The following is a 64,455-nucleotide window of genomic DNA, read 5'->3' as shown; positions in this document are numbered from 1 at the left end:
TTTAATAAATGGTAGTTTTGTTATAAAGAAAAGAGCCCTGGTGACGCAGTGGTTAAGTGCTTGGCTGCTCACTGAAGGGTCGACTGTTCGAACCCACCACTCTGCGGAATAAAGTTGTGGTAGTCTGCTTCTGTAAAGATTACAGCCTTGAAAAGCCCTATAGAGCAGCTATACCGTGTTCTATCAGGTCACTGTGAGGCAGAATTGACTCAATGGCAACGGATTTGGTTTCAGCTTTATGTTATAAGGATAACAATTAACAACAAATATAACAATAATAATAATGGCAGCTATTATTAAATATCCCTTGTTGAGTTGGAAGTTCATTACCTATGAACATAATTCCCATGTCTGTCTCTGGTGATCTTTTCAGCCATAGGTCATATAATTGCAACCCCACAGGATACCACAATGGGTATAACTTTCTCCTAGTTGGTTGGTGAGATCACTTAAAGACAGAGGAAGCATTTCCTGGAACACTTATAGATCTAGGGTGCCCTTGTTTCAGAACTTTGAACTCTGAACATGTGCTCCATACTGCTTGAAGAGAGGAGTTTCCTCTTCCTTTATAAAAGTGAAGTGAGCATTTTAACTCAAAATTTATAGTTTAACTGGCAACATCAGTCATCTTTCTTTAATACTCAACTCAGTTTTACTGGCACATTCCTAAGATAGTAATACAGAGGAAATTATATAATGATGCTATATTTTCTGCCCTCCTGGAAGTTAGAGGGTGGTTGAAGATAAATAATTAGAACAGTACATGGAAGAATTACAGCATTAATGGCACCAACCACATGCTTATGAAACTAGAAAGGAGACAGAACAGAAGTCTTATTAAGTAAAATTTACTGAGTGGAGGTGGGTTTGCAAGGCCACCAGGAGAGAGCAGAACATTCTAGGCTAAAGAATACCATTTATTTTCAATTTCTCTTTCTGCTGTATGGATGACATGAATCAGATAGACAGTGTGATACGTGATCAGTCACCATGATTCTGTGGTCTTCCTAAAAGGATGCCAATTTCTTGTACCCTTAATTACCTTCGGTCTTTGAGCAATTTTATTGCCTGAAATTTTCCCTTTCTTAAGTTCATACCATTAATAAATCTTCAGCATCTTTCCTTTTCCATTTCAGAAGAACACATAACATTTTTAAACCACAAGGAAAAGAAAACCTATAATATACAAAGGAAAAAAAAATCCATAGAAGAGGAATCTGTACGCACTCCACTAATTCATTCAACATACATTTAATGAATCTTATCATATGTAGACACTGTGCCATACATGGGGTTGAGGATGGGGGCAGATGTGAGCCCCTGCTCAAAGGGTCTCCGCCCTCAAAGTGATCATTTGTACTGGCAAGACAGAAGTGAAAATAGATTATTGGAATACAATAGGGCACATCCCAAAAAATGGAATAGCACTCAGCTATCAAGAATTATCTAGGTCCCTGGGTGGCGCAAACAGTTTGCCATCGGCTGGTAACCAAAAGGTTTGCAATTTGAACCCACCCAGTGGCACTGCAGGAAAAAGGCCTGGCAATCTGCTTCTGTAAAGATTACAGCCAAGAAAACCCTGTGAAGGAGTTCTACTCAGTAACATATGGGGTCGCCACAAATCAGAATCAGCTCTATAGTACAAGACAACAACATTCTGTCCAGTTGATTTTCAACTCTAGCAATCCATGTCACAGAGTAGAACTGGGTTTTCTAGGCTGATCTCTCTCAGTCTTTACCAGAGCAGATGACCAGGCCTTTCTCCCGCAGACCGGCTGGGTGACTTTGAATTGCCAACCTTTCGGTTCATAGCCAAGCACTTAACCGTTGTGCCACCAGGGCTCCTACAACATTAAGAATTACAATAAATATATTTATCGAAAAAGAAAAGGTGTCTATAATGCGTTAAGCTATAAAGCAGGTTACAAAGTCCATATAAAATATAATCCTAATTTGGTGATTTTAGAAAGCTATATATGTTTCAAAATATATATATATTTTTTATATATGTTTCTATGTAAAACACATATTTACATATAAAAGCCTAAAAATCACAAATGAAAATATTATTGTTAATTATGTCTGTGTGGTGGGATTTGAATGAGCTTTTTCTTTCTTTTCTTTTTATTACATGCATTTTTCAGTTTTGTTGATATAATTAAAAAAGTATTAAAATGCAGCACGATGTTGCACTGTCAAGTATCACAAGCGAAAAGGGGCTGAAGAGACCAAGAGCTTATGTGCTTGGAGATGGCAAAAAAGGCATCCCAGAACAAAGGAGAGAAATGATGGAAGCACAGCACATTCTGAGATGTACAAACGGGCCTATGTAGACACTTTGGATTGAAGAATGCTAACAATAAAAGGACTTTGGAATCATATGAAAATAGGAGACAGATTGGTTTGAAATGAGGAAGTAAAATACGCCCATAAAATCCAGGTAAAGACCTGAGACCAGCACAGAGTTTGGAGCAGAGAAAGGGAGAAAACCCAGAGGTGCCCAAGGAACACAGTAAGTCCATTTAAACATCTTTACGATCTCTTCACCCAAATCAATGGGCATTAACAGTGGGGCTGGTCTACCTATGTGAATTCTTTGCAGTATTCTATTCTCTAGGATGGATGAAGCGGTAAGCCAGTGCTTGACTATGTGTTGAGATCAGTAGATAAATGAGGGAAAACAAAACCATGAGAAGAATGAAAACAGAAGAGAAGTGAAATATAAGCAAGGAATGAAAGTCATTCAGCTATAAAAATAGGCAAAGGGCACTACAAAGAAATATCAAAAGCTAATGCTAAGAAAGGTGATGTAGTAAGTTCAAATGCATGTCACTCCATGAATATCAATCAGCAATCCCCCACTGTGAGCATCTGATGATAATGTGGCTACCACATAATTACCACAGCACAGTAGAAATACTGTAGCACTTGGTTTTGTAATACATTATATTTAAGGATCCCCGGTGGCACAGTGGTTAAGGAGCTACTACAGCTAACCAAAAGGTTGACAGTTCAAATCTGCCAGCAACTCCTTGGAAACCCTGTGGGGCAGTTCTACTCTGTTCTATAGGGTCACTATGAGTCTAAATCGGCTTGACGGCAATCAGTTTGGTTTGTTTTTTCCGAATCAAAAGATGGTAGAAATCACAGTTTCACTAGGTCATCATTTTTATTTGTGGAACGCTATACCTGTATAGGAGCACTGGTGGCACAGTGGTTCAGCAGCTCAGCTGCTAATCAAAAGGTCGGCAGTTCAAAAACCCACCAGCCACTCCATGAGAGAAAGATGTGACAGTCCGCTTTTGCAAAGATTTACAGCCTTGGAAACCCTATGGGGCAGTTCTACTCTGTCCTATAGGATCACTATGAGTCAGAATCAACTCAATGGCACACAACAACATAAACCTGTATACTTGTGTACGTACTGGGTGATACTGTGGAATTGATTATTAGCAGTTGTCTTCATCCTATAGTGCTAAAAGTGAGATTAATGTAGAAGTTAAACAGAAAGTAGAAAAAAATAATTTTTTCCCATTTTTATTTGTAATTATCTAACCAAATAGCAAATTGGTGAGCTCTTGTCTTATTTCCATGGTCGTGTCCTTTTGCTCTCACCAGACCTACTTCTTTTTGATGGGTTCTTTGTGCTTAAAAATAATTGTAGTTGCTCTAATTTTTACAGAAAAGACAACTGATGGTAAATATTTTACCAATGGTCAAGAGGTAGATTGTACTAAATCAGTAGGTGGTATCTATAAAGAGAATCTATTCGTTGGGTTCCCTTATCTAGCATTATTTCTGGAATTACCCTCATTGGATAATCACTTAGCTACTTCCCTTAATATTTTCCCATCTCTGTGCCAAACAACATAACCAGCAAAGCTGTTCACACATCAATTCATTTTGGAATAAATTAAAAAGACCAGGACTGGCTCAGCTCTGTAATCTATTTTTGTACACCAGAATTTGTATGAGTAAAAATGCATTCTGAGATTAGCCATAATCCACTCTGTCCTATAGGATCACTATGAGTCAGAATCAACTCAATGGCACACAACGACATAAACCTGTATACTTGTGTACATACTGGGTGATACTGTGGAATTGATTATTAGCAGTTGGAGTATTAATAATCTGTGAAGTTCAGAGGTGTTAGCCCAGAAACTAAAGAGTTGAGATGAAATCAGAAACCACTGATGAATGAATGAAAAATCCTGGGTTTTTCATTTCAAATTTCTCCATGAGACAAAAATTACAAAGATTAATAGTAAAGAAAGTAATGAAGTCATGCAGGCAGAAACAGGAGACGATCATTGAATCCTTAAAAAACTCAAGAAAATTCTTGTTCTGGCTAATTCCTGCACCTCGAGCTCCTCTCTCTTGTCTCTTTGCTCTTTTCATAACCCCTGTTATAAACTTTTCACATGGCCACATCTGTATTTACAGCAAGAGAGAAAGCTATATATCAAAATAATAGCTACCTTTTATTATGGTCTTGCCATATGTCAGGCACTTTCCAAAGGCTTTATAGGAATTATGATCACTTGATCGTCATACCAACCCCTTAGAGTGGCATCATTAGTCTCATTTTACAGTTGAGACACAGGGACTAACAGGGATTTAGAGAAGGTCAGTGACTTGCTCAGAGCCCCAGAGTTAGTGAAGCAGCAGATTGGGGATTAGAAAACAGAGTTTGAGCATATATGGCTGCAGAAACCAGGTCCGTGGGATGTAAAACCTCCTGTATTTGAACATTGTTTGAGAGTCATCAGGTGTCATAGTCATGGGGCTGTTGATTTTAACTTATTTAAAATAACATTTTTTTGGATTGAATTTTGTTTCCGCTTTTTAAAAACTCATCCCTTTGAAATCAGAGGTTTCAAAATTATGTGCCCTCCCCCTCTTTCTGTTGAGTTTTCAACCTTTTTCAGATGTAGCTAGCATCTGGGCAGCTTAGAGAAGTGGTTATGAGTGTAGGTTCTAGATTCAATTCTTTCATCTGTGAAATGGGGATAATAATAGTACCTACCTCATGAGGTTTTGTAAAGACTAAGAGAGATATTGTATCTCATGTACTTAACACAGCGATAATAATAATAACCAACCCAAGTAGTGTTTACTATGTGGCAGGCACAATTCTAAGAACTTTACATGGAATAACTCTTTAACACTCAAAGTGACTCTATAAGGGAGATACTCTCATTATTCCCATTTTACAGATAAGAAACCAAGGCAAAGAGAGGTTAAGAAACTTGCCAAAGAGCCAGGATTCCAATTCAGAGTTCATGCTCCTAACCACAACACTATATGTCCCCTCCTGTACATACCTGTACCTATACTTATTGCCGTCAAGTCGATCCTGACTCATAATGACCCTATAGGACAGAACAGAACTACCCCATAGAGTTTCCAAGGAGCACGTGGTAGATTCGAACTGCCAACCTTTTGGTTAGCAGCCATGGCTCTTAACCACTATGCCACCAGGGTTTCCATACTGTACATACAGGAAGTGTTAAATAAATGTTAACTCTCTAGACAGCTCACCAGAGACTAGTTGAGGAGAGACCTTTCCAATTTAAGTTATTTAATCACTAAGAGGTCAGCCTGGATTATGAAGTGCTCTCCACAGGGTCGGAAGGCTGCAGTTTGCTGTTGGGTAGTAAGTGCATAGTCATTACCCTTTCACCAAGGCTGGCCTGGAAGACAAGCTCTGCAAGCGTCCAGAGTGAAGCACTACGGCTGGAATTGGGGAGCTCTGGACCAGCAGTCAAAAGCCCAATGTTCTAGTCCTGACTTTGCCACACATTTGTTATGTAACCTTGAGCAAGTCATTTAAGCTACCTGAGCTTTAATGTCTCTGTAAACCAAGGGGAAACAGGACAGAAGGATTGAAAGAGCTCTTTCCCACCCTCAGATTTCACGATTCTATGACTACATGAGGAGCCCTGGTGGCACAGCAGTTAAGCACTTGGCTGTTAACTGAAAGGCTAGTGGTTGAAACCCATCCAGTGGCTCCGTCTCCGCAGCAGAAAGACCTAGCGATCCGTTCCCATAAAGATTACAGCCTAAGAAACCCTGCGGGGCAGGTCTACTCTGTCACATGAGGTTGCTATAATCAGAATCAACTCAATAACAACAACAACACCATGAGTACAAAGTCTGATAGCAGAAACAAGGTAAATACCCCTGGTCCGAAATAAGTGTCCCTATTAAAACACCAGTGGTACAATGTACTAGCATGCTATTCATACTTCATACCTAGGGTGAAAAAAAAAAAACCTCAAAAACCAAACCCATTGCCATCGAATCAATTCTGACTCATAGCTACCCTGTAGAACAGAGTAGAACTGCCCCATAAGGTTTCCAAGGAGCAGCTGGTGGGTTCAAACTGCCAACCTTTTGACTAGCAGCCATAGCAGCCAACCACTGTTACCCCTAGGGTGAAGGGGTTTATAACTGCTATTTTCTTGATATCCATGAAGCATAAGAAAATGATTTGAAAAGCACTAAAAAAAAGAATCTGATGATGCTGAAGACAAACTTTTTAAGTGTCATGACTTTTTTCAAGAATCAATAGTGATTGCTGCCTATATCCAATTGTGCTGGTTTATTCCCAACAAAAATTCCTTTTGACCGCATGGGGCCTAAGGTACTCTAAGCTTCCAGAAGGACAAAAATGAACTAGGGAATCTCAAGCATATTATTCTCAAAGAACAAAAGAATCAACTTAATAGACCATAAGTGAATTATCTACTTTTCCAATTACTGACAAAAAATTTCAAACCTTCAGCTGCCTTTCTTGCCATTCAATTGTATTCTCGGCTCCTGTTTATTACTTCTCTGCTTGCTGCTGTAACAGGTTATCTCAAATGTAGTGGTTTAATACAACACAAATTTATTAGCTGACAGTTCTGTAGATCAGAAGCCCAACTGCAGTCTCATTGAACTAAGGTCAAGCTTTGACAGAGCTGCGTTTCCTTCTAGAGACTCTAGAGAGAAATCCATTTTCTTGCTTTTTCCAGCTTCTAGAGGCAACTTTCCTTGGCTCATGGCCCCTTCCTCCATCTCCAAAGCCAGCAACGTAGTATCTCTCTGACCCTGCTTCCATTATCACCTCTCTTTCTCTGACTCTCTTCTTCTGTCTCTCTCTTTTACTTCTAAGGAAACTTGTGATTATACTGGGCCCACCAAAATAATCCAGGATAATCACCTTATTTTAAGGTCAGCTAATTAGGAACCTTAATTCTGTCTGCAACCTAAATTCCTCTCTGCTATGCAATCTAACGTATTCACAGGTTCTGGGGATTAAAACGTGGACATCTTTGCAGGACATTATTCTGACAGCCACAGCCCCTTCCCTCTTACCAATATTCTTCAGATATAATGAACTTGAGTAATATCAATATATATATATATAAATATGTTTCAATACCCATTGCCATTGAGTTGATTCCAACTTACCCCAAACCCAGTGCCGTCGAGTCGATTCTGACTCATTTTTTGGTTTTTTTCCAACTTACAGCGACCCTATAGGGAAAAGTAGAACTGCCTGCCCATAGGGTTTCCAAAGAGAGGTTGGTGGATTCGAACTGCCGACTTTTTGGTTAGCAGTCATAGCTTTTATCCACTGCACCACCAGGGCTCCATATACAGGAATTGGAAAATGCCAAGAATTTATTCAGTTTCCTTTCTGATAAATGTATCATTTTTGGTATGTTTCATAGAATCTAGGACACATTTGTATCACCCAAGCCAACAACTCAAACTAGAATGAGTGAAACTGCAGCCAATCCATATCCACCAATAAATACTATGGCTTCTTGGTCTCAACAACCTCCGGGTGTAATAAACCCAGTAAATCAAGCTCCAGGCAGTCAGCCTCCTTTCCTCACTTCTCCCGGAATCTACAGTAGCTTTCAGCATGACCAAGCAAATATACAGATGGTAAATTCTGCTACAGGAACAGAGGCAATCAACTTTAAAGAAGAAGCACAGATACTAGGGGTAAGTCTACGTACTACTGGAATTTTACTTCTGCATTTACAAGGTTGTATTGTACCTACAAGTTACAGGTGGAGAAAGTTTATGATCATCGTTACATACTGCCCAAAAATTAAAAAGCTCAGGTCGAAATGATGACTTTGCATATATACTCTACACTGAGATCGTTTTATTTTAGATTCAGGCAAGAACGTAACAGGTGGCAAAGAACTCCTCCTAGCAGGACGATGCCATAATATTAACACGGGAAACACCACTATGTCTAACTTGATCTCACTTCAGCAAAGGACACTGTGGGCACCTTCAATCCTATCTCTGGATTGGTTACAAGCCTGGTGCTTGTATGTGAGTGAAATCACATTAAAATGAACATCCATGGATGCCTTAAAAGGCAAGGTACTGAAAATGGACCTTCTCCCAGGAAGGTTGGGTGTGAAAAAAATCAATGGCCACTCAATCCCCAGTGTCTTTGGAGATGTTATAACTTAACTACCACCCTGGTGGCCTGGTAGTACAATGGTTAAGTACTCAGCTGCTAATGGAAAGGTTGGTGGTTCGAACCCATCCCACAGCTTCTATAGGACAGAGTAGAACTGCCCCCACAGAGTTTCCAAGGAGTGCCTGGTGGATTTGAACTGCCGACCCTTTGGTTAGCAGCCGTAGCACTTAACTGCTATGCCACCAGGGTTTTCCTATAAAGATTACAGCCTAGAAAACCCTGTGGGGCAGTTCTACTCTGTCACCTGAGGTCACTATGAGTCGAAATTGACTGGATGGCACCCAAAAGCAACAACTAACACCTCACTTCTGCAACGGGCACATTGAACAACCACTGTCTTGTCTCTGCAGGCATTGTGAAACGGGCCGTACTTATAGGCAAGAACTCCACCAGCCTAGGTAATGTTGTTAGTCCCTTTGCGGTGCAGGTGCCTCATCCGTACCACTATCACAATTGCACTAAGCCTCTCCCTGTGTGCATGTCTAACCTCTTAGCTGGAGCCTTCAGGAAATTACATGGAGTGTCCATAATGTGCCAGGCACGCTTCTGGTGACCTTACTACCTAGCTCAAGTGTTACAGTTTTAGGAAAGCAAAAATAAGCACAGGTTTAAGCTTTGGGCAGGGAAGCAGCCCCTCAGTCACATGGGTAAGAGAGGCCTTCAGTTGGATCCTCCGCCTACCAGATAGAGAAAAACAGGCAGAATCCTCTGCTTCTGTTGAGCAAATGAGACAAACTAGAACCCCATATGGAGCCCTGGTGGCACAGTGGTTAAGAGCAAGGCTGCTAACCAAAATGTGGGTAGTTCGAACCCACCAGGTGCAGCCGGTTCCACACAGGTGTTAAGGAATATTTCAGAGACTATAAAACAGACACAACCTCTGTCCTCATGGAGCCTACAACCTAGTGGGGGAAATCAGACTATAAAGATAATGAACAATGAAATGGCATAATGTGTTTCAAAAAAAAAAAATCCTTGCCATCAAGTCAATTCCTACTCATAGTGACCCTATAGAACAGAGTAGAACTGCCCCACAGAATTTCCAAGGCTGTAATCTTTAGGGGAAGCCCTGGTGGCCAGTGGTCAAGAACTATGGCAAGCTACGGCTGCTAACCAAAAGATCGGCAGTTCGGATCCACCAGCCTCTCCTTGGAAACCGTATGTTGCAGTTCTACTCTGTCCTATTGGGTCACTATGAGTCAGAACTGACTAGACGGCAAGGTGTTAATCTTTACAGAAGCAGACTGCCACATCTTCCTCCCGTCCTCCCACGGAGAGGCTGGTGGGTTCCAACTGCCGACCTTTCAGTTAACAGCCAAGTGTGTTTAAAAAAAAAAACGCCCATTGCAGGAAGTGTGTAAAAGACAAGAAGTGCCACACAGTGAGGGCATAATAATTTAAGGTTGGTCATGGTTGGCCAACTTCCTTAAAGATGACATTTGAGCAAAGACTTGAAGGAAGTGAGGGGCAAGTCACACAGATAGCAGGGAAGAGTTCCCAAGCAGAGTGACCAGCCAGCGTAAAGGTCTTCTGATGCCAATGTGTGTTGTTTGAAGAACAGAGAGGAGGCCAATAAAGTAGAACAGAATGTGGGAGGAAGGGAGTAGACTAGAAAAAGAGCAGAGGGGCAATGGGGGCCAGACCCAAAAAGCCTGGAGGAAGGAAGGCTCTGGCTTTCACTCTGAGCAGAATGAGGAGCCATTGGTGCTCCTGCCTGGTACTGAGAAGCAAGCCATAAAAGTATTTTAAAGGGATAAATGCAGTTTGTTTGGTTTTTTTTTTTAGCTCCAGTTGGCAGAAACTACTTCCTCTCCCCGTAGACTGCATCTATGCCATTAGCAGCCCACTCTGCCCCAGTGACCACAACAGCACAGGGAACATCAGGTGGTTGGACATGACGCATCTGCACAAAACAACTTAGAACTTAAAATGGTTCTGTGGCTAAAAATACAGAGCACATTATATGTCCAAATTACTAAATCTGGCCTATGAGCTCATGGTGACCCCCTGTGTTGCAGAGCAGAACTGCACCCGTGGAGTTTCCAAGACTATGACCTTTTGAAAGCAGATCACCAGGCCTTTCTTCCGAGGTGCCTCTGAGTGGGTCTGAGCCACCAACCTTTCTGGTATTAGGCAAGTGCTTAACAGTTTGTGCCATGAGTCGGAACTGACTTGAGGGCAACTGGTTTGGGTTTTTTCATTTTTTGTTTTGGCCTGTGAGCAATTTTGATCAGTAAATTGTTTACCAGTATCAATTGCCATCAAGTCAATTCCAACCCATCGCAACTCCGTGTATGTCAGAGTAGAACTGTGCTCTATAGGGTTTTCAATTGCTGATTTTTTGGAAGTAGATCACCATGTCTTCCTTCCAAGGTGCCTCTGGGTGAACTTGCACCTCCAATCTTTTGGTTAACAGCCAAGCATGTTAACCACTCAGGAACAGTAAATGATACAGCCAGGACTACACTGAGAAAAGATTGCCTTTATTAATCCAAATGAAGGCAAGGTTGAGGATGGAAAGTTTGTAGCCAGATGATCGAATTGTTGCTCTAGAGAAGAGCTTGTGAAAGCCAAATATAATGTCTTCTGCAGGAAATCTTCAGCTGAAATCCATGGGTTGGCTGGAGGAGGCCCAGGATCCCGCTGAAGTTATATGGAAAAGTGTGGTGTCTGCGAGTATGCATGAACATTTTTTCCAGAGGAGATGGCTCCTAGCTTTTACCAGAGTCTCAAAGAACTTTATTATTCAAAAAAAAAAAAAGATCAGTATTAATCTCTTGGCACTATCTAAGAAGTTGTAGGCTTTCATTTCTTTGTTTGATTTTAATTTTAATTCCATTTGTTCAGTAGCTATTTATTGACGAAATAAACATAGCAATCACACTAACAAGAAACATGCTCGCAGTTTCCCTGGAGAGATAAAATATGAACTGAGAGAAGAAACAAATTGTAAATCTACAATTGAGTTTTGGTCCAGTCTAGCAACACTTATCTCCCACAAATCTGTGTTTATCTGGGACTGAGGAAGGTTCAACAAGTGGCAGAAATAAGCAGAAGAGTGTCCCCATCTCCTAGATGATAAGAAAATATATACCTGTGATAATAAAGGAACAATATAATGGGTACAAACCAAGTAATAACGGGTCTGATTTGTATCATAAGATGCAACAGAAATTTAGAAAGAAAATTAAAAAAAAAAAAAAAAGATAGCTTAATTGTACTGGTGCAATCGAGACTTTACGAAAGAGACGGGGGTAAGCTTAGCCTGATAGAGGCAGTTCTGAATTGTTAGAAAAATGGTTTTTTGCATTAAATTCCCAGGTCTGTCCCTTAGTAATTGTGTGACCTTGGACACTTCTCTATGTTTCTGTGTACCCACCCACTTGCTGGGAGGAGTACATAAAACAACCCATGGAAAGTGTTCAGAACAGTGCCAGGCACATAGTTAATGCTCAGTAAATGCTCTTATCTTCATTGATCCTTTCCCCCAACTGGGACTACCCAGCAGAGGTTTGGTTTGTTTGGAAAAGAACCACTGAGGTCACTGAAGTCACAGCTAAAGTATCACAGCAACACCCAAGCCTCTACTGACAGATGGGTGGTGGCTGCTCATGAAGTAAATTGACCAGGAATCGAACCTAGGCCTCCCAGCATGGAAGGCGAGAATTCTACCACTGAACCACCACTGCCCTCTCCCAGGGGTGCTAACCAAAAAAAAAAAAAAAAAAAGCAAAAGCCCCATTGCCACCAAGTTGACTCCAACTCATGGCAACCCTATGCTTGTAGAGTAGAAATATACTCCATAGGGTTCCCAAGGGTGTGACCTTTCAGCAGCAGATTGCCAGGCCTTTCTTCCCAGGGACCACTGGATGAATTTGAACCACGAGCTTTTCAGTTAGTGTCTAATGCTTAATTGTTTGTTAAGGGATTCCTCAGCAAATGCTACCCATTACAGTAGAGTCAATTCCAACTCATAGCCACCCTATAGGACAGAGTAGAACTGCCCCATAGGATTTCCAAGGCCGTAATCTTGACAGAAGCAGACTGCCACATCTTTCTCCCCTTGGAGAGGCTGGTGGGTTCGAACTGCTGACCTTTCAGTTAGCACCCAAGAGCTTAATCACTGCACCACCAGGGCTCCTTCAAGTGATGCTGATGGGTGCTTGATGGTAGCACTTTCTGAAGAACTCTTCCTGGGCCACCCCTAGAAATCCTACCCAAATACTCGAAACAAGTCCTTATGCTGAGGTCTTGGTCCCCCAGTTATTGTAGTGTATGACCAAATCTTAACAGCCCACCTCCTATTTTAGAGGTATGCCTAAATGACAACCACGAATCTTGCCAAAGCAGACACTAAATAAGCAGCAGCAGCAATGACAGCAATGTTTCAAAGGCCTGGAAATGGAGACACCATCTTAACATGCCTGTGTTTTCTGTGTTCAGGGCATCCAGATCGTGATTGGAGTGATGCACATCGGCTTCGGAGTTATTTTGGGTCTCATGAACGACAGTTATAAAATGGCTCTTGGTTTTGCTTCCCTTTCTTTTATTAGTGGATATACATTCTGGGGCGGCATCTCTGTGAGTAGATGGCTAGAACACCTCTCCTTCCCAGGTTATAAACACAGAACTACCTCCCATGTACAACCCACTCCTCAATAAGCCCTGCAACTGATTAGCTGGGAGAACTAAGGGAAACTAAGGGCTCTGGTCACACATAAATGAGAACCTTCGTTCTCCATTTTAACTTGCAGCTTAAATGCATACCCTAAAGTTTATTCCGATCAAGTAATTAGCAAGCCAAAGTTTTAGTTCCCTATTACATTATTGGAAGCCCTGTTGGTGTAGTGGTTAAGAGCTACAGCTGCCAACCAAAAGGTCGACAGTTCAAATCCACCAGGCGCTCCTTGGAAACTCTACGGGGGCAGTTCTACTCTGTCCTGTAGGGTCGCTCTGAGCTGGAAGGCAATGGGTTTGGTTTTGGCTATTATATTATACACGGAAATATTTTATGTGTTGGTGGGGGGGGGTGTCAAAAAGGGGGTGACTAGAAACATGATTCAAAAGATACAAGTGACCACGAGAAAAGGCTGTTAGTAAGCACGGGAATCATTAAAGTGAGGAAGGTAGGTAAGTTTACAAGACAATAAGAGCTGTTTATATATAAGAAACTAAGGAGCGAAAACAAAATAAAAAGAGGAAGTCCGAGATATGGTCCCTGAGAGTCAATCCAGAAAACTGAGAAATCTGCAGAGAAGTTTTGAGAGGAAAACAACAAGGTCCACCTTTCATATAACGAGAAGACCGTTCCCAGGAGCAATTAGAGAACTCACAATGTCACACATAATTTTGTCTGTTTCTACAGTTCATCATTTCTGGCTCACTTTCCATATCGGCTGCCAAGGTGTTTTCACGTTGCCTGGTAAGTTAGAATGTTCCTACTTATTAAACCTATTTGAAGACTGGTTTAATTTATTTGGGGTAGAAAATTGAGAAAGCGGATTCAGAAAGTGCACATGGGAGCATTTTTTTCCCAAACGTCCATCAGTGGCCCCCATGGTATGTGTGCTGGGGTGAGAATGGTCTGCACAATCTTCCCCTCAAAGATGACAGGGCTCCACATTCTCGAGCTCACAAAGGTAGGAACTAGTAAAGATAAGGATTGTTTAAACTTGAGCTAAAGGCCCCTTGGTTCAGCTGGGTTGCACTATACTAGAAAAAGAATCCAGGAGCCAAGGAACAAAAACTTGTTGTCACTTCAATAACAAAGACACTACTGTTTAGCCATTCTCAGTTCTACCTTGCATTTTTATGTTTTATTAGTGTATACCTCCTATTCTTATTTAGATTGAGTTCTTGCTTTACCATTAGTTAAATCACCATTAAAAACACCTAGCTTGGCACATATGAGGATTTACAAAACAATCACTGAGACAGGGCTTTCAATTCCCTTAATCACAGCACCCTACCTTCCATAATTTCCCAGCATATTTCTGAGTTAGGATAAATAAAATGATTTGCCAACAACTAGAGCCAACTAGATGGAATCCCTGGCTGGCACACTTGGTTAAGCACTGGACTACTAACCCAAAGGTTGGCTGTTCAAACCCATCCAGAGGCACCTCGGAAGAAAGGCCAGGCAATCTTCTTCTGAAAGGTTACAGTCTTGAAAACCCTATGGAGCAGTTCTACTCTGAAACACATGGGGTCACCGTGACTCGGAATTGACTCAGCGGCAACTACCAACAACAACAGAGCAGAGTGGTTTCAAGGTTTTATTTAATCCAGCACGAGGGGAAAGATGTAGAAATGGGAGCACAGAATCATGTGCTTCCCCAGATAAGAGAAAAACAAAAATAAATGAAGCATATAATTAAAAAAAAAAAAAAATCAGCCTAATCCTAACCAAAGGTCCCTAGGTGGCACGAAACAGATTGTGCTTGACTACTAACCTAAAGGTTGGCCTTCAAACCCACTTAGCCACACCATAGAAGAAAGGTCTGCCGATCCGCTACTGTAAAGATTGCAGCCAAAAAAAACCCTGTGGATCTCAGTTCTACTCTGTAACACGTGGGGTCATCATCAGTCAGAATCACCTTGATGGCAACAGGTTTAATTCTGATTAACTACTCCTTTTGTAACCCAAAAATAAAATAAAACATACCTTCTCTGCATTACTCATGAATCCTTCCCTCTGAGACTGTGCAAGCGTAAAAGCTGTCCGTTTGGAGGAAACACCTTCTGAAACCATAGCTAAGACGACTTTTCTTGGCATCTTCTGGAGACCCTCAGGAGCCACAGCACGCTGAAACAGTAGCGCATTCTGGGAATTCTGCTTGTACCACCCCTAGCCAGCCTGCTGAAGCCTTGATTCCACAACTATTCTGGTGTATGTCAAAATCTTAATGCAGAAACGGGGGGAAGTTCTGTGTTCTTCCCCTACACCCCTACCTCCAAAAACCTGAAGAGTACCTTCTTCTAAAGCTGGGGTTTTTCACCTGGTCACTAGAGAGACTTCAGGGATTTCGCTAATTCCTAAATTTGTAATTAAAAATTTTGCATGTATGTACTTTCCCATCTATGAAATTGGATGCTGTTTTACTATCTCATAGGATAGTTGTAAGGGAGCACTGGTGGCATAGTGGTTCAGTGCTACGGCTGCTAACCAAGAGGCTGGCAGTTCAAATCTGCCAGGCACTCCTTGGAAACTCTACGGGGCAGTTCTACTCTGTCCTATAGGGTCGCTATGAGTCGGAATTGACTCAATGGCAGTGGGTGGGTGGTTGTAAGAGTTAAATGAGATAATGTATTTAAATAACTTAGCCCAGTGCTCATCACAGAAAAATGCTCATTAAAAGTTCGTTGTTTTATCATTTTTTAAAAAGGACTATTATTGCACGTGTAGTTTCTAGACAAATAGATGAGCTTTGACTTATTTACATTTTGCTACAGATTTTTAAGAAACACCCTACATTGAGGCTGAGTAGATTTTTATGGTAACTACCCTGAAGGGCAGAGAAAACAACAACAAAAAAATCATTTCAACATCAAAAAAGTATTTTCATGATTTCCAAGATTAGGAACCATTAAAGTTGGTATACTTTTATTTCATTTAATTGCATTTATCCTATATTCAATTTACTTTTCCCATTATCTCCATTAGTTGAAAGGCAGCCTGGGAATGAACGTTGTTAGTGCTGCCTTTGCTGGCATTGGAATGATTCTGTTGGTGGTGGACATGAGCATCAATGGGGCACCCAGACAAGACTATTGGGCATTGGTAAGTAACAATCCGTAATAATCTACCATGTGCCTTCTTTCCTTCCACATTTGCGTGGGTTGTTTTTGTTTTTTGTTTTTCTATTATTGCTGTACAGCAACTCTAGTGGAAAATCCCTGTTTCTATTCCAGCTCTATTCCCAATCATGTGGTTTCTAGGACTGTAGAATAAAGTGAAAGAGTTACCTATCCAGATAAACTCAGGCAGAAAGGGCATCCCTTCTTGGCCCATCCTATTGTTAATCACATGAACAACAGCTAAGTATTGGGATAAGTCTCTAAGACTTCTAACAATACCCAGAAATTCTTTTCCGAAGATTTGAAATTCTATGTACGTAAGATAGCCAAGTTATTGAGGAGCTTACTTAAAAATTTTTGAGAAAAATGGGATGAGAGAAAAAGGGCATTGATAGGAACATCCTATTTTTATTGGTGACACCCAAAAAAATGAAAGCATTGCAGAATAAAGCACGTTTCTTTATGTTGTTAACACAGAGTCATCCATTCATTATCTTTATATAGATGGAGCTTGGACTTTATTATGTTAGGACTCATGTTATGTGTGGTGTGGTAGCCAGGATGCAGATAGTAAAGGCGGTGGAAAAGAAAATGAGGATGCATTGTAAGGTGTCACCTTGCCTTACGGGCCATGCTAAGGACTTTGGTCTTTGAGAGCAAAAGGAAGCCACAGAAGGGTTATAAACAAAGAATTAGTATAATCAGATTTTATTTTAAAAGGACTATTCCATTTGCACTGTAGAGAAAAGCTTACAAAAAGGCAAGAATAGATGAGGAGATCTCTTGGTAAGTAAGATGGACTGAGGTAAGAACACAAAATTTAACCTCCACAAAGCAAACAAAAAGGATGAAAATATGATCAAAACCCAGCTTTGAAGTTAGCATCCAAGTAGCGAAACAAATGATCCTACTGTGACTCTGCTAGTAGAATAAAGTAAGGCTTCTAGCCCTCACTCTACTTCACAGGAACAAAATTGAGAAAAGAAGCAAAAAAAATACTGAAAATCCTCACTAATGCCTTCCAGTCTCGAGCTAAGAAGACTAATGTGGAAAGCAGTCTATCCTGAGAAAAGATAAAGCAAATTCTAGAATGTAGAAGCCTCTGTGAAGCACCCAGGCTCTCAGTAGAAGTAGGAAAGGGCCACCAGAGTTAACACCTTCCACTTCACTTTGCTAATGTGGAGAAAAGGCCAGAAATTCACAGGTATCAGAGCCTCTATGGCCATGAAGCAGGCCTTGCTAAAGGACATTTAGCAGACTCTCAGAAGAAAGAAAAAGTAAAGTCCATATTCACTAATGAGAATGAAGCTCAGTGCCAGCTAAACTCTCTCTTGCCCCACCAACCACTGCAAGATTAGCCTTCAGTAGAATGGACAGAAAACAGCACCTAGCCCTGAAATTTTAACTGGGAAGAAAAAAGACAAATTTGACCCAGATAAGTAGATATGCAAATCAAGGAAAATTCACCTACACTATATCTGAACAAATAGAAGGTTTGTACAGAGTTCTTCACTTTAAGAGTGAAGAAGATTAAAACAAATGGCAGAGAAACTATCCAAATACATCAAAGTGATTAAAAGAAGGAAAGGAATAAAAAAAGGATGAGGAAACACTCAGATGTTTATTAATCATTTTAAGTAAAGACACACTCCAGCTAATTAGGACAAAAGACACTCCAGATGATAAAATGGATGCAAATCCTCAATGCCTTCATTCTTCCCCACAAGATGTGCCCAATTTGAGGGAAATGTAGATCACATAAATCAGAAGAACATTGAGTTTTGTCATTTTCATAGTTTAAGTCATTACCAACCTGATAAGTCACATCCTCAAGTCCTAGCCCAATTTTCTGACCTACATACAGGTCAATGAAACTGCTCTGTGATTGCCACGTAACCCAGACCTAGCGTCCTGGTTTCCAGATACTCATATTAAACTTTTCGACTTATAAACAGCAAAGAGAATTACCAGGTAGCAAATCAATCCATGTCCTACCACAGGATACCAGTGTTAAAAAAATAATAATAATAATTACAGGTTAAAAAAAAAACAATATGGAAGAAAACAGTACCCAGTTATCAATAGTAGATTCCCTGTGAGCATTTTATGGTACAGAAAATCTTAATAAGAACATAAAATGCAGAATGAAATAAAAAGAACTTTGTAGAGCTACAGAAAGTAATTGAATACCAAAAATAAACATTATCATAAATTTAATAAAGACATCACACACAGCAAGAAACAGAATGGACTCAGATAAAAATGATAGGTAAGAAACATGTAAAATAATCATAGTACTAGAAAAGACAAATATACTAAAGTAATTTGAGAGGATAGAATAAGCATGGAAAATGAGCAAACCTGATCCAACATATGATGATTGGCTTCCCTGAGTTAGAAAATCCAACACATGGTACAGAAAAAAAAAAAAAAAAAACTCTGAAATAAGGGAAGAGCTGAATTAATTTATAGACTGAAAGGGAACAACCTATATTAGGAAAAAGGAATGCAAAATAATTCAGAGATATACGCCCTCGTTAAGGTGTAAGGTTTATTAAAAAACAGATTATTTAAGGTTTTGGGCAGAAAAGGCAAATTATCTACAAGCTGGAAAAAAATCTGTCTGCCTCAATCATCACCCCAGCAGCATTCCATGAGGGATGATAATGAAGTCAAGTCTTGACTTCATTTGCCCTTAGTGGAGGGAAGGGCATGTTAGCAGGAACATGAATATCAAAAGTGCCTCTTGGATATCTACAATGCTTTTCTATTTACAAAGTTTTGACAAAAGGAAACTATGACTCAAAAACAATATAGGCAATCAAATTCTTCTGTAGGCATAAAGACAAGAAGAAGATTTTATCAGTAAAACAAGAGCACATGGGCCCTCCTAATAAAACATTAATGTAATATTCAGTCATACCTGGTTTGAATTAAAGAATTCAGAAAAGTAGGGAGAAGCTGTATAAAGATATCAGTGGGCAGTACTAAATCATTTAAATATTTAACTAAGACTGGACAACTGGGGATGTGACAGTTACAGAACCGAATATAAATGATATAATGTTTCACTCAAGAAAAAAGAATATATAATCAACAAAAACTGAGAGGTGAAGAGATGTAAGAGATGTAAAATAAGAACGTTAATCACCTCATTTTTCATAATAAACAGTCACTTATAACCGTCTAAAATTAAAACATATACATTTAAAAATAACTTCAGCTTCTTCAGAGAATTCATACTTGTTTTTAATTTAAGGAGAATCTTATAAAATCAGTATTTCTGGTAACGAAGAAGTATTTCCCCAAAGTTCAGAAATCCGTTTCATGTGACTTCTTTTCTTCTTTGAAATTCAAGTAGATTTAATGTTTTTATTTCAAAATAGGAAGAATAATATGGTTCCAGTCTTAAAAGCATTTTTTTCTCTCTCATTTGTTCACTCTCATGTTCTGTCTCCCTCCTTCTGTCTTTCTCTCTCTGTCTCTCCATGAATTCATTGAATCCATTCTTCTATTTGCCTGTTGCCTATACACATAGACCTAGAATAATGGCATCAAATAATAGGCAGCAAATGTTAACTTGGCTAATTCGAGGAAGTAGAATTTGGGGTAACTGATTCTTCTTTTCCATGGTGCTTGATTTTATTTTAAAAATAAGCATTAATATTTTTATAAAAACAAGTCATTGCACAGAAAAAAAAACTGACTTCCTTTTTCATGTTTCTGAATGAAATAGCTTGCTTGCCAAAGAAAGGTCTTACAGCATTTTAAAGGAAATCCAAAACAAATTCACAGTCCCTGAAATAAGCATTTAACAATAATACAGTAAATAATCATGGAATCAGTTGATTATGAACAATAGCATATTATGAATAAGTCATTTTTCAAAGCTTGTGTGAGGCCCTGTTGATTAGCCAAAATTTTGGCACTTGTATTCCTGATTTCAGCTTTCTGGGAAAGGAATTTCAGCCATGTTGGTGATCTTCTCCCTCTTGGAGTTTTGCATAACTTGTGTTTCAGCCCATTCTTCCACTCAAGCCATTGATACCAACCCGGTAAGTTGCATCTATTCTCTGTGAAATAATCTGAATATGTGCTGGATACAGACATAAATGGTGCAAATGGTTAAGCCCTGAACTATGAACCAAAACTTTGGCAGTTCAAACCAACCCAGAGATGCCTCGGAAGGCCTCATGATCTGCTTCCAAAAGGTCACAGCCTTTAAAACCTTATGGAGTGCAGTTCTACTCTGCACACAAGGGGTCTCCGTGAGCCAGAGTCGACTCAATGGCAACAACAACAAAAAAAAAACCCATTGCGGGCTCGCTGGCTACCTGGAGCACTCTTTATTCTTGACTATGATGGGACAACGGGGTGAACTGAACAGGATTGCAGTGACAATATTGCTTGTTTTTATTCACTTTTTACAGCCTGTTGTGGTTATTCCAACTATGTATGGAAACCCCTCGACATCAGCACCTTCCTCAGTTCCTCTCACAAATGATGGGCAACCAGCTTATGGCCCCAGATATTAAAAAAAGGCACACCAGTCCAATTGTATGGAATAAAACTACTCTTCAGAAACTTAAGAAGCTGACTTCTACTGTTCAAGTTGATTACCAATCTTTTAAGACTGTGTTTGAAATTTTTTTCTTAGGCTTATCTTTAATGATAACTCTATCGCCGTTGCCACTGTTTCTTCCTACTCATCACTATTAGGCAAAGGCAAAGGACCAGAGGACCAAAATATGACCCTGCAACTCTCCTGAAGTTAGAAACTGCCCCGCTGATGTTACCTTTTCCTCAATAAAATGCTATTAGGAACATAAGCCTTTTTTGTATTTCTTAAAATTCATTTTGGTTTGATATTGGTTGTACAGCAGTAGATCTGACGGAACACTGCAAGCAAGACTGATAAAATTCCTCTGATGATGATTTTCGGAGTGCCGCAGTCACTGGGGTTTCCTTACTCATCCCCTCCTCCACTTTCTGTCCAGAAAGCAAAAGCTCAATTGCCCTTAATGGAGGGAAGGGGCATGTTAGTGGGTACATGAATATGACCAAACATGCCTCTTGGATATCTACATTGCTTTTTTATTTACAGAGTATTTTCAAGTACATTAAACTCATTTGTGACGGGGAAATAGCAGGACAAGAACGGTACACTGAGGAGGTTTTAGCCTGGTTTTCGTTTTTTTGTTTTATGAAATGGGGGAAATGTGAGCATGCTAAAAAGACAATGGGAAAAACAACAGGAGTAAGATAAAGAAGTAAGACTATCCATGCCCCTCCCCCTTTAAAAAACATCAAGAAACAGGCAAAAACTGTCAGACTCGACTTTTTCAGAACTCTGCAAGTAGTCAAAGGTTTACAGCAAGAGTCAAGGGTTTCAAGCAAATGCTGAATCAAGAAAAAGGCAACTTCAAAATGGTAGGAAAGTTTTGGGGCCTTTTACTTGCCTGAGTCCTGTTCTTTCCCCAACTTGGTGACAGGCTTGAAAATAGCTGCCTGAATTCCCAGAGTGGCCCTCTGGATCCTGGCTCTAAAAGGAATAGAACAGACCTTACTCACAAATTACTGAGTTTCTCCATTTCACCCCAGAACTTAATACAGTGCAGAAAAGTGGCAGGCTTTGCTCGAACACTGCTTATAACTGCTTGTAAGCTGCCCTTGTACTCATTATTCTTCTCTATAAAAATGGGAATCACGACGACACCACAGGGATGTCGTGAGGTTTAAGCAAGATAAGCCATGCAAAGCATTTAACGTATTGCCTGGATATTTAAAAAAAACAAAAACAAAAAACCATTGCCGTCAAGTTGATTCTGACTCATAGCAACCCTACAGGTCAGAGTAGAACTGCCCCATAGGGTTTCCAAGGAGCGCCTGATGGATTTGAACTGCTGACCTTTTGGCCTTTTGGTTAGCAGTCATAGCTCTTAATCACCAAACTACCAGGGCTTCCGCCTGGATATAGTAAATGCAAAATATTAATAATTTAAAACTGTTATTATCATTTGCATTTTATTAAAAAATTGTACCTAGTTCTAATGGTGACTATACAAAAACTGAAATCTATTGCATTATGCACACATGTATAAGCACGTGTGTGTATATACATATCTATTATACTAGATCGATAACACTTCTACAGTGAACTCAAATTCTTATTTTCCTCAATGTTATATAGATATATTTCTGTCTTTCTTACTAGAACATATTGGTATTTATACAGAGGAAGCATCTGTTTTCTCCTCTCTACAAATGAAATGAGATTCCTCAGAGCAATTTGAACAAGATGTTTTATCAGGGATTGTAGCCATCAGGGTTCTTTTAATGCTCCTCAGTAATGGTTTTAACAACATTGTATCGATAAAAATTTTTTTTTTTTTTTTTTATCGAGCATGGTGGTTCCAGCACATTTCTTCTTAATGTCTTTGGAATACTGGGAACCAATTCCAGGGAAATAAACAACATAAGCCACACAGAGAAATATTTAAAAAGACAACGGATCAAAAGTAAGTCAGATCAGATGTCAAACCATGATCAGTTGTTCCTTCATTGTTGAATGATACAGAGAGTTTTTCCATACCAAAGGATAAAGATTAACAAGGTGAATTCTGAATTTCCAAATACAAGTTCTAGAAATAGAGAAAAATCAATGTTGGTTTACTGGTCTGTGATATTATCAGAGGAATTAAGAAGTGCCAAGGAAATCTGCCTCACAGTTGGGCTCTATCCTCTAGCCTAAGCTAAAGTTGGATACTGTGAAATTGGGCCCCTGTCCAAGAAAATCATCAAATTCAAGATGATTTCCAGAGACTGTTGGCTAAACCTTAGTCGAAAGGAAAAGGTATGCCACTATTCCCCAATCAATCAATTTTGGCAGTAAGCTACAACAGGGCTCCAATGCATCTAAATTGACTCTTGCTTCTACCAAATCCAAAACCCTGAGGTTGAAGACATGTTCAGGTGAGTTAAATGGGAGCTCATAAGATTTGGTAGCTGCAGGAAATGTCTGCTTTCCAAGTACTTGAATGTCTCAGTAAGTCATGATAGCTGCATAACAAAGCTGTGTATTTGTCAGTCAATTTAAAAGTATATTGTTTGCTTGATTTTTTTCCCCACTTTCTCATCCACCTTTCCAGGTCTGACTCTTCTGTATCTTCTGTCACTCCTACTTCTTCACACATTTCTTCACAAATATTGTTTTTAACTACTGTCCACATCAAATACCAAATTAACATCATGTATAACCTGAAATATCATGATAAACAGAGAAAAGACTGCAGTTGTCAAGGATTTCGTTTTACTTGGATTCACAATCAACACCCATGGAAGCAGCAATTAAGAAATCAAACAACATATTGCATTGAGCAAATCTCCTGCAAAAGACCTCTTTAAAATGTTAAAAAGCAAAGATGTCACTATGAGGACTAGGGTGCACCTAACCCAAGCCATGGTATTTTCATTCACCTCATACGCATGGGAAAGCTGGACAATGAAAAAAGAATTCATGCCTTTGAATTATGGTCTTGGTAAAGGATACTGACTGTACCACAGACTTCCAGAAGAACAAACAAATCTGTCTTGGAGGAAAAGCCAGACTGCTAATTAGAAGCAAGAATGGCGAGATTTCGTTTCACATGTATTGGACATGTTCTCAGGGGGAACAATCCTTGAAGAAAGACATCGTACTTGGTAGAGGGTCAATGAAAAAGAGGGAGACCCTTTAGATGGATTGACACAGTAGGTGTAACAATGAGCTCAAACACAGGGTCTCTATGAGTCAGAATCAACTCCAGGGCACCTAACAACAACATAACCTGAAAGATAAATCCTCCTCAGAAGGTGGACCAAAGTCACTCAGGGACTGGAGGAAGGGGGAAATGGGGAGTTAATTAATGGGTACATAGTTTCGGGTGATGAAAAATTTTTGGAAATACGAAGTGGTGATGGTTACACAACATTGTGACTATAACTAATGCCACTGAATTATACACTTACAATTGCTAAAATGGCCAACTTTGTTACACATATTTTACCATAAAAAAATAAGATAAAAATTTAAATTAAGTAAAAAAGTCTTTCTGGAGTCTTACTAAATACTCCATTAATTTTCTTCTTTGGCTACTTATGCTTTTAAAAAGCGATTCATTGATTTCGCTACTGACCTTTCTCAACATTTACATCTTCTAAACTGCATTTATGGTCAATTTTTTTCCTTGGGGGGGCACAGAAAGTGAAAAACCGACTTTTTGTCAGTAATCTGGTCACTTTACAGCTGGTGTGTATAAACCGCGTACCAGAGAGAACCATACCAGGAACCGAGGTTTGGAACACCCATTTCCGCAGAAAACACGTTGGCCGACCCACGTGACAGGAAGCACCAACGAGACAGGAAGCGTCCTGAAGAGTCTGCGCAGCGGCCCTCTTTCCCCGCCCAAGTGGCTGCGCAGGCGCACAGAGACCACGTGGCTGCCGTTGGGGTCCTGAGAGGCCTGACTGGAGCGCTAGGGTTGGGGAGGTCCCAGGCTCGGGGCTACCTCGGTGATGGCCGCTCAGCTGGGTCCGGGCACCTGGCGCTAAGGGCGCCGCAGCTGAATTCAGCCGCTTGAGCCGAGGGGGCCAGGGTGCTGATGTGAGGACCTGGACGGGGTGCTGGACAAGCGCACCCAGGGGCAGAGTGACTGGCCGGCGTGGTAGACAGTTAATCTGGGCCCTGGCGGCTGAGAGGGTGAAACTCAATCCTTTGGACCGCGAACAAGTAAAATGCCGGTAACCTGTTGCCATCAGTCGATTCTGACTCATAGCAACACTATAGAACAGAGCAGATCTGCCCCGTAGGGTTTCCAAGGAGCAGCTGGTGGGTTGGAACTGCTGACCTTTTGGTTAGCTGCCAAATGCTTAGCCACTGCACCACCAGGGCTCCAAAATGCGGGTAATGAATTGGAATTTAAGTTTCGAGAGTCATAAAGGGACATGGAGACTGATATAAGTGACCTTCCCCCTCAACCCCACCGCCCATTCTTTATTTCGTGACGCATTGAGTCGTTCGTTCCACCCTGGCCGACAAATGGCCCTGGACACTGGGATGGGAATTATGCACAGAATATTAGAGGAGCAAGGAGAGGAGGGGTATCAGACTCGAGTCAGAGGAGGCTTCTCAAAAAACATTACCGCTGCAGCTGTTAAGACTGAAACCAGGGCAGTGGCCAGGATGGGGCTGGGAAGGTGGGCAGGGAGCAATTCCTGAAGGGCCTTGCTGCCTACTGAAGAATTTGAACTTCACTGTGAAGACAGAAATCTTATCCCTGCTAAAGATGATAAAGATGGCGAAGTAGTTTCTGGATGTGAGCTCTCTGCAGCTGTTCCAGAATTTCTATGTAAGGCACCCAGTGGGGTTGGGAATAGGGCTAGGGGACTTGCCCTGCAGCTGCTTTTGGATTAATGATATGATCACCAGAAAATAAAAACAAATGATTTATGTGTTTTACCATACAGCATACTGAACTGAGTTGTACAGTAGCTGAACATACAACTTAAAAAAAAAAAAGATCCAACCATCAGTTATTCCAGAAATACATTGTAGAATTGGTTTCTTCCTTCCATCAATTAAACACACACCCTTTTTTCTAATTGGTATTTTTATCAATACTTCATTTGAAGTGGTTTTGGCAGGGGCCTGAGGGAGATAACAGCCCTACTCCCAAAGTGACTTCATGTTGCTGTGAATTTGAAAAGAATTTTTCTGTACACAAATCAGGGTTTGTTATTTTTATTATAGGAGCCCTGGTGGCACAGTGGTTAAAGCGATTGACTGCTAACTGAAAGGTCAGCAGCTCTATGGGAGAAAGATGTGGCAGTCTGCTTCTGTAGGGATTTGCAGCCTTAGAAACCCTGTGGGGTCATTATGAGTCAGAATTGACTCCACTGTAGTGGGTTTGGGTTACTTTCATTATTGTCCTATTATCTGAAAAATGAGAAATAATAGTCATACCTGGATATGACTTTTCATTATTCTACATGAATTCTGTAATTCCAATGGCTTTTATTTAATCATGACAAGAGTGATTAATCTTAGTGGTGGATAGGCATAAACCTGTTCTTTGGGATTTCTCAAAGATGGTGTTTGAATGGATAAAGCTTTCTACTTATAGTTGAATTACTAACATATTATTGTTTCTCTTTTGCTATTACTAGCTCCTGCATTCTTATCTAGCTTTTTTCTGTCTCTATGCTTCGTAGCATTAAGAGACATTCAGAAAATCCTTTAAAGAAACATAGAAGACTCACTAAAATAATCAAGTTATCAGATTTTAAAGGTGAAAGGAATGAGAGGTCATTTAGTCAAACTTCCTCCTTTTGAGAAGACCAAGGCTCAAAAGAGTTTTAAGATCAGTTAGCCAAGTAGCATGACTCATGTTATTGACCTGAAAGTGCCATAATCAAAGACGGAGAACAGTGTAATTTCAGATCCACAGGGAGATACGGTGTCACAAGGGGATACAATTATTAGCCACGTTTTTATTTTAATGCATTAAGATGATCAAAACACCAGCAAGAAATGCAGGAATGACAGGGGGAAAAGAAAATAACAGCGGAATCCTTTAGGATTGAGGAAGCAACTCTGTTAAGGGCTCCTTGATAGAAGAAAAGGTTCCTTGACGTAGAACTAGGTGGTAGGTATGGGTCTAATACAGCAACGATTATGAGGATGGCGCAGGACCAGGCAACATTTCTTTCTGTTATACATAAGGTCACTATGAGTCAGGACCTAACAGGACTTAACCCAACACCTAACAGCAGTAACAACATTGGTCAGAAAAAATTTCACAAGCCATATTTCTTGCGAGTTTAAGTACAAGAACTTGGTTTTGAAAATGCAAACATGGGATTATGCATTTCAAATGAATTTTTGAAAGCTTTCATCAAACTTCTCTAACAGTGTTCCTGAAAAAAAAAAAATAACCCATTGCCATCGAGATGATTCCAACTCATATGGACTCAATAGAAAGCCGAAGTGCTCCATAAGGTTTCCGGGGAGTGGCTGGTGGATTCAAACTGCCCACCTTTTGGTTAGCAGCCAAGCTCTTAACCACTACGCCATCATCATTCCTGAGATATTCTTTATACTTTACCATCTGAGATACTGTCTACTACTGAGAGGAAATATATGTAACATAACCGCTATTTATTTTAGTTATAGAAAGAGGCTTTTTGGTTATGGAGGCTGTTACTCAGAACAGGTGGATGCAAACTGGTGCCCCTAGGAATTAAGGCATGGAAAGAAAATTATCACTTCTGAGTTTGAGAAGGTGGTTGCAAAACAATAAGAATCAAATTTCTGTATTATAGTAAATCATATGTATATGTTTTGTATTGTATTACAGAAGGTTGCTAATAAAGATATCACCAAAAGTTAGAATCATCCAGAGGAAATGCTGGTAGTATGGCTCAGTGTCTGAATTCAAAAATCTCTACAACGAATCGTCTTGTTTTAGGGGTAAGTGTGACTTCATTTTGTCTGACTAAACTCGGGATCACGTACTATTTCAATTTAAAAAGGAGTATCCTTGGATCTGGAAAGGGACAGATTTGGTTGTCAACAGAGTAAAAGTTTCTGGTTTTGTTTTTTTTAACATTAACTCTTCTACAAATTTTGACTGATCCTATGTCTCTCTATAAACAAATATGTGCTTAGATATAAGCATACTGACTAAGCTAACACACACAGCGTAAGAGAGAAATCCACATAAGGAATAAAAGGACAAGAAAGGAGACCTTACTCTGAGAAAAAAGATCTGTCTCTGATCTGTGCTATCAGATAATTATAGAATTGTCTATTCTGTGAAGTTACAAACACTCAAGGTTCCAGACAGTTGATCTAGTTCTCTTAATAAACAGCAAGGAAATAGGATTATGCTCTTTCACATCTGAAGGGGAGAAAACTTTTCCACTCAGTTTGAACTTTTCCTCTGAATGTAGCTACTGTGTAGACCAATTGTCAGAGTCTCCTAGGGGACTGTTCAGCAGAGATTCTTAACTTTTTAGGGGCCACATGCCCCTTTGAGTATAGGATGAAAACTCTGAATCTTTTCCTCAGAATAACATACATATTCATAAGCCTTTTCACCCAATTTCAGAAGAGTTACGACCTCCTGGTACCCATTCATTGGCTCTAGATTAAGAACTGTTTTTAAATAAGACAACCCATCTTATCCTTCCCACACGCTGGCAGCCTTGCGTCCTTGTGGAGTTCTTTAAAAGTTATGGTTCTCTAGGCATTTCATAGTTTTATGTAGAACAACTGCCAGTCATATAAGAGGGGCAACAATTTTGCAAACCCACTCCTTTAACAGTTGGGAAAGTCATGTGGAATTAATGTTCTAGGTACCTATGTGCTTATACAAGATATACTTACTAGGTGTCTGCTCTGTGCCCATCTGACATATTACAGACTAATGACATAAAAATAAGAAAATCAAAGTTCAGACCCTCAAGGATCTTGCAACCTAGTGTGGAATGATTCTTACGTTCAGATCCAAAGCAACTATGGAAACAACACCATTCTTTCAAATTTGATGCAGAGGAAACCTTAAATTCTAAATCTCTAAAAATGTATGATTGTTACTAAAAAAGGGGGGGGGCTCTCTATATAAAAATCTTCTCTAAAGTTTATCTTTAAAATTAGCCCTTGCATTTATGTATTTCATAGACACTTCTCATACAAAGAACTAGAACTCTTGAAGTTAAAACATTCAGTAGCTTCCTATTAAAAATGTTTATATGAAAATGGAAATAACATACCCTCTTAATTAAAAAGTAATTAAAATGGGATTCTCATGTGAAACATCAGTTCACATATAAATTCAGAAACAGATTTGCTGGAAGATATCTACTGGGACTATAATTACCTTCTTATACATTAAAAAAAAAAAGTTGAATAATAATTCTCCCTACCTTAATCCATCCCTTATCAAATGTGAAGACCTTGTGCAACCAACTCCACCTTGGATATCCTTTGTTTCTCTGTGTTGGGCTGCCCCCGACCCTCACAGCATGCTTGTGTAAAAATCCATACCAAGTAATCCTTGAAAGAAAAGATAAAGTATTTCATGTTTAATAGATTTCCAAAGTACAATAAATTATTAGATAGATGGCTTCCTGCATCCAAGTAGGTTAGTAACTTCATGTTCTCTCTAGTAACCTGAATATCCTTCTCTCATGTCATTACTTGATGGGTAGGGAGGATAGCCTGTGGTAACATCAGATTATCAACTTTCTTATGGGATAATTGCCCAGTGCTACTACCGCTGAATAGCCTGGTGCTCCAAGCATGGCTGGATCCTCTTTGTTAAATCTCAGACCTTTCTGGTTAGGGCTTTCTTTCTGGGCTAACAAGTATAAGAAATACATGGTTAATTTCATTGCTGTTTTATTTTTTGCAAATGTTTCTTATGATGAACACTCATTAGAATCCTGTTATGTATCACATGGTTTAAGTACTAATAACATTTTTTTTCCACAGGTTATCCAGATCATGATTGGCACCTTTCATGTTTTCATGTGGTATTTTGTAATGTTTTTGTATATGGGACAAAATCACGGAGTCTTTGGAACATATGAACCTTTAACTTACAAAACAGGATGTGCTTTATGGGGAGTTTTTGTGAGTAGAATATAATTTATATTGATTGATTCATTCATTCAGTAAGATACATGTTGTATAGTTGACAGTAGGGGACAGGTTCTAACCAAAGTTTTCAGGAGAATTATGTAACTAAATCTTATGTTGGCAATTTATTCAAAATCAAACTCCTTTTCAACAAATATCATTGAGTGCTATTCCAAGAGCTGTGGATACAAGAGTGAATACATAATGACAACAATAGGTTAGATTATCCCTAGATATGTTAAAGACAGAATCTTAACCATGATATCCATTAGCACAGTTAATTTTCAAATTAAGTTTCTTTACTTTAGTTTCCTTGTACAAAGAGTCCACACTCATATATTTTCTAAATTTGTGGTTACCTGTGCTGTTCCATGGTTTGTAGGCAGCCATAAGATAGGATGAAAACCTGGAGAGTATGGCATCCTGGAAACCAAATGAAGAGACAGTGTTACCAGGAATGGGGAAAAATCAAATATCTTCAACTCCATTATGTTAAGTAAGATAAGGGCTGAGAATTACCCATTGGATTTACCAATATGGAAGCCACTAGCAAACTTGACAGATAGTTTCAGTGAAATGGTGGGGCAAAAGCCTGATTGGAGTTAATTTAAGAAATAATGGAAGGAGAGGAATTGGAGACAGTAAATGCAGGCAGCTCCTTCAAGGACTCTGCTGTAATGGGGTTAAAGAAGTGGGGTAGTAGCTGGGAGAAAGTTGTATCAAGAGAGGGTTGGTAGTAAGTTGTAAAAACTAATATGTTGGAAATTTCGAAGAAATAATATGTCTGTTGATGGGGCTGAATCAAGAGAGAATGAAAATTGATGATACAAAACAAATGAGTAGGGGGCTTTTTTGGAGCCATGTACCTGTGTAGACAAGAGATGATGAATTTTAGTGCACAAGTCAGTCGATCATAGCAAAGAGCATGGACAGTTCATCTTTAGCAGTGGTCTCAACTGGGGTTGATTTTTCCCTACAGAACTGGGGGGATGCTACTTGGAACTAGTGGGCAGAAGCCAAGGATATTTCTAAACATTCTACAGTATACAGGACAGCCCTCCACAGCAAATAATTATGCAACCCTAATGGGATAATGTCAAAATATAGTAACAGGAACAAAAGGCAGAGTAACAACAGATTTTGATGGGTAGGTAGATGAGATTTTGGGAGTACATGGAAGTTTTCTTCTGATGGCTTCAAGTATCTCAGTGAATTAGAGCTAAGAATGAAAATGGGAAAATAGATTGGTTGTTTGAGGAGAGAAAAGAGGATATGAAATAGTCATCTAGGAAGGTTAAGAGAGTACATGAATAATGGAAAAGTAGTCTGATTTCCATACACCCTTAAGGGCTCGCTTGAGGTTCAGGAACATGATTATATAGTGAAATGAGTCATGTGTCTTTCTCAGGCTCTGTTCAGTGTAGGTGTGAGTCATAGTAGGAGGAGAACTGCATTTAATCAAAATTTTGCTTTAACCAAGCAATTGTGATAAAACAAAGACACAAAGGAGTTGAGATTGTATGTAAGGGAGTGTTTGTAATGGTTGATCATGGAATTTAAGCTGATGAAGGAGAGAAGAATATAACATGGAGGTGAGGGTCTCAGATTATACATCCAAGTGGAAGTCAATTCTTGGAGTTAGAGAACGAGAGGGCATGAACTAAAAGATAGCAGGTAGTGATTCAGGTGGAGTACTTGAAGTTGAGATTTGGAAGGTGTTGGTTATTGGCAGAGACGATGCCAAGAGAATGAATATGCAAGTGTGTGACTAGGATAGGGAGGAGTCAAAACGTTGGAGGAGAGAAATTCAAAGAACCACAATCCCAGGGTGTTAGAAGGATCATTTGTGTGTATGTTGAAACCAATTGCCATCAAGTCAGTTCCAACTTATGGTGACTACATATGTGTACATTGAAATCACCAAGAATTAAGTGGTATTGGAGACAGAGTCAGAGGCAAGAATTAAAATCATCTAGAAATTGATGCTTAACCAAGGGGTCAGTAGATGACTTCAGCCAGGAAGGATAATGAGTGATGGAATCTGCTGATATGTGATTCAAAGCTAGGGGAGGGAAAGTGGTTAGAAGCAGCAATTTAACCCATTCGTGGGACTGATCCAAGGTGGATACCACTTGAGAGGGCTATACAGGAAGCTGTAACCTCTAGAAGAACCCCTGCCTTTATACACTGGCTCTCAAGTGTCAATGCATTGCCTTGGAAAACAATAGGAGAAAAATAATGAATTTTTAGACCAAAATCCAGATAAATGATCCGTGTCCCTCAGTGTTTAATCTTTTGTGTTACAAACATAGCATGTTTAACTCCTAGAATAAATTACCAAACATTTCAATTAAATGGAATCCAATACAGAACTTCTCACTTAGGTCATAATTTTGAAAGGCATCTTTGTAAAACACATGGTTTGGTGATCTAGTTAGAGAGCACTCTAGTGTAAAATTCACAAGATACTCTCATTCTTTATTCTGAGCTTATCTTCACTGTAAAAAAAAAAATTTTTTTTTTTTTTTTTTATCTTCACTGTGTTCCTCGGAAATCTCAGCTATTGTTGCACTCTACTGAGTGTATAGATTTGAGATGTCCTTGTGGAGTTTGTAAGCTTCAGATTTGGCCTCCCTGTATATGGTGTGTAGCACGAATGCTATTTTGCTTTAAATTAGCTTTTGACTTGGATCTTTGTCAAAGCCACTAAAACAGTTAAGGCAAAAGGAATATGTCAAGGGAATTTTGCATCCTACCTGCAAACAATATGGCATATCTTTGCAGTTGTGGGAAATAGAGAACATAGCCTGGTATGAAACAATGGAGCCTCTTTTTTTAAGAAACAAAGGCAAAGGCGTAAATAGCAGCTGTTACCTCAATAATGGTTAGTCTCAGTTAAAAGATACATTTTGTACATGTGCAATTTATAATAGATTCATAGACCACTATCCACACCCGGACACATATGCAGTGATTATAATCAGTGGCATCATCTCATTAGGAAGGACAGCATTAGAAGTAATAATTGGATGAGTTCAGAAAGTATGCACACTTATAAGCGCACTTGGTCCCCGATTCAGGACTGCATATTCTAAACCTGAGTTCTGCCCATTGTCTCGTGCGTGTGTGTGCATTTGTGTGCGTGTGTTACTAGTGATGCCTCTGTTCAGCTTTCAGTTCATTACTGCATGATAGAAACTTTCTTGGCCCCTTCTGCTTAAACCGAAAATGGGGATATTTCTTTATAGTTTGTCATTCTGAGAATCGTAAAAAATAATTGACTTAAAAGAGCAAGTTGCTAAAAAAATAATTTTAAGTTGACAAGCATTACCAGTAGGTATTTATAAATATATGTTTTTATATCCAGTTTATCCTTTCAGGAATCTTTATAATAAAAACAGAAAGGCATGCAAGTCACTGTCTGGTAAGTTGCAATGTTTGGGGTATCTCTAGAAGTCCCTTATTAAAAAGTTAAGCAAATAGGCTTTAATGAAAAGATAGTGAGTCTCGAAACAATAAAAGACTCTACCTTACTTGTAAAATAAATGAAGAAATTAAGTGAATATCCAGGGACACATAAGTCAACGTAGACAAACAGATGACATGAGATTTGTGATCGCATTATGTAAAGCTTTCTAAATTTTAAGTGTAGATTTTTTTGTTTTGTTTTTGGTGTTCTACATTCTTTTAACATAGTAAGCGTTTTTCTATTTGAAAAATTTTTGAAAGGACCTCATACCTTTATATATGGACATAATATTTCTGTAAAACTTCATTTTCTGAGCTCTCCAGTTAAGGAATAAGATTGTAGCTTGTAACAAAATAAGGATCTGTCCAGAATGAAGTTCTGTCTATGGTATAGAAAGATAATTGGAAGAAAAAAATCTTAAGGTTGTAGAGCTAAAAGATAGTTTAGAAATTAATTAGTATGATCTCATAATTCTAAAGATTAAAAAACCATCGTCCAAAGATACTAATACATTTCCCTAGATAACAAAGATGAAAATGCAGGATTAAAACTCCTTGATTCCCATTTGGCTTTATTTCTACAAGTGGTTGGTTTTTTAAAATTTTTTTAACAGAGAAACTTTTATGTTCAAATCATACTTATAGATTTTTTTCCCAATTTCCCCATAAGACTGTAAACTACAATATCTTTGAGCCCAAATGGAAGATTGATGCTTAGTGATCTGATGGTATTTTAATTTTTCCTCCAGATTAAATTGGTTTCACGTAAACCAGAAAAATATTTCACTCTAACGGCAAACATACCAACACTCTCAAAACTTAGAAACGAGATCAAAGTTTTAACTCAATGACTTTTGTAAGCAATACAAAATATTTAATCAAAGAGCTTATTCTGAATATAATAAATTTCCCCTGTATCATCTTCTTAGGTTGCATGTGCTTTGTCCATGAACATCCTCTCCATAATTGCTGCAATAATTGCACTAATTCTAACAATAATTGAATTGTCTCAGTTTCATTCTGTGTCATATAGGAATTATGGACAAGCGGTAAGTGATCAATCCTATAGAAACATCATAATTTCAAAATGATTCTTGTCAGTGGTTTTCAAGCCTTAGGAGGTAAAATGGAGCATTTATCGTTCCTTAGGAAACTCTGATTTAGTAGTGAGCTCTTGATTGAAAGTTTCAATTCAAAAATAATTCTAAGATGATATGTTTTTGTAAATATTAATAAATGTTTGAATCCTTGACTTGCCCAGTTAAAACAAGTAAGAAAATTGAAGGCCTTGGTGATATGTATCTATACATTAGACGGGTTCACCAATGATTTCTCTTAATGAAAGAAGAGTATTATCCTGGACCATAAAACCATCTCCAGATCAACAAAAGAATACGCTGTTGACACAATTTGAACTACAGGCACCTAGTAAGTGCCACATTAGCACAGAGCTTTTCATACACAGTCTATTTTTATGTCTCACATGAATTTTGCTCTAAGTCCCAAAGAGCTAAATATACATGAACCTATCTTGCTTCAAAATATAACTGGTGAAGAGCAGCCTCCACAAAGTAGTTGTTGTTAGGTGCCCTCGAGTCGTTTCTGACTCATAACAACCCTGTGTAAAAAAACAGAACAAAACATTGCTGGGTCCTGTGCCACCCTCACAATCCCCATTGCTGCAGCCACAGTGTCAATCCATCTCATTGAGAGTCTTCCTCTTTTCTGCTGACCCTCCACTTACCAAGCATGATGTCCTTCTCCAGGGATTGATCCTTTCTGATAACATGTCCAAAGTATGTGAGATGTAGTCTCACCATCCCTGCTTCTAATGAGCATTCTGTCTGTACTCTTCCAAAAGAGATACAGTCACTGTCTTTGCAGCCCATGGTATATTCAGTATTTGTCACCAACACCATAATTCAAAGGCATTAATTCTTTTTCGGTCTTCCTTATTCATTGTCCAGCCTTCACATGCGTATGAGGTGATTGAAAACACCATAGCTTGACTCAGGAGCACCTTGGGCTTCAAGGTGATATCTTTGCCTTTCAACACTTTAAAGAGGTGTTTTGCAGCTGATTTGCCTAATGCAATATATCTTTTGATTTCTTGACTGCCGCTTCTGTGGGTGTTGATTGTGGATCCAAGTAAAATGAAATCCTTTACAACTCCAATATTTTCTCCATTTATCATCATGTTGCTTATTGGTCCAGTTGTGAGGATTTTTGTTTTCTTTATGTTGAGGTGTAATCCATACTGAAGGCTATGGTCTTTGATCTGCGTCAGTAAGTACTTCAAGTCCTCTTCACTTTCAGCAAACAAGGTTGTGTCATCTGCATGATGTAGGTTGTTAAAGAGTCTTTCTTCATATAGTCTCCCGTCTCAGGTGATTTGCTCAGCGTACAGATTGAATAAGAATGGTAAAAAGATACAACCCTGATTCACACCTTTTCTGATATTAAACCACCCAGTATCCCCTTGTTCTGTTCAAATGACTGCCTCTTGATCTACATACAGATTCCTTATGAGCAAAATTAAGTGTTCTGGCATTCTCATTCTTCACAGTGTTGCCCATGATTTATTATGATCCACACAGCCAAATGCCTTTGCATAGTCAATAAAACACAGGTGAACATCCTTCTGGTGTTCCCTGCTTTCAACCAGGATCCATATGTTATCAGCAGTGATGACCCTCATTCTACAACCTCTTCTGAATCCGGCCTGAATTTTTGGCAGTTGCCTGGTGATGTACAGCTGCAGCCACTTTTGAATGATCTTCAGGAAAATTTTACTTTGGTGTAGTATTAATGATACTGTTCAATAATTTCCACATTCTGCTGGATCACCTTCCTTTGGAATGGGCACAGATATGGATCTCTGTTGGTCAGCCAGGTAGCTGCCTTCCAAATTTCTTGGGATAGACGAGTGAGCACTTCAAGCGCTGCATCCGTTTGTTGAAACATCTCAGTTGATATACCATCAATTCCTGAAGCCTTGTTTTTCCACAATGCTTTCAGTGCGGCTCGCACCTCCTCCTTCAGTACCATCAGTTCCTCATCATATGCTGCCTCTTGAAATAATTGACATCAGCCAGTTCTTTTTGGTATAGTGATTGTGTATATTCCTTCCGTCTTCTTTTGATGCTTTTTGCGTCATTTAATATTTTCCCTGTAGAATCCTTCAGTATTGCAACTTCATGCTTGAATTTTTTACTCAGTTCTTTTAGCTTGAGAAATGCCATGCATTTGGTTTTCTATTTTCAGGCCTTTGCGCTCATTGTCATACTTTGTCTTCTTCAGCCACCCTTTGAAATCTGCTCAGCTCTTTTCATCATTTCGTCTGTTTGCTTTAGCTACCCTATATTCAAGAGCAAGTTTCAGAGTCTTTGCTGACACCCATTTTGGTATTTTCTTTCTTCCCTGTCTTTTTAATGACCTCTTGCTTTTTTCATGTATAATGTCCTTGATGTCATCCAACAACTCATCTGGCCTTCAGTCATTAGTGTTCAGTGTGTCAAATCTGTTATTGAGATGGTCTCTGAATTCAGATGGGATATGCTTAAGGTTGTACTTTGGCTCTCGTGGACTAGTTCTAATTTCTTTCAGCTTCAGCTTGAACTTGCATATGAGCAATTGATGGTAGGTCTCAAACTAGAGTCAACTTTAATGACGTGGATGGAGTCAAGTTTTCAGGACCTTCATTTGTTGATGTGGCATCACTCAAAATGAGAAGAAACAGCTGCAAACATCTATTAATAATCAGAACATGGGATGTACGAAGTATAAATCGAAGAAAATTGGAAGTCATCAAAAATGAAATGGAACACATAAACATGGATATCCTAGGCATTAGTGAGTTGAAATGGCCTGGTATTGGCCATTTTGGATCGATAAGCACATGGTCTTCTGTACCTGAAATGATGAATTGAAGAGCAATGGCATTGCATTCATTGTCAAAAGGAACATTTCAAGATCTGTCCTGGAGTACAGTAAGGTCAGTGATAGGATACTATCCATACTCAAATTTATGCTCCAACCACTAAGGCCAAAGATGAAGAAACTGAAGATTTTTACCCACTTCTGCAGTCTGAAATTGATCAAACACACGGTCAAGATGCATTGATAATTGCTGGCGATTGTAATGCAAAAGTTGGGAACAAAGAAGAAGGATAGGTAGTTGTCAAATAATGGCTTTGGCGATAGAAACAACACTTGAGATTGCATGATAGAATTTTGCAAGACCAATGACTTAGTCCTTGCAAATCCTTTTTTCAGCAGCATAAATATGGACCTAACCAGATAAAACACACAGGAATCAAATCAACTACATCTGTGGAAAGAGATGATAGAAAAGCTCAGTACCAGTCAAAATAAGGCCAGGGGCCAACTGCAGAACAGACCATCAGTTGTTCATATGCAAGTTCAAGGTGAACCTGAAGAAAATAAGAACAAGTCCATGAGAGCCAAAGTATGATCTTGAGTATATCCTACCTGAATTTAGAGACCACCTCAAGAATAGATTCGACACATTGAACACTACTGACTAAAGAACCAGACGAGTTGTGGAAGGACATCATACACGAAGAAAGCAAGAGGTCATTAGAAAGATAGGAAAGAAAAGATCAAAATGGATGTCAGAAGAGACTCTGAAACTTGCTCTTGAGCATAGAATAGCTAAAGTAAAAGGAAGAAATGATGAAGTAAAACAGCTGAGCAGATTTCAAAGGGCAGCTCAAGAAGACGAAGTAAAGCATGGTAATGACATGTGCAAAGATTTGGAAATAGAAAACCAAAAGGGAAAAGCACACATGCCATTTCTCAGGCTGGAAGAACTGAAGAAAAAATTCAAGCATCAAGTTGCAATACTGAAGGATTCTATGGGGGAAATAATAAATGACGCAGGAAGCATCAAAGGAAGGTAGAAGGAATACACAGAATCACAACACCAAAAAGAATTGGCCCACATTCAGCCATTTCAGGAGGAACTGATGGTACTGAAAGAAGAGGCCCAAGCCGCACTGTAAGGCACTGCAGAAAAACAAGGCTCCAGGAATTGACAGATTACCAATTGAGATGTTTCAACAAACGGATGCAGTGCTGGAAGTGCTCACATGTCTATGCCAAGAAATTTGGAAGACAGCTACCTGGCCAACTGATAAAAAGATCCATATTTGTGCCCATTCCAAAGAAAGGTGATCCAGCAGAATGTGGAAACGTACCTAACAATATCATTACTATCACACATAAGGAAAATTTTCCTGAAGATCATTCAAAAGCAGTTGTAACAGTACATCCACAGGGAACTGCCAGAAATTCAAGCTGGATTCAGAAGAGAACATGCAACCAGGGATATCGTTGCTGATGTCAGATGGATCCTGGCTGAAAGCAGAAAATACCAGAAAGATTTTTACTTGTGTTTTATTGACTATGCAAAGGCATTCAGCTATGTGGATCATAGCAAATTATGGATAACATTCCGAAGAATGTTAATCCAAGAAGACTTAATTGTGCTCCTGCAGAACCTGAACACAGACTAAGAGGTAGTCATTACAACAAAGGAAGGGAATACTACAATCAGAGTTGTATTCTTTCACCATATTTATTCAATCTGTATGCTGAGCAAATAATCCACGAAGGTGGACTGTATGAAGAAGAGCTTGGCATCAGGATTGGAGAAAGACTCATTAACAACCTGCAATATGTAGATGACACAACCTTGTGTCCAGAAAGTGAAGAGGACTTGAAGCACTTGACAGCACTTAAACACAACAACGATGTATCGATTTAAATAAATGTGCACCAGATTTTCCCTATAAATTGTAAGAAAATTCTTCAGTTACCCAAAAAATTCAGCCTGGAAATTTCAGTACTAATTATGGGTCAGAGCTTGGGAAGGGAAAAAATAAGTTATTAAATGTAAAATTATTTCAGGTTATTTTAGCTCATCGCTCTTACCCATAAGCTTATAGTCTTCAGTTTAAGATGACATATTTTCAAGATCTCCTTTTTGCAATCAGTATTACAAATCATTGCATATTGTATTTATCTGAACTCAATATTAGTGATCAGTTCTACAACCTCCCAAACCCACAGGATTCAGCTTTGTTTGTTGTAATTAGCTACACAAAATCAATTTGTATGTTAGACCTACATCTCAAACCCATCTTTTCCTAGTGGCATTATAGAATTATGTACCTACATTTTACTAAGGCATCCAACACTTTATGAGATTTTCCATATGCCAACTCTTCTAACATAAGCAAGCGACTTGGCTAAATCCATAAACTCATCGAGTTATCAGTGTTCCCAGCTAGGCTCAGGCACTCTCAAAATTACATACCTGCAAAATATGCTTCTCACATAACAGACTGGTTAGTAGTGTAGAGTCTAAAAGCATACTGCCTTTATTCATATACTTACTAGCTGTTTGTGATCCTTGGACAAGTTCCCTAACCTCCCAGGTTCCCTTAGTCCCCTTATCTGGAAAATGGAGAAAATGTTAATACATACCTCTTAGTTAATTGTTCTCTCTGTCTCCCAAACTCCTGACTGTTGCTGTAATGATCAGCTTGACTTCTCATTGGATATACTTCTGTCATCTAAAACTCAATAAACAGAAATTATATACCTGCTCTAAAGTACTGTGGGGCCCCGGTGGCACAGTGGTTAAGAGCTCAGCTGCTAACCAAAGGTCTGCAGTTCAAATCCACCAGCTGCTTCTTGGAAACCCTATGGGGCAGTTCTACTCTGTTCTGTAGGGTCACTTTGAGACAAAATCTACTCGACGGCAATGGGGTTCTAAAGTACTGTACTTCTAGACTCCTGTGTTTAGTCTCCTAGGCTCAATACATTAATGTAATCCTTAACCCCTCTCTGTCAACTATCTTTCCAATTACAAAATTCTGTTTATTCTTTATTTAAACGTTTATTATTTAGAGTTCCCTCAGTTGTAAGTGACAGGAAACAACCCAAATTGACAAGCAAAAAAGGCAACATACTTAAGCTGGGTCCAGAGGCTCAAATCATGTGTCAAGAATTCAGTTATTCTCTGTCTCTCTGCTATTTTCATATTTGAGACTGTCTGGAAGACATCTTGCAACTCCCAAGGGGAGAGTTTGAGACTAACACCAACACATATAAATTAAGAAGTGTGGGAACAATGACGTTTTCTGTCTTGCCAACTATGAGGTCACAAGTACTTCCCAGCCAAAATGTTATGATTAGGTGTTTTCAGCCAACAAAATTAAACCCAAAGTCTTTGCCTTGGCATTTCAAACCCTCTACTGCAATCTTTTCATTATCTTCCTGTTAATATCATACATGATGAACACTACTTATTTTGTCCTTATCTCAAAATATGTCATGTACATCTTTGCATTCAGTTTTTTTCTCACATAAAGCCACGTAGTGTAGGTCATGATACGTATTTAGCTTTATTCGATTTTATGTCACCATTTCTCAAATATTTTATCACACTTATTAAATTCCCTCTAACAATATAGGTGACAAAGAAGTTCATAAAAATTTAAACATGCCTAAAATGCTGATTTCCTCCTTCACTTTTTTCAGTCCTACCCTTATTTCAAAGGTCCTACCTCATTATGAGTTGGAATTGACTTGATGGCAACAGGTATACCTCTTTATGAAGCTTTCCTGGATATGAATGACTTAAAGTAAACTTTCTGTTCCCCAAAATTTTAGAGCAATTTTTTCTTCAATTTTGGCATATTTTACCTTATGTTATCTATTTTTCTTTTCTGCTTGATTTTAAACTCTGAGAAAACAGGAGCATTTTATGTGTCGCTGCATTCTTACCATCTAATTCTACCACCTGATACTTTCTTGCTTATAAATTATTAAATAAACTGAAAGAAGGAACATCAGAAGGTGAAGCGGGAATTGAAGGAAAGAGAGAATTATTATATTATTCATCTTAAGTCCAAATATTATTGTTGTCTTTCCACAGCCAGCATAAAAAACACATTTATTTTCTGAGTGAGCACCAATATTATTCATACAACTCACCAATCAGATAGGATAGTTGAAAATACCTTTCTAATAACAACAGAAAGTATCTGCTTTATTTATCCTAGCAGTCACAATCACCTTATGCTTCCAAGTGAAATACTGTTTTTGAACTTCTGAAATTTACTCATTCTTTCACATATTAAAAAAATTATATATGTGAGATTTTCATCACTGCATGTGTCAAGTAACTTTGTAATAAAACCAAAACCCATTGCCATTGAGTCATTTCCTACTCCTAGCAATGCTGTAGGACAAAGGCGAACTGCCCCATGGGGTTTCTAAAGAGTGGCTGGTGGGTTCAAACTGCCAACCTTTTGGTTACCAGCTGCACTCCTAACCACTGCACCACCAATGCTCCTGTTTGTAATAATAGCTGTTTTAATAGATAGGATTGCCTGATGATAAAAAAAAAAAAAAAATCTCCCAGGGCTGTCTTATCACTAGAGAAAAGACAGTCAAATCTTATTTACTGAAGAGTTTGGATAATAAGCTGTGCAGGGACTCTAGTGAAGAGAATAATGAGAATGAAGAGGTGTAAGAAGGAACAGTGTTGAGCGGTAAAGAGCATGGATGGAAGCTGTAGGTGATGAATTGGGGGAGTGAAAGCTGGGAAAATTGGAGCAGAAGACAAAGTGGAAAAGCCTAGGGAAATGGTAAAAGAGACTTATCTACTCTTTCTATTTTCCTTTACTCTCATACTAAGAGCACCTTCCGCGAATGTGTTTTCAGTTATTGAAGAGAGTAATATAAGATTCCCACCTATTTTCTGGTTTCAGAAACTTGGGAGGGAAGTGTCGCGTGTTTTACTGGTCTCCTACCACTTGGAAATTTCCATTGCGTTCGTATACTCACTCTTCACCTGTACTGATTTGGTAAGTATTCACCTACCCTCAGGCAAACCAAGAGATGTTGGTTTCTAATACGCACATTCTATGAGTAGATGAAACGCACTGGTGCAATATGTTTGGAACTAATAAAAATGGAATGTTATAATATTACCTTTACTTTTTTCTTTATTGTTTATAAAATTACAAAGCTAATACATGAAATAGCAAATAAAAAAGTAAAAAAAAATTATAGAGTAAAATGTTATTGTCCTCTTAATATTGTCCCTGTTACACCCACACAACCAAATCTACCCAAAAAAGCAGATGCAACACACCGTTTTCTTTTTTATTATGTGATCATATTTGTACTGCTTTGCCATGTGCATTTGTCTCAACAGTCATAAATATCTTTCCATTACGGAACATACACAAATGATGCTTTTTAATAGTTTCATTGTTTTCCTTACTATTTAACAGAACTGTATTACTGCGTATTTAGTTTGCTTCTATATTTTTCTACATTATAAACAGGCTACAGGGAACATCCCAATGCATATATTTTTGCATGCAAGACTGTCGATGGTTGATTCCTAGAAGTGTTAATTGCAGAGTCAAGTTTAATAGCATCCCAAAATGCTGTAACATCACAATATTAACAAAACCTATGAGAAGGATTTTTTTTTCACAAGATTGAAAAAACAAAAACTAGACATCTAACATTCATTCATTCTTTCACAAATATTTATTGAAGGTCTACTATTTGCTAGGCATTGTAATAGGCTCTAAGGATGTGAAGAACAAGACAGACAATGACCCTACCTTCATGAAGCTTGTATTCCAGTGGGGCAGACAGACAGTAAACAAAGAAATACAGAAATGTCATGAAATGGAAAAATGTTATGAAGAAGTATAAAGCAGAGGAAAGAGAAGGCAAAGGTTATTTTACATAAGATAGTCAGGAAAGACCACTCTGAGCAGGACCGAACTGAAGTGTAGGAGTAACTGCAAGACTATATGGAAGATGAGTTTTCCAAGAATAGAGACTGAAGTGAGACTTCCAGAATGGCTGAGTGCGGCCATGGCATCATCTTCTCCTTAAAAAGAAATGATAAAACTGCACCAGATTTTCAATATACAACCATTTAAAGGCTCTAGAAATTGCCTAAGGGCATACAACAAATTGAGAAGTGTTTATTCAACAAAATCTGAACCTCAGTAAGAACAGTGGATCTCTGGTGTTTTAGCTTGGGGCTGCTCCCATTCCACCTGCCCCCAATTCCAGTTTATCTGGCAGTTTATCTGGGTAGGTCAGACAGTGAGGTCCAGCAGCCTCACTGCTAAAGAGGGCTGATTTTATGTGGAGCAGAGCATAGAAAGCTCCATGACCAGGGGTATTATTAAAAACAGTAGTGATCTCAGTGGCAAACAGGAAAGATCAACATCACATCTAGTTTGAGATTGAAATACTAATTGGGGCAAGAAATTGACCAACAGACCAGGCAGAAATTTAATGAGATCCAGAGAACAAGATAGCCAAGTGGGCCTTGATAATATCCTACTTATCCCTCGTGGTCTAGAAGATCATAAACATGCATAAGGTTAAGCACACACTAAAGAAACCAGGAAAACGTTCCTCAAACCAGTTCCTAGGTGGTGCAAATGATCTGGGCTCAAACGCTAACCTAAATGTTGGTAGTCTGAACCCACCCAGCTGCACCTTGGAAGAACAGGCTTGGCAATCTGCTTCCATTAAGATTACAGTCCAGAAAACTCTATGGAAAGTTATGTAGCACGTGGGGTTGCCATGAGTCAAAATCAACTTGATGGCAGCTAACAATAACAAACTGGAGAGGGCCTTAGTGAACTACTCATCCCTGAATGAACAATAGACCTTGCAAACAAAAAGTGGGCATACTTGTAAACTGTCTAAATTTTGAGTGCATTCCTCAAGTTACACTGATCCATTAGGAAAGGGTGGAAATCTTACTGGCTTAAGGTGTTTAAGCACAACCTCTGACTAAAAGGTAGCTGCTTATGCTGACCAGGGCAAACTCTAGGAAGACAGGCTTAAAAATAAAAAAAATAAAATGAGTAGATATAGCAGGGGCCACACACTGCAAGAGAAACACACTCCACACAATTCATGCCAAACCAAACCCACTGCCATAGAGTCGATTCTGACTGATAGTGACCCTATAGGACAGAGAAGAACTGCCCCATAGAGCTTCCAAGGAGCACCTGGCGGATTCGAACTGCCAGCCTCTTGGTTAGCAGCTGTAGCACTTATCCACTACACCATCAAGGTTTCCACAATTTGTGCAAGTAACTAAAAAACAAAACAGTAATAACAACCACTCCTGAGGGGAGATGGGGCGATCAGAATCCAAAGTTGTTATATTATCTAAAATACCCAGTTTTAAGCAAAAAAAAAAAATGACATATTACATGGAGACAGGAAAGAGTGGCCCACATACTTGAAAAAAGCAGTCAGAAGATAGTCTTTCTAAGAACTAAAGGAAACCATATTTCTTAAAAGAAGGTAAAGCCTGACAGCAATGATTCATCAAATGAGAATATCATTAAAATGGGAAGGAATTATAAAAAAAATAACCAAATGGAAATTCTAGAGTTTAAAAGTACAAAAACAAAAATTCACTAGAGTGACTTAATGGCATATTTGAGCTGTCAGAAAACAAAATCACCAAACATGATGATAGAACAATAGAGATCATCCAGCCTGAAAAGTAGAAATAAAAAATGAAGGAAAAGGAAACGAGCCTCAGAGACCTTTGGGACACCATTAAGTGTACCAACATATGCATAATGGCAGTCTCAGAAAAGGGGATGGGAGCAGAAAAAACTTGAAGAAATAATGGTCAGAAATCCCAAATTTAATGAAAAATACCAATCTGTTCATCCAAGAACCTCAGTGATCTTCAAGTGGAATAAACACAAAGAGATCCATTCCTAGACACCTTGGATTCAAACTGATGAAAAAGAGAAAATCTTAAAAGCACAATGAATAAATGACTCTCCTTATACAGGCAGCCCCTGGGTTATGAGTGCCTGACTGATATACAACCATAGTTATGAACCAGCCCCGAAAAGCCTATCACATTAAAAATTCAAGGTACATACAATGGTGCTACTTTGCAACAGACATGAAACATTATTATTACTGTATTATGTTATAATACAGTATGTTACTGTATTATGTTAAAGATGTTTTAGTGTATCTGGATAACAAACTATGGATAACATTGCGAAGAATGGGAATTCCAGAACACTTAATTGTGCTCATGAGGAACCTTTACATAGATCAAGAGACAGTTGTTCGGACAGAACAAGGGGATACTGATTGGTTTAAGGTCAGGAAAGGTGTGCATCAGGGTTGTATACTTTCACCATGCCTATTTAATCTGTATGCTGAGCAAATAATACGAGAAGCTGGACTATATGAAGAAGAATGGGGCATCAGGATTGGAGGAAGACTCATTAACAACCTGTATTATGCAGATGACACAACCTTCCTTGCTGAAAGTGAAGAGGACTTGAAACACTTACTAATGAAGATCAAAGACCACAGCCTTCAGTATGGACTGCACCTGAACATAAAGAAAACAAAAATCCTCACAACTGGACCAATGAGCAACATCATGATAAATGGAGAAAAGATTGAAGTTGTCAAGGATTTAATTTTACTTGGATCCACCATCAACAGCCATGGAAGCAGCAGTCAGGAAATCAAAAGACGCATTGCATTGGGTAAATCTGCAAAGGACCTCTTCAAAGTGTTGAAGGGCAAAGATGTCACCTTGAAGACTAAGGTGCGCCTGACCCAAGCCATGGTATTTTCGATCGCATCATATGCATGTGAAAGCTGGACAATGAATAAGGAAGACCAAAGAAGAGTTGACGCCTTTGAATTGTGGTGTTGGTGAAGAATATTGAATATACCATGGACTGCCAGAAGAACAAACAAATCTGTCTTGGAAGAAGTGCAGCCAGAATGCTCCTTAGAGGCAAGGATGGTGAGACTGCATCTTACACACTTTGGGCATGTTGTCAGGAGGGATGAGTCCCTGGAGAAGGACATCATGCTTGCCAGAGTACAGGGTCAGCGGAAAAGAGGAAGACCCTCAATGAGGTGGATTGACACAGTGGCTGCAACAACAAGCTCAAGCATAACAACAATTGTAAGGATGGTGCAGGACCAGGCAGTGTTTCGTTCTGTTGTGCATAGCGTCACTATGAGTCGGAACCGACTCAACAGCACCTAACAATAACAACAGTGTATCTGGAAGTATTTCTTTACTTTTTATTATGCATAGAAAGATACACTATATACTACATACTAAGACAAACATTTGACTACTGATGGTAGACACTAACCATACCTAACTTCCAACTTACATACAAATTCAACTTAAAGACAAACTTAGGAATCCGGAGACTACCTGTAGGAGAGTACCACATAAGATTAACAGCCAGCTTCTCATCAGAAACGATGGAGGCCAGAAGGTAGTGGGATAGCATATTAAAGTGCTTGGGAAAAATACTGTCAAGAATTCTAGATGTTAAAAATAAATGAAAGTGAAATAACATTGACATTATAAACAAGTACAGAAAATGTGTGACTAACAGAACTACCTTACAATAAATAATAACGAAATTCTTTTAGACTGAAAGGAAGTTACATCAGATAGAACTCAAATATCAGGACCAGCTGCCCTTGAGCCACCTTTAACTCCTGGTGACCCCATGTGTGTCAGAACTGTCTTCCATAGAATTTTCAATGACCGATTTTTCCGCAGGCTTTTCTTCCAAGATGCCTCTGGGTAGACTCATTTCTAACCTTTCAGATAGCAGCCCAGCATGTTAACTATTTGCACCACCCAGGGACTCCAGAATAAAGAAATTATGCTAGATTATACTCTTCTTATAATCACCAATGTGATCCTCTTTACCGAAGAAATAAGAAGTACCAGTAAAAAAGAATTACACAGATGATTATAAAAAATCTTTTGTATATCTGATTTAAAAAGACAATTGCATAAAGTGAGTTGGACCCACTCAAACAATCCAAGATAATCTCCTTATTTTAAGGTTAACTGATTAGCAACCTTAATTCCATCAGTCACAACTACTCAACTCTGCCTTATACCATGAAAGCATCCATAGAAAAAAACAAAAACCAAACCCGTTGCCGTCGAGTCGATTCTGACTCATAGCGACCCTATAGCATACATAGACAATACATAAATGAATGGAAATGGCTTTGTTCCTATAAAACTTTATTTACAAAAACAGGCAGTGGGCCACATTTGGCCAACATGCCATAGTTTACCAACCCTTGTTTTATAGATAAATATGTTTTCTTCCTTTCTTCTCTTAACCTTTTTAAGAGCTAGGATTATAGAAAGCAATAATTTTAACACTGTAATGTTGAATATAAAATATACCCATTGCTGTCCAGTCAATTCCAGCTCACAGCAACCCTATAGGACACAGTAGAACTGTCCCTATAGAATTCCCAAGGCTGTAATCTTTACAGAAGCAGACTTCCACATCTTTCTCCCACGGAGAGGCTGGTGGGTTCAAACCACCAACGTTTTGGTTAGCAGCTGAGCACTTAACCACTGTACCAGCAGAGCTCCTACTATATAACATATATGGATATATATGACAATAACAGCACAAAGAAAGGGAGAAGGAATAAAGCTATATTGGAACAATGTTGCTGTATTTTACATACTTTAAATATGAACTTAATTAGTATTGATCTGAAGTAGATTGTGATAGATTAAAATGCATATGGTAATCCCTAGAGTAATGACTAAGAAACCCCCAAAAATATAGTTTTTAAAAAATCAACAGAGGAATTAAAATGAAACACAGAAAGTATTTATTTAATAAAAAATAAATAAGATATAGAGGGAACACAAAAGACATGTAATACATAGAAAACAAATAGCAAAATGTCAGACACAAGTCCAACCGTCTCAATAATATTAAACTAAGTAAAAAACTATGATGAGATACTATTAAGTAACAGAATGACTAAATTTCAAAATACTGGCAATTCCAAGTGTTGGTAAAGATTATGGATTAAAAAAAAAAAACTCACATACTCCTGGCATGAGTATAAATTATTGCAACAACTTTGAAAACACTGAAGGCATTATTTACAAAAGATGAAGATGTACATACCCTCTGATCAGTAAATTCAATCCTTGGTATGCATCCAACAGAAATGTATGCACATATGTACCAACGTATACTTCCAGGAGCTATTTATAGCAGTATTATTCATAATAGCCCCAAAGTGGAAATAACCCAAATGGATGAATAGTAAATAAAATGAGATATGTTATTCTAATAGAATTTACATAACAATTTAAATGAACTATATTTTATATCTACACTGGACCCCTAGTGGCATAGTGGTTAAGAGCTCTGCTGCTAACCAAAAACATCAGAGATTCCAATCCACCAGCCACTCCTCCTTGGAAACCAGATAGGGTAGTTCTACTCTGTCTTGTAGGGGCACTATTAGTCAAAATCGACTCGATGGCAATGAGTTTCTTTTTTTTTTTTTGTATACCAACACACTGAACAATATGGATGAATCTCACAAATACAATGCTGAATATAAAAAGTCAGATTTCAAAGAATACGTACATTATAAATTCATTTATATAAAGTTTAAAACTAGGCGAAACTAGAGGATACAAGCCTAGTTGGTAAAATTAGAAAGAAAAGAAAGAATTGATTACCTAAAAGTCAAGATAGAACTTACCTTTATAGGAAAGTAATAGATAGTAATTGGGAGCTGTCATGAGAAGGGGACTTTTGGGGTCCTGGCATCTGTTCATGTTCAAGAAAACCATGATTATTTTTATTATAAAATTCTGGAAGTATACCAAAACTGAAAAGTAGTCTAATGGAAACTAAGAGAGTGAGTTTATGGAAAAGAAGGGTTGCAAATGACACTTTAATTTTTTACTCCATGACCATCAGTATTGTTTGTATTTTAAAACACTGATGTGTTTTATGTGTATCCACATAAATGTGTATCCATAATGTGTATCCATTCATTACGTGTGTAATTTTAAGAAACATGATTTGTAAGAGGCTAATTTTTTTTTTTTCCAGAATCAAAGACATGGAGATTCTATAGCTACTGCAGAGGAAGCTGAGAGCGCTCTTTAAAAACCTTAGAAATGTGAGATTTTTTTCCCAGTGCTGGTACCTGATGTGGGCCATAATAATGTATCTATAACAAAGCTGCTACAAACCCACAGATTTTGTGCAAAGGAAAATGGAAAACAAATTGGATCTTTTCTCCTCAGTATTCAAGAAATTGATCTGCACATATTTTTCTAGGGCCCATGGGAAAAGCTTTTCTCTATTTAAACATGAGATTATTGCAAGGAAGAATTTGTTAACTAGGTACTCAGTAATGTCAGCTCTCCACAACAGCTTTTGTAAGAGACCACAGGAAAAGATTTTTGTTGTCTATAGAGTGCAGGCTATATAGACCTGGAGAATGTTGTATAATTCTCAGGAAAACTTTAAATAACTTATATCCTTACAAGTAAACAGCATATTTCACAGTCTATGTTTGTTTGTTTTTTTTTAACCTGAACTAGCTTCTACCTGAACGAAGTATGAATCAAAAGCCCTCCAATTCGCATTCCCTTCATTGTTCTTCTTTGGCTTCTTCTCTCATTAAAGTTCCTTTCTGCCCTGAAGTCTGTGCTTTCTTCTCCTTTCATTCACTCCTTCTCCTTTCTTGGATAATCAGTTCAATTGTTTTTTAAAGAAAACAGACTGACTTTCCAGAATAAGAACTTCTCAGGCAGTTTGTTCTGAATTCAGATTCACTCGCTCTTCTAATATGGAACACTACTTCAGAAAACCTTGGGTCAGCAATATTTATCATGTCAGTGGGTACACGTAGCTCTCTTTTAAATGTGCTGTTGCGTTTTGTTTTCTGCCTTTGTCTCCCAAGATGTTTCACCAATTGTTATACTGTAAAGATTTCTTGGTTCTAAAAACGTCAGTGCTCAGTTTATTTCTTCCAGTTCAACACACTTTAATTGTCTGCTCTGTGTCAATGCATTTATTAAACCCTGGAAACCGTGGTGGCATAGTAGCTAAGTGCTACAGCTGCTAACCAAAGGGTCGGCAGTTCGAATCCACCAGGCGCTCCTTGGAAACTCTATGGGGCAATTCTACCCTGTCCTATAGGGTCGGTATGAGTCGGAATCGACTCGATAGCACTGGGTTTGGTTTGGTTTTTGGAGTACTAAATAATAAGGCACCTCAACACAAGAAGTTTTTAATTCTAGGGGAGGAAACAAATAGGTAATAAGACTATCCAGTGTGATACATGCATTAACAGAAGAAAAATAGAAGTAAGACCCACCCACTGCCATCGAGTCAATTCCGACTCATAGCAACCCTTTAGGACAGAGTAGAACTGCCCCATGGAGTTTCCAAGGGGTGCCTGGTGGATTTGAACTGCTGACCTCCCGGTTAGCAGCCATAGCACTTAACCACTATGCCACCAGGGTTTCCAGAAGTAGGACAGAAGAAAGAATTATTCTTCCGTTGGGATATAAAAGGGCATAAGTCTTTATGAAGAACGACCTCTGAGCAGGGGATTAAAGGGAGTTTACTGAGCCAGTTACAGCCTTCAGTATGGATTGCACCTCATCATAAAGAAAACAAAAATCCTCACAGTTGGACCAATAAGCAACATCACAATAAACAGAGAAAAGATCAAAGTTGTCAAGGATTTCATTTTACTTGGATTCACAATCAATGCCCATGGAAGCAGCAGTCCAGAAATCAAAAGATGCATTACATTGGGCAAATCTGTTGCAAAAGGCCTCTTTAAAGTGTTAAAAACCAAAGATGTCACTTTGAGGACTAAGATACACCTGACCCAAGCCCTGGTATTTTCAATTGCTTCATATCCATGGAAAAACTGGACAATGAATAAGGAAGACTGAAGAATAATTGACAACTTTGAATGAAGAATATTGAATATACCATGGACTTCTAGAAGAATAAACAAATCTGTCTTTGAAGAGGTACAGCCAGAATTCTCCTTAGAAGCAATGATGTCTAGACTTCGTCTTATGTACTTTGGACATGTTATCAGGAGGGGCCAGTCCCTGGAGAAGGATATCATGCTTGGTAAAGTAGAGGGTCAGTGAAATAAAGGAAGACCCTCAATGAGATGGACTAACACAGGGGCTGCAGCAACAGTCTCAAGCATAGCAATGACTGTGAGGATAGCACAGGACCGGGCAGTGTTTTGTTCTGTTGTACATAGGGTCACTATGAGTTGGAATGGACTCGATGGCACCTAACAACATACAACAACATGGCTGGTTCTCACAAATAGAATGAGCAAAATTATAAAACACAAAAGATTACATGCTTCAGAGTACCATTTGCTTAAAAATCAAAGCAAGTAAAACAAATACTTGTTAGAAGTCAACATACTGGTAACTTTTAAGAAGAAAGGATAAAAATTAAACAACACATTAATAAATAATCCATGGGTCAAACAGGAAGTCTCAGGGGAACTTTTAAAAATGTATTGAGGGTCTCAGCGGCAGAAACAAAATGACAAAGGGAACATAATCGTTTGGAAAGCGTCACAATAAGACACGTTGTGCCGCCGCTATGGCTGTAAGGCCTACCACCTTCAGAGGTCAACCTGTGGCAAATGTGGCTGCCCTACCAAGTGCAAGAGGAAGTCTAATTAGAGTGCCAAGGCTAAAAGATGAAAGACCACTGGTACTGGTTGAATGAGACACCTAAAAATTGTATACTGCAGATTCAGTCACGGATTCTGTGAAGGAACAACATCTAAACCCAAGAGGGCAGCTGTTGCAGCATCCAGTTCATCTTAAGGAGTTCAAACCTTAGTTGTGCAATAAATGTTCTGGTATTAAAATTTTTTTAAATGTACTGAGCTACATGATGATGAAAATACAGCATATCAAAATTTGTGTAACTCAGCTAAAACAGTGCTGAGAAGGAAATTTATAGCATTTAATGTTTACATTAGAAAATAGAGAAAACCTTAAATGAATAAGCTCTGACCTCAAGAATCCAGGGGGGGAAAAAAAACCACAGCAGGCAAAAGTATGCAGAAAATAAAGAGTAGAAATCAATGAAACAGAAAAATAGAAAAAATAACTGAAACAAGAAGCTGGTTCTTTGAAAATATCAATAAAATTGATAAACCTCTAGAAAGACCAACAAAGATAAAAAAAAAAAAAGGAAACAAATTACTAATAACAGGAAGGAAAGAGGAGACAACACTACAGATCCTGAAGACATCAAAATGACAATACAGGAATACCACCAACAACTTTACAGGCATAAATTTTACCACTTAGATGAAATGGACCAATTCCTTGGAAAGTACCAGCTAGCCCAATATGAAAAAGATAATTTTAATGGATTTATAAGTATTTTTTAAATGAATTCATAATTAAAAACCTCCTGCAAATAAATTCCCAAGCCCAGATGGTTTCACTGGAAAATTCAACCAAATATTTTAAGAAAAACTAATATAAATTCTACATAATCTCTTCCTAAAAGTAGAAGAGGAGCAAACACTTCCCACCTCATTCTAGGAAGCAACTATCTCCTGATACCAAAGCTGTACAAAGACAGTACCAAAAAAAGAAAACTACAGACCAATATCCCTCATGAATACAGATCCAAAAACTCTAGACAAAATATTAACAAATATAATTCACCAATATATAGAAAGTATTATACAATATGACCAAGTGGGATACAAGCCTGGTTAAATATTTAAATATTCATCAATGTAATTCACCAAACTAACAGAACTAAAGGAGAAAAATCACTTGATCATGTCGACTGATTTTTAAAATTTGACAAAAAATTCAACATCCATTTAAAATAAAACTCTCTAAAAAAGCTCTCAAAATGATAAAAAGAAATCTACAAAAATTCTACAACTATCATCATACTTAATGGTGAAAGAATTAATATCTTCCCCTAAGATTGAGCACAAGGCAAGAATGTCCACTCTCACCACTACTATTCAACATAGTAGTGGGAGTTTTACCCAAAATAATAAGACAAGAAAGGGGAATAAAAGGTATATAAATTTGAAGGGGATTAAATATCCCTAGTGCAGATGACATGCTTGTCTATGTAGAAAGTTCCAAGGAAATGAAAAAAGAAAAACTCTGGAACTAATAAGTGAGTTCATCAAAGTTTCAGGATACAAGATCCACATGCAAAAATCAATCTCATTTCTGTATACTAGCAATACTGGTGATACTGAGGAAGAAGGCCAAGCTGCACTGGAGGCACTGGCAAAAAATAATGATCCAGGAATTGACAAAATACCAACTGACATGTTTCAACAAAGGAATGCAGAGCTGGAGGTACTCACTCGTCTATGCCAAGAAATTTAGAAGACAGCTACCAGGCCAACCAACTGGAAGAGATCCATATTTTTGCCCATTCCAAAGAAAGTTGATCCAACAGACTGTGGAAAGTAGCAAACAATACCATTAATATCACATGCAAGTAAAATTTTGCTGAAGAGCATTCAAAAGTGGTTGCAGCAATACATTGACAGGAAACAAAAAAACAAAATCCGTTGCCATCAAGTCGATTCTTACTCATAGCGACCCTATAGGACAGAGTACAACTGCCCCCATAGGGTTTCCAAGGAGTGCCTGGTGGATTTGAACTGCCGACCTTTTGATGAGCAGCCGTAGCTCTTAACAGCTGTAGCTCTTAACCACTACACCACCAGGATATCCAACATTGACAGGGAACTGCCAGAAATTCAAGCTGGATTCGAAGAGGACTTGGGTCAAGGGATATCATTGCTGATGTCATATGGATCCTGGCTGAAAGCAGAGAATACCAGAACGATGTTTACCTGTGTTTTACAGACTGTGCAAAGGAATTTGTGTGGATCATAACAAATTATGGATAACATTGCAGAGAATGGGAAGTCCAAAACACTCATTATGCTCATGTGGAACCTGTACATAGACCAAGAGGCAGTTGTTTGAACAGAGCAAGGGGATACTACATCGTTTAAAATCAAGAAAGGTGTACAGCATTGTTTTATCCTTTCATCATGCTTATTCAATCTGCATGTTGGGCAAATATCCAAGAAGCTGGATTATATGAAGAAGAACGCCACATCCGGATTGGTAGAAGACTAACAACCTGCAACATGCAGATGGCACAAACTTGCTTGCTGAAAGCAAAGAGGACTTAAAGCACTAACATATTGCATTGGGCAAATTTGCTGCAAAAAACCTCTTTAAAGTGTTAAAAGCCAAAGATGTCACTTTGAGGACTAAGGTGTGCCTGACCCAAGCCATGGTTTTTTAATCACCTCATATGCATGCAAAAGCTGGACAATGAATAAGGAAGACCAAAGAAGAATTGATGCCTTTGAATCATGGTGTTGGTGAAGAATATTGAATATACCATGGATTGCCAGATGAACAAATAAGTCTGTCTTGGAAGAAGGACAGCTAGAGTGCTCCTTGGAAGCAAGGATGGCAAGACTTCATCTCAAGTACTTTGGACATGTTATCAGGAGAGACCAGTCCCTGGAGAAGGACATCATGCTTGGTAAAGTAGAAGGTCAGCGAAAAAGAGGAAGACCCTCCAGAAGATGGATTGACATGATGGCTGTAACAATGGACTCAAACATAACAAAGATTGTGAGGATGGTGCAGGACCAGGCAGTGTTTCATTCAGCTGTACACAGTGTCACCATGAGCTGGAACCAACTCGGTGGCACCTAACAGCAACAACGTAACAGCAACAACGTAACAGCAATTAACAGGTAGAAATCTAAATTTAACGTTCTGTACTATTTACAGTTACTCAAGAAATGAAATCATTATGTATAAGTGTAACAAAATATGTATAGAACTTGTATATGTCAAATGAAAAAACACTGATGAAAGAAATCAAAGATCTAAAAACTGAAGAGATTTTCTGTGTTCAAAGTAGTAAAGATGTCACTTCTCCCTAAATTGATATAAAGGTTTAATGCAATTTCTATCAAAATCTCAGATTTATTATAGATATAGATAAGATTATTCTAAAACTTACATGGAATGGCAAAAGAATAAGAATAGCTAAGATGATACTAAAAAAGGATAAAGTGGGAGAAATCACCTTATCTGAATTCAAGACTTATTATATGTCTACAGTAATCAAGACTGCATCATATTGGGGAGAGAGTGGGTACATAGATCAATGGAACAGACTTGTTGTTGTTAGATGCCATCAAGTCAGTTCCAATTCATTGGGACCCTATGCACAACAGAACGAAGCACTGCCCAGTCCTGTGCCATCCTCACAATTGTTGCTATGCTTGAGTCCATTGTTGCAACCACTGTGTCAGTCCATCTCATTGAGGGTCTTCCTCTTTTTGCTGACCCTCTATTTTACAGAGCGTGATGTCCTTCTCCAGAGACTGATCCCTTCTGATAATATGTCCAAAGTATGTGAGACGTAATCTCGCCATCCTTACTTCTAAGGAGCATTCTGGCTGCACTTCTTCCAAGACAGACTTGTTCATTCTTCTGGGTGACATCTTTGCTTTTCAACCCTTTAAAGAGGTCTTTTGCAGCTGATTTGCCCAACGCAATGCATGTTTTGATTTCTTGACTACTGTTTCCATTGGTATTGTGGATCCAAGTAAAACGAAATCCTTGACAACCTCGATCTTTTCTCTGTTTATGACGTTTATCATGATGTTGTTTATTCATCCAGTTGTGAGACTTTTTGTTTTCTTTATGTTCAGGTGTAATCCATACCGAAGGCTGTGGTCTTTAATCTTCATCAGTAAGTGCTTCAAGTCCTGTTCACTTTCACCACACAAGCGTGTGTCATCTGTATAACACAGGTTGTTAATGAGTCTTCCTCCAATCCAGATGCCATGTTCTTCTTCATATAATCCAGCTTCTTGGATTATTTGCTCAGCATACAGATTGAATAGGTATGGTGAAAGGATACAACCTGACGCACACCTTTCCTGACTTTAAACCATGCAATATCCCCTTGTTCTGTTCGAACTGCTTCCTCTTGATCCATGTACAGATTCCTCATGAGCACAATTAAGTGTTCCAGAATTCTCATTCCCCACACTGTTATCCATAATTTGTTATGATCCACACAGTCAAATGCCTTTGCACAGTCAATAAAACACAGTAAACATCTTTATGGTAGTCTTCATTTTCAGTTAGAACTCACCTTACATCAGCATTGATATCCCTGGTTCCATGTCCTCTTCTAAATCCAGCTTGAATTTCTGGAAGTTCCCTGTCAATATACCGCTGCAGCCACTTTTATATGATCTTCAGCAAAATTTTCCTTGCATTTGATATTAATGATATTGTTCCATAATTTCCGCATTCGGCTGGATCACCTTTCTTGGGAATAGGCATAAATACGGGTCTCTTCCAGTCTGTTGGCCAAGTTTCTTGGCATAGACGAGTGAGCACTTCCAGATCTGCATGCATTTGTTAAAATATCTGAATTGGTATTCCATCAATTCCTGGAGCCTTGTTTTTCACCAGTGCCTTCAGTGCAGCTTGGACGTCTTCCTTCACTACCATCGGTTCCTGATCATGTTACCTCTTGAAATGGTTGAACTTGACCAATTGTTTTTGGTATAGTGACTCTGTGTATTCCTTCTATCTTCTTTTGATACTTCCTGCATCGTTTAATATTTTCCCTGTAGAATCCTTCAGTATTGTAACTCAAGGCTTGAGTTTTTTCTTCAGCTCTTTCAGCTTGAAAAATGCCAAGCATGTTCTTCCCTTTTGGTTTTCTATCTACAGGTCTTTGCACATATCATCATAATACTTAACTTTGTCTTCTTGAGCTGCCCTTTGAAATCTTCTGTTCAGTTCTTTTACTTCATTATTTTTTCTTTTGTTTTAGCTATTCGACGTTCAAGAGCAAGTTTCAAAGTCTCTCCTGACATCCATTTAGGCCTTTTCTTTCTCTCCTGTCTTTTTAATGACCTCTTGCTTTATTCATGTATGATGTCTTTGATGTCATTCCACAGCTCATCTGGTCTTTGGTCATTTTTGACAAGTCAAGTCTATTCTTGAGATGGTCTCTAAATTCAGGTGGAATATACTCAAGGTCATACTTTGGCTCTCAATGGACTTGTTCTAATTTTTTTCAGTTTCACCTTGAACTTGCACATGAGTAATTGATGGTCTATTCCACAGTTGGCCCCTGGCTGATGATATTGAGCTCTTCTATCATCTCTTTCTACAGATGTAGTCGATTTGATTCCTGTTTATTCCATCTGTAGAGGTCCATGTGTATCAAAAAAAAGAAAACCAAACCTCTTGCCGTCGAGTCAATTCTGACTCATAACGATCCTATAGCAACCCTATAGGACAGAGTAGAACTGCTCCATAGGGTTTCCAAGGAATGCCTGGTGAATTAGAACTGCTGACCTTTTGGTTAGCAGCCATAGCACTTAACCACTATGCCACCAGGGTTTCCATGTTTATAGTTGCCGTTTATGTTGGTGAAAGAATGTATTTGCAATCAAGAAGTTGTTGGTCTTGCAGAATTCAGTCATGTGATCTCCAAAATTGCTTCTGTCACCAAGGCCATATTTCCCAACTACTGATCCTTCCTCTTTGTTTCCAACTTTCCCATGCCAATCTCCAGTAATTATCAGTGCATCCTGATTGCATGTTTGATCAATTTCAGACTGCAGAAGTTGGTAAAAATCTTCAATTTCTTCATCTTTGGCCTTAGTGTTTGATGCATAAATTTGAATAATTGTCATATTAACTGGTCTTCCTTATACGCATATGGATATTATCCTATCACTGACAGTGTTATACCTCAGGATAGAATCTTGAAATGTCCTTTTTGATGATGAAGGCAATGCTATTCCTCTTCAAGTTGTCATTCCCAGCATAGTAGACTGTATGGTTTTCCAATTCAGAATGACCAATACCAGTCCATTTCAGCTCATTAATGCCTAGGATATCGATCTTTATGTGTTCAATTTCATTTTTGACGATTTCCAATTTTCCTAGATTCATACTACATACATTCCAGGTTCCAATTTTAATGGATGTTTGCAGCTATTTCTTCTCATTTTGAGTCATGCCACATCATCAAATGAAGATCCCAAAAGCTTGACTCCATTCACATCATTAAGGTCAACTCTACTTTGAGGAGGCAGCTGTTCCCCAGTCATATTTTGAGTGCATCCCAACCTGAGGGGCTCATCTTCTGGCACTATATCATACGATGTTCCGCTAGAGACTCAAGAACCTAGAAGTAGATCCACACAAGTAAGACCAAAAAAAGAGCAGTGTTTTCAGTAAATAGTGCCAAATTAATTTAATATCCATAAAAGAATAAAAAATCCTTGATCTCTACCTTCACAATACATAAAAATCAATTTCAGATAATTCAAGTACTAAATGTAAATAACGTAAGTATAAAGCTGTTATAACACGGAATATACCTTCATTACTTTGGGGTAGGAAAAAAAAAATTAAATAGGACACACAAAAGACTACCGATAAAGAAAACATTATTAAATCAGACTACATTAAAATTTGAAACTTGTTTACCCACAAACACCATTAAATGAATGAAAAGGCAAGTCACAGTAGGAGAGAAGATAATTTCAATATGTATTTCTGACATAAGATTCATACCCAGGATATATAAGTAAATCATAAATGAGTAAGAAAAAGACTACTAGAAAATGGGGCATAAAACTTGAATAGACACTTCTCAAAAGAAGATAAGCACTCCCCCCTTATCTGAAGGGGGTACGTTTCAAGACCTCCCATGGATACCTGAAACCTCAGATAGTACCGAAACCTGTATATACTATAATTTGTTCTATACCTACACACCTATGATAAAGTTTAATTTATAAATTAGGCACAGTAAGAGATTAACAACAATAATAATAAAATAGAACAATTATAATAATGCATTGTAATAAAAGTTATGTGAATGACATGAAGGAGTGGGGCGGTATGAGATTTCATCATGCTATGTGCTCATTTAACATTTTCGAACCCCTGTTGACTGAGAGTAACTGAAACCAAGGAAAGCAAAACCACAGATGAGGGGGTGCTGCTGTGATCAAGTGACCATAAGCATACGAAAATATGCTCAACACCACTAGTATTAAAGGAAATGAAATTTTAAAATCCAAATAAAATCCTACTGTACGAAAAGAAACAGGGAACCCAGGACAGAAATGGGGAGAGTGCTGACACATTGTAGGGAATGAAACCAATGTCATGAAACACTTTATGTACAAAGTATTGAATGGAAAACTAGTTTCCTCTGTAAACTTTTACCTAATACACAATTAAAAATATTTTTTAATTAAAGCTAAATAAATTTTTGTTAAAAAAAAAAAGCAGATTAGGCAGAGAAGAAGGCAGACGTAGGGGGAAGGCCTATACTATCTGAAGACAGTGGAGGCATACCACTCTACAAGCACAAATGGGGAAAGACAGATGCCATTTGGAGATCTCCGAGGAACACTGAGAAGAACTCTAGAGAACCTGAGACAAGAATTTCCCCCCAAAGTGGACAGAGCCTTCCCCCCAAGAGCTGGCACCCTGAATTCAGACTCCTAGCCTTCTAAACCGTGAGAAAATAAATTCCTGTTTGTTAAAGCCAAAAATATATATATATATATATGATCCTGCTACAAACACACCAGAGTAAAAAATTACAAAAATTGAAAATACTAATTATCAATGAGATGTGGGACTCCCATACACTGCAGGTGGGGGTGTAAATTAATTGGGAAACTCTTGAGCAGAATCAACTAAAGCTGAGTATAGACATACCCTGTGACTCAGCAATTAAATTCCTAGGTATATAACCAACAGAAATGAGTTCATATGTTGACCAAAATACATGTGCAAGCATGTTTCTAGCAACTTTAGTCAAAATAGCAAACTAGGAGAAATCTGATCATAAACCGTAGAAAGGATAAATTGTCTTATAGTCTTATACTGAAATAATACTAAGTAATTAAAATAATAAATTACTGCTACAGCAGACATAGCTAATATCATAGACACAAACTTGAGCAACAGTATCTGTTAGCATTTGAGTCAATTCCCACTCATAGCGACCTTACAGGACAGAGGGGCCTACAAGGATGTGTTCTTTTTGTTTTTTAATTGTAGTTTAGATGAAGGTTTACACAACAAACTAGTTTCTTACTAAACAATTAGTACACATGTTGTTATATTACATTCGTTAACAACTCCATGACATGTTAACACTCTCCCTTCTCAACCTTGGGTTCCCTATTACCAGCTTTCCTGTCTCTCCACCCCCCCCCGACCCCACCCCCCCCCGACCCCACCCCACCCCACCCCCCCGGCATTCTAGTCTTTGCCCCAGGGCTGGTAAGCCCCTATAGTCTAGTTTTGTTTTACGGGCCTGTGCAATCTTTGGCTGAAGGGTGAACCTCAGGAGTGACTTCATTACTAAATTGAAAGCGTCTATGGGGGCCATACTCTAAGCATTTCTCCTATCTCAGGAAGTCTGGTCTTTCTTTTTGAGTTAGAATTTTGTTCTACATTTTTCCCCAGCTCTGTCCCGGCCTCTACTGTGATCCCTGACAGAGCAGTCAGTGGTGGTAGCCAGGCACCATATACTTTTACTGGACTCAGTCTGGTGGAGGCCATGGTAGATGTGGCCCATTAGTCCTGTGGACTAATCTTTCCCTTGTATCTTTAGTTTTCTTCATTCTTCCTTGCTCCTGAAGGGGTAAGACCAGTGGGGTATCCTAGATAGCTGCTCACAGGCTTTTAAGACCCCCAACACTACTCACCAAAGTAGAATGTAGAATATTTTCTTTATAAACTGTGTTATGCCAATTGAGCTAGATGCTCCCCGAGACCACAGCCCTCAGGTCAGCAATTCAGTCTCTCAGAGAGTTTGGATGTATCTATGGAGCTTCCATGACCTTGCCTTGGACAAGTTGTGCTGGCTTCCCCAGTATTGTGTCTTACCCTTCACCAAAGTTACCGCTTATCTATTCTCGATTTAGTGCTTTTCCATGACCATCCCTCCCTTCTCTCGTAACCATCAAAGATTGTTTCTTCTTGTGTGTAAACCTTCTCATGAGTTTTTACAGTAGTGGTATCATACAATATTTGTTCCTCTGAGATTGACATTTCACTCAGCATAATGCCCTCCAGATTCATCCATGTTATGAGATGCTTCACAGATTCATCGTTGTTACCATTGTGTAATGCTCTATTGTGTGTATATACCACAGTTTGTTTATCCATTCATTTGTTGATGGGCATCTAGGTTGTTTCCATCATTTTGCTATTGTGAACAATGCTGCAGTGAACATGGGTGTGCATATGTCTATTTGTGTGACAACTCTCATTTCTCTAGGATATATTCCTAGGAGTGGGATTCCCGGATCATGTGGTATTTCTATTTCTAGCTTTCTAAGGAAGTGCCATTTTGTTTTCCAAAATGGTTGTATCATTTTGTATTCCCACGAGCAGTGCATAAGAGTTCTGATCTCCCGCAGCCTCTCAAACTTTTATTTCCTGTTTTTGTTTTGTTTTGTTTTGTTTTGTTTAATTCGTGCCAGTAATACCAGAGCGACATGGTATCTCGTTGTGGTTTTGATTTGCATTTCTCTAATGGCTAGTGATCAGGAGCATTTCCTCATGTGTCTCTTCACTGCTCAAATGTCTTAATTTGGTGAACTGTCTGTTCATTTCCTTTGCCCATTTTTTAATTGGATCATTTGTGTTTTTGTTGTAGAGGTGTTGGATTTTCTTGTAGATTTTACAGATTAGACCTTTGTCTGATTTGTAATAGCCAAAAATTTTTTCCCAGTCTGTAGGTTCTCTTTTTACTCTTTTGGTAAATTCTTTTGATGAGCATAACTGTTTAATTTTTAGAAGATACCAGTTATCTAGCTTATCTCCTGGAGTTTGTATGTTGTTGTTGTATCCTGTTAATGCTGTGTATTAGGATCTCTAGTGTTGACCCTGTTTTTCCTTCTATGAGCTTTGTAGTTTTGGGCTTTATATTTAGGCCTTTGATCCATTTTAAATTAGTTTTTGTATATGGTGTGAGGTATGGGTCCTGTTTCTTTTTTTTTTTTTTTTTTTTGCAGATGGACATCCAGTTTTGCCAGCACCATTTGTTAAAAAGACTGCCTTTTCCCCATTTGATGGACTTTGGGCCCTTGTTGAAAATCAGGTGACCATAGGTAGATGGATTTACATCTGGTTTCTCAATTCTGTTCCGTTGGTCAATGTATCTGTCATTGTAGCAGTACCAGGTTGTTTTGACTACCGTAAGCTGCATAGAAGTTTATGCCATTTACATTCAGCGTAATTATTGATTTAAAAAAAAATTATTGATAGGTGTGCGTTTATTGCTGTCATTTTGTAGTGCTTTTTTTTTGTGGCACTGACATTTTCATTGTTCCTCTTACTCTCCTGTGTTAAGTTCCTTTGGTTTGTGAATTTTTTTTTCATTTCTTTCGTTTTTGTAGATTTTGTTTTTACTGTGACTTTGTTTTCTTCTTTGTTTTGATGAGTAGGTTTGTTAACTTTCTTTGCATTTACCCTTATCTTTCTAGGTTTGAGCCAGTCTATTATTACTTCGTATCATGGGGAAGTTCTACTCTGTCCTGTAGGGTTGCTATGAGTCGGAATCAACTCAAGGGCACTGGGTTTTGGGTAGGTATCACCTTGCCTTCCTCTCCTTTAGAAAGTTCTATACCTACACTGTTTATTCCCTATTTTATTGTTCTGACGTTGTTGTCATTTACAGATTAACCTCTCTGGTTCCCTGTTAAAATTCTTTTGGTTTTTGATAGTCCTCGAGAGTTCATTTCCTAGGTTGATATATAGCTGATACAATCTTGCATCCTAGATTCAGGCTGTGGTCTGATGTTGTTTGTTCTCAGATTGAAGGACTCCCTTTGATAAATCTTGTAAGTTTGGTTTTTACATATTCCCTTAATTTCTGTTTATCTGGAAATGTCCTTCTTTCACCATCATATTTGAATGAAAATTTTGCAGGATATATTATTCTTGGTTGGCAATTTTTTTCTTTCAAGCTTTTATACACGTCATCCATTGCTTCGTGCCTGCATGATGTCTACCAAATAATCAAAGCTTATTATTTCTCCTCTGTATGTGACTTTTTGTTTTTGTTGAGCTTACTCTCAGGGTTTTTTCTTTCTCTTTGGTTGTAGCAAGTGTGATTATGATATGCTCTGGTGATTTTGTTTTGGCGTCTATCCTGTATGGGGTTCGTTGAGCTTCTTGGATGGTAAGCTTTTTATCATTCATGTTATTAGGGAAGTTTTCTGTCAGCAGTACTTTAATGACCCTCTCTGTGTTTTCCGTTTTCCTCCCCTGTTCTGGAAATCCAATCACTCGCAAATTTTTGCTTTTCATTGTATCCCACATAATTCTCAGCATTTCTTCGTTTTTCTTCATTCTTTTTTCTGATCTTTCCTCAAACTGCGTTGTATCCAAGTCCTTGCCTTCAATTTCACTGATCCTTTCTTCCATCACTTCAGACCTGCTTCTCAGCCCTTCTATGACACTGTGCGTTTCTGAAATCTTGTTGTTTATCTTTTGGATTTCTAATTGTTTTTGTATGATTTCTAGTTGTGAATTTATTTTGGTATTTTGTTCCTGTGTTATTTTCCTGAATTCTTTCATTTTTTTTTTGTCTGTATTTTCCATGAATTTGTCTGCCTTTTCCATAAATGTCTATTTTTTCCTCATTTTTGTCTACTTTTTGCTTCAGCTCTTGGATAGCTCTGAATGTTAGAGATTTTAATCACCTGTCAGGTAGTTTTAGTGCATTTTCTTCTACTGGAAAGTCATCTGGTGTTTTATTTTGGATGCCTACTGGAACCATTCTGTCCTTTTTTTATATATGTTTTGATATTGTCTGCTGTCTTCAGGCCATTCAGTAATTATTTTCTTTGTTTATTGATTATAGATCTGTTTGTTTTGTCCTGCTTTTTTGTTGTATTTGGTTATGTCTGAGCAGGCAGGCTGCAGTTCTTTGTTGTT

General features: G+C 38.5%; 2 protein-coding genes and 1 pseudogene across 2 annotated transcripts; all 3 read left to right on the top strand.

Moving 5' to 3' along the window:
- Positions 1-6,637: 6,637 nt before the first annotated feature.
- MS4A12 (membrane spanning 4-domains A12) lies at positions 6,638-20,832 on the top strand. The gene is made up of 7 exons (XM_010599203.2): positions 6,638-6,649; positions 7,732-8,004; positions 12,944-13,081; positions 13,866-13,922; positions 16,164-16,280; positions 20,245-20,352; positions 20,728-20,832. Exons 1-7 carry the CDS (start codon positions 6,638-6,640, stop codon positions 20,830-20,832), a joined length of 810 nt encoding a protein of 269 aa, XP_010597505.2.
- Positions 20,833-29,551: 8,719 nt separating this feature from the next.
- Positions 29,552-42,590, top strand: MS4A13 (membrane spanning 4-domains A13). Its single transcript, XM_023559702.2, has 4 exons — positions 29,552-29,969; positions 33,343-33,399; positions 34,373-34,492; positions 42,248-42,590. The coding sequence occupies exons 1-4, from the start codon at positions 29,637-29,639 to the stop codon at positions 42,389-42,391; spliced, it is 654 nt and encodes a 217-aa protein (XP_023415470.1). The 5' UTR covers positions 29,552-29,636; the 3' UTR covers positions 42,392-42,590.
- Positions 42,591-51,940: 9,350 nt separating this feature from the next.
- On the top strand, positions 51,941-52,359 carry LOC111753198 (large ribosomal subunit protein eL37-like; annotated as a pseudogene).
- Positions 52,360-64,455: the final 12,096 nt, after the last annotated feature.

Source organism: Loxodonta africana, chromosome 7 (genome assembly GCF_030014295.1).
Source record: "Loxodonta africana isolate mLoxAfr1 chromosome 7, mLoxAfr1.hap2, whole genome shotgun sequence".
Taxonomy (NCBI): Eukaryota; Metazoa; Chordata; class Mammalia; order Proboscidea; family Elephantidae; genus Loxodonta; species Loxodonta africana.
This window is presented reverse-complemented; position numbering and strand designations above follow the sequence as displayed.

Bases quoted from the DNA above. Each gene is read 5' to 3' on its own strand.
- MS4A12 (XM_010599203.2), top strand. The intron at 13,082-13,865 runs GTGAGTAGATGG...CTGTTTCTACAG, and splicing joins CATTCTGGGGCGGCATCTCT to TTCATCATTTCTGGCTCACT. The intron at 20,353-20,727 runs GTAAGTTGCATC...CACTTTTTACAG, and splicing joins AAGCCATTGATACCAACCCG to CCTGTTGTGGTTATTCCAAC.
- MS4A13 (XM_023559702.2), top strand. From the start codon at position 29,637: ATGGCTGGATCCTCTTTGTTAAATCTCAGACCTTTCTGGTTAGGGCTT. The intron at 29,970-33,342 runs GTGAGTAGAATA...TTTTATATCCAG, and splicing joins GTGCTTTATGGGGAGTTTTT to TTTATCCTTTCAGGAATCTT. The intron at 34,493-42,247 runs GTAAGTGATCAA...TTCTGGTTTCAG, and splicing joins ATAGGAATTATGGACAAGCG to AAACTTGGGAGGGAAGTGTC.